Raw genomic sequence first — 72,089 nt, forward strand, 5'->3', positions numbered from 1 at the left:
ATAAGACTTGCAGGTGGCACTGATCAAGCCCTGTGACTGCAGCGTTCACGTGGCACGGCCACAGACAGGGGCACACCATTCGTGTGACACACCCACAGTAGACCCACAATCAGGGGCACGACTGCTCACAGTAGAACCCTGTGTCCCCGCCAGTGGAGTGACATGCCAGCTCTGTTGGTTCATTTGGCCCGTTTGTTTTTTTTTTTCCAGTTGTGTGTTTCTTGGATGGGGGGGGGGGCATGGTCCTGAGCTAGAAAATGCTTTTCAGCTTCCAGAAAAATGATCAGAAGGCAGTTGGCAGCACATTTGAGCTGGTGGCAGCGTGGTTCCGAGGAGATGAGCTAGAACTGGCATTGGTAATACATGCACGGTTAAGAACTGCCTCAAAACGAAGTTATAAATAGATGTGCCGAGGAGAAAGGAAATCATGGCTCCCCCAAATATGCATGGCCACGAGAAAACTAGATTCTTCGGCTAAGGCAACAGAAACCACTGGGCCTGGGGGGGGGGGGAGAAAGAAAGAGGCCCAAGGCCCAAAGAAGCATAAGACTGGAGCCAGTTGGAGCTCGACTTTCTTGTTACCTTTGGTATGGATAACATCTGAGAATTCCTTTCAGCTCTGCATGGTGGGCTTAATCAGAGGCTCCCTGGGAGAGTGTGTCTCCACATTTCAGCCAGGCAGCTGCCACCCTGAATTCTGGGGAGCCGTTTTCTTCATCAGCACCTACATTCGATATTGTCCATATGGATGTGTGTGTGGGAACACACATACTACAGCAACTTTTGTCTTTTGTCGTGAAAGGCTGACAGGGCAATAAACACTCACGGGCTCCCTCCTCCAGGAATTCCTCATCCTCCCTGTGTGGCTCTAGCCCTGTGGATAATATCATTACAGGACTAAACAAATAAACAGTCGATCCGAATCAAGCAGGAGGCACCGGGGACTCTGCAGTTCCTCTCTGCAAAGATGATACACGTAAATTTACACTCCCAGCTTGGAAGCCCTCCAACAGCCATGAATAGCTGTTCAGTTCTGTCAGGCTGAGGAGGAGCTAGGGCACTGGGCTGACCTGCAGCTCCAGCTTTGCTCCCATCAATATGAGCTTTCAGGTTTCTGTTTTCCTTACCATCGTCAGCTGGGACCAGCAAAGGCCGGTCACCCTTTTTAATGAACCTTGGCGGCAAAGGAGCAGCTTTGACTACGGAGTTAACATATTAAACCCAATGACATGGAGGAAAGGTTAACACACTCCTGCCAACCGCTTCCCCTTCCAATGAGATCCTGTACTCAGCTTGTCCCCGTTGCTCCTCTGCCCATGTGACTGCTGTTTCCTCTGCCACAGCACCATTCCATAGGTCTTTCTGTTTTAGCAAGAGAACAGAAGCTACAGCATCCAACTAAATTCTGGCCAACGGAGTACTTCATGTATGTTATCTTTCATATTGAGTGCATACGTTGAAATGCTATACTATGAGTAATAACATGAATGCCATGTGTGATTGCCATATTTGGAAGGGAAGCTGGTTTTGATCCTATTACGGTAAGTGTACTGTGTGTAACAGCTTTCTTTATTTGCTCAGATCTAAGACTTGATTGAAAAACAACAAGAAGAACAAAACACACAAACAAACAAACAAAAAGGGGGATGGAAAGGTAGTTCGGTCTAAAATGTGCTTATTGTACATGTCTCATTATACAAGGTGGAGGGCTCCCAAGGACCAGCAACCGAGGTTATCTTCTGACGTCCACATCCACATGCACCTCGAATCTATAGTGTACCCACATGCTCTCTCTCTCTCTCTCTCTCTCTCTCTCTCTCTCTCTCTCTCTCTCTCTCAAACAAAAGCATTATTCTTCTTGCCTGAACTGTATGATAGTTGTCTGTGTATATATACCAAAGGAAAAAAATGTCAGAAAAGAAATATACCAAAACATTAGTAATGATAATGGGATTGTACCTCTAAAATCTTCTTTATATCTCTCTGCTTCTCACTCCAGATTTGAATCTAAGAATATACATACGCTATTTTTAGAGTCAAGTAAAGTTAATGTTAAAAAGGTTATGTTTGATCAGTTTTCCTGGTTGTGGGAAAACTCCAGTTTTGATTTAGTGGGACTCACACTGAGTGAAGAAAACCTCAGAACATGGAGTGTTGGGGCCCAGGCTTCTTCAGCTTATGTGCCTGAAATGTGTGTGTGTGTGTGTGTGTGTGTGGCCTTCCAGAATTCAGACTCAGTCTGCAGTTTATACGAGGAGAGGTAGATAGATGATAGACTGACAGACAGACAGATGATAGATTATAGATAGATAACGATAGATGATAGATTGATAGGTGATAGATGGTAGATAAAGTGAGAACATAAAATGATTTGACAAGGAATAGTGCAGCATTATATTCAACAGGCTCTTTCTATGTCTGTGGTCTGATCTGAGACCCTTTGGGAAGCAAGCCCGACATCCTCAGGTTTCTAGAGGTTTCCACAGGTGCCCAGGCTTGAGCACTATATCTCTCAGCTTTTTACCAAGACAGTAAAACTGAGGGCTTGGGGTTCTAGCCTAGTGGAAAGCTCTTGCTTAGTATCCCTAAGGCCCTGGATTCAATCCTTAGGATGCTCAAAGGGAAGACAGTAAACCCGGGCATGGTGGTGCCTGCCTGTGGTTCTAGTGCTCAGGAGGCTAAGAAAGGCAGACTGCCAGCTTGTTCTACACAGACAGCTCTAGGCCAGCAAGTGCAGACCCCTGTCTCAAAAGAAAGAAAGAATGAATGAATGAATGAATGAGTGAATGAATAAGAAAGAGGTGGAGAGATGGCTCAGTGGTTAAGAGCACTTACTGTTCTTGCAAGGATCTGGGCTTGGTTCCCAGCACCCATATTGGGCACCTCACAACTGCCTGTGACATCAGTTCTTGGGTTCTGATATATACTCTCTTCTGACCTCTAAGGGAACCTGTGTGCACGTGGTGAACATAAACATGCACAGGCACATATACATTAAACAAACAAAAACGTATTTAATAAAGTATTTACAACTATACTAAACTAAACAATAATACCTGACGTAGGTGACTTACAAAACAAAGAAGTGCTACATTAAATATTAACGATACACAAATCACTTCATCTGCAGCATTGAGCATGTTTCTCGCCACCCGCCCAATGTTCAGATTCCCAAAAGAAAGACAACACACACACACACACACACACACACACACACACACACACACACACAGAGAGAGAGAGAGAGAGAGAGAGAGAGAGAGAGAGAGAGACTTATATTTAATATGCCTTTAACAGCTCAATGGTTGGGCGCTCCCAAACCTCTCTGGAGCTAACACACTCCCTCTTCTGATACTCCTGAATTATTTCTTACTAAATCTTATACTCCACCCTGGGCGACCCAGGCCTGCAGCCCTTCTGGGCCACGATCCCCAACTCTTACATGTTGGCTGTCTCTCTGTCCTGCACACCTCAGACCTTGTCTTTTTGCTTCTCTGGCATGACAGTTCTAAATCCTTCTTCTTCCCTGGGTTCCCTTGCCTGGGAAATCTAAAGACCTGTCTCTGTTTCCCTGTCTAGCCATTGGCTGCTGGTAACTTTTCTTACGTTTAGAGTCAACTGGGAGCAGGAACCTGAGGCTTCTTATATGCAGATGTGTGAATTCCTTTGTGATTTGGCAACCCAATTAACATAATATAAGCAATAAACCAAATCCACAACAAAGAGGTTTATTTTAGTTCATGGGTCCTGGAGGTTCAAGTTCGAGGTTAGGGATCCCCAGGATTGAGACTCTGATAAGAGCTGCATATCATCCTGGGAGAGTGTGTCAAATATAGCAGCTAAAGCCAGGAAGGAGACTAACAGACTATGGTCAAGAAGTCCCCTGTGGAGGCATGCTCCAATGACCCAAGGACCTCCTGCAGACATGCCTCCCAAAGACAGCACTTACTAAGACCACCCCTTGGCATATGGACCTTTGGGGGACAGGTGACCAAACCATAGCAGGTTTGAGTCTGAAATTATGTTGAGTCTGAAAGAGTAAAATCAAAGAAGTGGGAAGTTTCTGTGGCGAGTGCACACCACCAGTCACCTGCAACTTCTCAGGGGTCAAGGCTGTAGTGACAGTGACAGAAAGAAAAGCCCAGGTGAGTGGCCAGGGGACACACATGCTGAATGCTCCAGGCCCTAGGTGTATCTCAGCTGCCGAGCTGCTGGGAGCCCAGGTAAATTACCTAGTTCCTAGTTCTCTCTGCCCTCTCCTTTGGTTGGTCTGCTGACCTCTGTGTCCCTTGCGTCTTAGTCTTACGTTTTTTGGAGTATGTGGGGTTGGGCAGAGAAGGTAACCTGAGGCTTGCCACACCCATGATTGAGGATGTACATCACGCTCTTTCCAACATGTTGAAGAAAGAAAAGGCCCAAGCCCACTTGGGCGGGGGGGGGGGGGGACTTACCCAAACCCACCAATCCCTGAGCTGAAAATCTCACCAGTTCCTGGGCTTGCCCCAAGATCAGGCCACATAACCCTCCAATTTTACCTGGAAAATTCTTGGCGGGGGAGGGGGGTAGGGAGGCAAAAAAATCCTATACAAACCTGCCTTCTGCTCAGCTCAAGGCCGCTTCCTCACTCCAGCAGACACAGCCACGCCCCTCTTGGCCTTTCCCCTCCCAATCTGTCTCTTGTGTGAGGTTTGTTGTGTGGTGTGACTCTGTGGTATCCCTTGGTTCCCAGCTGCCAGGACGCCTGTCCCTTCAGAGCTGAAACACTTGAGTTGGGAAGGCTTTTCCTCTCAGACCTGTAGCACTCACAAGAGTGGCTCTCAGTTCCCAAACTAGAATCAAGTGGGGGGAAATTTTGGATTGCTCAGATCATGAGAATAAAGAAAAGCTTTGGATTTTAAAACAAGTTTTTAAGATGTATGAGTGCGTGCACACACATGTATGTGTGTGTTTGTGTGTGTGTGTGTGTGGCCGGAGGAGGGCACTGTGCCCTCCCAGAGCTGGAGTTACAGTTGTTTGTGGTGCTGGAACTATACTCTGGTCCTCTAGAAGAGCAGTGTGTGCTCTGTCCTGTCTCCAGCCCCACAGTTTGGATTTTGACTGAAGGCATTCTGCCCCGAGCTTCAGCCATGACAGTTACTCTGCCAGCTTGGGGTGGGAGCGACCCACAAGAACAGCCAGTTCCTGACTTAGGATCCTATTATCTTTGGGTTAGTTGCTCAGAACCCCAATTAGGTCGTTGAAAATCTGCTCTTAATTTAGGGGCAGAACTATCCGGGCCATGCTCTGAGAGGTTGGCAAAGCAACCTGTGGCCAGAAGCCACCCGGCAAAGAGAATCTGGGGTCTGAGGAGGACAGTGCGCACCGACACTCATCTTACTGCTGTCAACACTGGCTCAGAATTCTGTCGATGACGTGGGGACGCAGTGCACAGAGACCTGACTGCCAGTGGTGTGTCTGTTTTCTCTATTGTCTTTCAGTTCTGCTGAATTTTCTTAGGCCATTTTTAGATTTACTGCACAAATGGAAGCTAAATCAACTGGGGGTACCTGCGCATGCGCTGAATCTCACTGTAGGAATGGGTCCTCTCAGAGGCTAACCTCAGCAGTGACGGCTGGGATCTGAGTATGGTACCTTCAGGGAAAGAAATAGTTCAGTTTGAAGGTTTAACAACTAATTTGCACACACAGTTCTTCAGCGTTTTCCAGGAGTGTTTACTGGTTCAAAACCCAGAGTCTAGACTATAGTTTTGGAGAATGGTTTTGGTATATTCTTGTATGTTCCCTTTTACAAGCAAATGGTAGTTCGGAAAAGCCTGATATTTAAAAATCCGTGTTTTTTCTTTCTCTTTTTCCAAAACAATTTCATAAAAGACTTTCTCATTAAGTTCCCATTAGGGCTGAGACTGTTATTTGCTTCATATCTATTGTTCTATGCTTCCTTTTAATAGCACAATCTATCAGCCGAACTTAAGGATACTTCTAAAGACTACCTTTCCCAGGATCCTTTGCAGGTAGGTTTGGCTAAGTGGTCGCGATTTGGCCAATTGGAAGTAAGTGGAAATGTGTAACCCTTCATGTCCTTCTGTAGTTCAGCAGGGGTTGTACCACAGCTCAGAAGTGGTTTGTTACTTTCCTCCCTGATAACGTTTAACACTAAGGGCAGCAAAGAAGGAAGGAGGCTGAAGTGAAAAGTTTGGGTTTCTTTGGAGACTCAGTTGTATCAATGATGTTACTCTAGAAGTTGTCTTACAAGAAAATGTTTTTGTTGAAGCAGACACATGAGAAGATGTTTTGCTAAAAACAGACACATAGTATTTTTCGAAAAGTGGCTTAGAAAAAGAACATATGATGTTTTGCTAGAACAGGTGCTTAAGAGAGCACATGATGTTTAGAAAGGATATAAATATAATCCATTGGACAATAGACAACACTGGATGGTGCGCCTTACCGTTCTTTGTTGGTCATCTTTGTAATGACTTCAGAGAGGCAAATGCGCGCGCGCGCGCGCGCGCGCACACACACACACACACACACACACACACATGCACACGCACACGCACACGCGCGCACACAAACACACACACACACACAAACCTTCTGACAGTGTTCTGCCAGCTTCATGAAGCTTCCACAGACTCTGGGCCAATTGGCAAAGCCTTGCAACCCGCCATTGCAGATTTGTGAATGGTGTTAACGAGTCCTGCCATTGCTGATTTGTAAAGCTGCCGCAACTGATTTGTATGAACTGAATTGCTGATATCCTAGCAACACAGATTAGATTTACTCCAATATATATATTTCTAAACAGGTTCACATCCTCATTTGCTCTATTATCCTTCCCTTTCCACTACCTCTGATAAATGGTGGGCTGAAAGAGTCATTAAAACATTTAAAAACCCCTATTTAAAATAAATTTTTAAAAAAATCAAAGCCTACAGGAAGCAGGAGAGGCAGCCACTGTCTACTAAGCTGTCAACACGGATGTATGTATGCTTCTGTCAGGGCTCTAGGAAACCTCGATGAGAAAGATGTTAAAGCTGATTCTATATCAACTTAACTGACCTAAAGGGGTCAAATTAAGGATGTTTTGGGGTGTATTTTTGAGGATGTTACTGGATGAGATTAATATTTGAATTGGTGGCCATCATCCTCTGTACTGGGGGCCTGCATAGAGCAACAGGTGGAAGGAGGAAGGTACCCCTTTCTTGCCTGCATTCACGAACTGGGATGTTGGTATTTTTCCTGCCTGTGGACTGGTCTTTATACCATCTGCAGTCCCATTCTTGGTTCTTCAATCTGAGACTGAAGTCCATCTTACCAGCTTTCCTGGGCTTCCAACTTCAGACAGTAGGGCTTCCCAGTCTGTGTGCTACTGATCTTGTTCTCTGGACCATTTGAATACAGGTGACATCAGTGTGTCTTCTTTAGGACTCAGGGTTTTCTAACCTGAAATATGAAACTGGGATACCCCTTGACCATGACCAAAGGTTTGTCTATGGTCTTGGAGATGAAAAGCATTTAACCAAGTTTGTAAATGATTTAATGATTAGAAAATATGTCCTATTGGGACTAAAGAATTAACATTAGCTGAATTTATATGGTTTGGTCTAGAGGGAATAGAGAAATGTGGAATACCTATATAATCATGCTCAAATATGAGAAAATTTGTTGACCAGCTGTTCTCAATTTCACCCGAAAAGAGGGGAAAATGAGGAATGGATTTGAGAGGCTCCATAGGGAACTATAAGGCAGGCCTGTCTGACACTGTAGATCAGCGCTTCTCAAATTTCCACGTGTATAAACTCTCCCCATGCTTCTTTAAAATGGAGGTTCCTGACTTAGAGGTTCGGATCCAGTGCATCTGGAATCTAGCCCAGAATTCCCCCTTTTAATGAGATTCCACCCTCCAAGGTGAACAGCGATCGGTTCTTAGATCCCACTTTGAGCACCTTTGAAGGAGATGGGATGGATTGGACCCTAATGGGATTTACTAAGTTTCTTTTCTCTAGACTATCTCATTTTTCTTTCTATTTCATTTTACCAGAGGAGAACTCTTTGTCTGTTGGGGGCTGTGAACTAGGTTTAATAACATCACAGAGTGATGCATTCAATTTCACATCCTTCCCGGAACCTTATAAAATGGTACCACTTGGAAGTAGGCCCTTGGTGATGGGCTCTGTGCTGCAGGATTTTCCTGGGGAGATGTGAGCAAATGCTGACTCACCTTGAATACAGACCACAGAGGAGACTTCCAGTCTAGGTGGGGAGTCAATTAGTTTGCTGATCTTACTTACCAGATACCTAGGTGAAGGGTTACTTACAAGGGAATATGGGTGATCCCCCCGAAGAGATTCCTTACTGGAAAACCCCAGCGCTGCCTGGGTGGTGACTTCTCCAGAGCTGTGTGGATGGAGTGCCCCATCCGTGGACCCTTAACCTTTGTGTCCCTTAGCACCCGCAGATCACATTCTCCAGCTGGAGGAAGGCATGAGGGAGCAAGTGGCTGTAATCTCAGTTGTGGGTTTGATGACCTTGCTCCTATTCCATCAGGAAATGTCGTGGGCCCAGTCTTGGGGGCCTTTCACACGCGAGTATCCAGATGCTTTGGCTGTGAGATGGCAGTGGCCATGACATGTTGGAGGACACCATTTCTCAGCACCTTGTCAAGATGAAGTTATACTAGAGTGTTTCTACTACTGGCCTAAGGTGGCTGGAGAGGCGCAGGGAGAAGAAGGTCATGTGACAACGGAGCTGAAGTCTGAGCAATGGATCCATGAAGGGAGAGTGGTAAAGGCCACAGGACGTTATGGAGAGACAAGGAAAGGGTTTCCCCGTTGCTGACAGCTTGGTTTGAGGTTTGCAGCTTCCAGAGCCATGAGAGAATGTGCTCCTATCACTTGACACCGTCCAGTTTATGGTGCTGTTATGGTGGCCCTAGGAATTTGATTCATGGACATTCACCATGATCCTGACAGATAGACCTAGGCAGAGAAGTCACTAAGTTCTCAATGTCAGTGTCTAATGTTTTATAAACCTGTTCTCATAGGGTTGTTTGTTTTCTTTTTTTTTGTTTTCCAAGACAGGGTTTCTTGGTGTAGCCTTGGCTGTCCTGGAACACATTGCGTAGATCAGGCTGCCTTCGAACACAGAGATCTGCCTGCCTCTGCCTCCAGAGTGCTGAGATTAAAAGCATGTACCATCACCCTGGCTATTGTTCGCTTATCTTTTAAAGAACGTAGGTATTGAACTATTTGCAATTGTCCCAAAATAGATAAATGGTTTGTCATTATTTATAACATCCTTTTCTTCAAATGTCCCTAAGAGTTTATTATATGTGGTCTGTACATACCTCAGTGTCTACTTAACATGCATGAGGTGTTGAGTTCCACTCTAACATATATACACAAAATATAATGAAAGCATGTATGTTTTTAAATATTTGAGTCAGATGGTATTTTAATTTTTGAGATTATAAAAGTAAATACACTTATTTCTAATAATAAACAGAATGCTCCAATTTTTATAACTGAACACAAATCTGTTTTGCAATTATGTTGTCAATTGTGAATACATTTGTAATTACTCTTTCCTTCTAAAATTTGAATAGTTTCAAGAACAAGTCTGATCTTCCACTGTTTTGAAGTAATGGTGATATTTTTATACAGGAAGTTTATCTATTATATAATTAGACCTGGATGAAAATTCATAGATGAAATTCCTTATAAGGCATACTAAGAGAACTTCCCTCCCCCCCCTTTTTTTTGCAGGGAGGTACCACTTTGAAATTTGCTAAGGTGTAACCAGTAAAGTTATGTTTTGGTTGTATACCTTTTAGAGAACCTGACTTCTAGAAAGCCATCAATTTCTTGACATTGAACTTAGACCCCTACTTCTCATATGGGTGCCACAAAATTGCATGCCACTATAGAGAAAGGGCTGTGAGCTCACAGTATTGCATGCACTTTTTTTTTATGTTAATAAAACACTCAACTGAGTCATTTTTTTCTGGCCACTTTTCCAATGTGGAAAAACCTAAATCAAAGACCATGACTGCTTTTATTGGCAAACAGTAGATAAATCAGGCATGTAAGAAGGCAAACAGGATTCTGCACAAGCGAGTCTCGGAATGGACTCTTTAGGTGAAAGGTTTATTCTGTCAGTTTTCCTCTTGAGACACTTGGGTTTAAGGAAATGTTTGCGCTCCTCTAGAGAAAGAGTTGGCTGTGTGTTTTTCTTTTGTGTTTGGACCACTCTGGAAGCAATTCCTTAGGGCACAATTATCTAACATATGGAGGTTTAGAGAGAGCTCAAAGCAAAGGTCATTTGGATGTTTCAGACAGGAAAGAAGAAAATCCATCTTAGAGAATACAAGTTGGGAAGGGTGAAGGCACAGCCTGTGGTCAAAGGGCCAGGGAAGGGAAAGGGAGAGATTCTCACCAGAAAATGGAGCTCTAGGGTTTGCTTTCGTTTGTTTTTGAATTTTACACGAAGTGAACTAGTTATGTGGGAGCAAAGGGAAGCCTGCTGGTGATAGACAAGGTGTGTAGATCAGCTGGACTTGTGACCCCTGCTGCTGAGCAGGGCACCGAACTCAGACAGTATCCCAACTCCTGGAACCTGTTGCTGCTGTCATAAAATTCTTTTTTTTTAAAAAAAGATTTATTTATTTATTTATTTATTTATTATTATACATAAGTACACTGTAGCTGACTTCAGATGTGCCAGAAGAGGGCGTCAGATCTCATTACGGATGGTTGTGAGGTTGTGAGTCACCATGTGGTTGCTGGGATTCAGTGTTCTTACCCGCTGAGCCATCTTGTCAGTCCCATAAAATTCTTGATATTTTCTTTTAATTAGGTCTCGTGATTTTATTTGGTCCTGGATCTGCATATTATGTGAGCGTTCTTCGACTATACACTTTTCCAAACTTTGTGCTTTCACGTGAGAAAAATAAGGTCCTAGGAGAATAAAGGACTTGCCTGCAGAAACAGGGCCAAGAACAGAGTCTGGATTCTCTAGGTCAAAACTTCAACTGAGATCAAGTTTAAAGGGTCTAAGCAAGGAGAAATGCCTTCCCACACACACTGAAAAGAAACTTTTACAGCATCATAAATGAGCCAAGTAAAGCATTTGGAAGAAACTGTTGGACACAACTGGATTTGAAGCAGGCCTCACACTGATTTTTTTTTTTTTTTTTTTTAGGACACATCTAAAAAACTATGGGCTGTCATACTGAGTTCCTGGTCCCGAGGTCTGAGAATGCTGGCATTCAACACCCATCGTCTCATCCAAAGAGCCCTGTGGTCAGGATTTCTAAGCAGAGCAACAAGCTGAGTGTTTCTTCTAATGCCATGGACTCTGTTGCTGACCATTGCTGTCCCAGCAAAAGTGGATTAATTTTGGTAACGGGTGTACGTTCTTGCAAAGTCAGAAAGCTAACCAAGGGCCGTATCAGCTATACAACAAGTGATGCGACAAGCCAGAACGGAACCACACAGCTTCCATTTGGAAGCCACATGGAGCTAATTGTCTTGAGGTGGATTCTCGGTATACTGTGTCTTCAGGCACAGTGCTGTCAGGATTCACAGTTTTGGTGTATTGTGGATGGAGCAAGGCATACTGCATAGTTGATTTTAACTTTAACATGGGTATAGACGGTTTGCTTTTAACCACTGTGACTCAGCACACTCTCCAGAGCTCTCTAATAAACACACACACACACACACACACACACACACACACACACACACACACACAAGTAAGTTCACAACTCCATGCTGCATAGCACACTGAAATTCTGGGGAACCATTAAGATCCAGGGAATTCCCCCAGATATGTTTCTCCCTGTAAGAAATATTTAACTTGTAATTCCCTTTGTGCAAGCCAGTGGTGAATAGCTAGATTGCTATTGGCTGATTCAAAAAGTAAAGGGTATCTGGGGCAAACACATGTGCTACCACATGCAAAGAGTCTGAAAAGCATCCCCCATCTTTCCAATGTCCTGCTCATCTTTTAGGAGATGGCAGGGCTATTACAGGCATGAAGAACAATGTGTAGAGAATGTGGCTCATGCTATTCTGTAATAGAGATAGTGGGGATTTTCCCTTTGTTTTTAGATTTTATTTTTATTTTATGTATGTGAGTACACAGTCACTATCCTCAGACACATCAGAAGAGGGCATCGGAATCCATTACATGTGGTTGCTGGGAATTGAACTCAGGGCCTCTGAAAGAGTAGTCAGTGCTCTTAACTGCTGAGCCATCTCTCCAGTCTTCTGGGATCTTCTAAAGTAACTAGTGAGGGTGTGGAAGGGTGAGGTATCAGATATTTGCCATGCGGATGTCAAGTAGAGAGAGTTAGAGGGTGGGGATAATATAAGGAATCTCTTTTGAGACATTTATCTCGGCGGTGTCCAGTAGCATTGCATGCCGGAGCTGAATGCTACTCATCTGTCACATGCTTTTGTTTTAGAGTCATGAACATAAGGTCCCTCTGCCTCAGCCTTCAAAGTGCTGACTTTGGGGGCATGTATCACCACGCCCAGCTTCACTTGAAGTTTATAGATGAAGAAATTGGGGGCTGAGTAGTCACTTGGGGTACTAGCCACCAAGTATATTTCTTTCAAGGAGTGTAGAGTCTGGAAATCTGCTCATGGGAGAGGACTTCTGGGAAGACAAAGTCAGTTTGTGTTAAACACTGATGTACAATGACCTTGACCTAGGGCATTGGTGGTCAAGGCACTGGTACTGGGACTATTGGAGGGAAACGAAATTTAAGATGAAATTTAAGACCTATGATTCATATAACTTATGTCAAATAGTCCAAAGAGTTGTTTGTGAGCGTAGAAGCCTGAGGCTGAGAACCTAGTGGAACAGGCCCGGGCATGTCCGAGCAGACCCTCCGTTGTTAAAACATTCCTGGGACTGACTGGCCATAAAGATATAAAGGGAACACAGGAACATGTCCGGGCTATCTTGGCTGAGTCATCAGCCACCTGGGCTGGCACCTCCTTCTGCCTGTTGCCCTCCTGACATAGTTTGAAGTTACACATTCACCAGATGTTCCTCTGACCTAGACAAGCTTCCGGCCCTCGGGATTCCTGACTTGCACGTACTATTCTGCTGGCATGTAATCATTCTGCTGATGTTTAAATGAGCCAATCCTGTGAAACCGCACCAATTCCTCCTAGCCCCCCCCCCTTATAAAAACCCCTAGCTTTCGAGTCTCGCGGTAGATTCCTCTGTCTCCTGCATGAGATACGTATCGGCCCCGGAGCTCCGTCGTGTGTTTGCATCAAGACTGTTGTTATTCATGATTCCTGGGTGAGTGTCATCTCAGGTTTGGAGTGGGAAGGTCTCTGTATGGAGGTCTTTCAACTATGTCTTTACATTAGCTTGGGTTTTGTCTGCTGTGAAAGCAACAGAGCACTCACTCCAGGTACCTCTCAACTGATCTATGCATTGGTCACACGGGCAGAGAGGAAAGAGGGACAGAGTTGCTGACCCCCAGACACTTAAAGAGGCTGGGTCTTTCTAACTACAATCCACAGACAAACTTAGCTCTTAGCTCGGCTTCCTGGGGATCCTGAGGCTGAGATAATGAATGACAACCGTCCTGGAACTGGCTTGCTCTCACCCTTGATGAGGCAGCTTCTCCCACTATCTTTCCTAACCCTGATATCCTGGCTGGCTTCCAAGCATCTAATTTATCCCTGTTTTTCAACTCGTTTTCTCACTGAAGCCTACAGTACTGATGTCCCAAATCTCTTTCAAGCCTCAACTATAAAAGTGCTTTGATTCTTTTCCCTCTGAGTCTAAATTCTCACCCATTTCAGTGGCTGTAAGCCCAGGACAAGGTGAGCAGAACACAGTATCTTAAATTAGGTATTCCCAAATCCCCTGTGGCGTGTACAGTTGGTTTAGCACGTTATATCAAGAATATTTTATGTAAGGGGGATGGGGTGTGAGGATTTATAAACTGTGGTTTCTCAATAGCCGTAGACGTCTCAAATGAAGTGTTTTTCAAATATACGGCAGTGCTTTTAGTAGCAGACATCGCCTTAGCCCACAGAATAAATTTTCTTCGGGTGGAAATGTCTTCTCTAGCTAAGCCTGGATAGACTGAACATGCTGTACCAATTCCATACTTGACAGCATGGGCTGCTACAATTTATCCATCCACTTATTCAGAAACACTACGAGATATTTATCAGGTGCCGGGAACTCCACCAGACCCTATAGATTAAAAACAAAAATCCCTCTCTCCCCTGGGTTGCTAACATCTGTGGGTGGGGGTGGAGTTGTTGGGAGAGTAAACAGCTGAGACCTGCAGAAGCTAATGGAGGACGCAGGAGAAGTCTGGAAGAAAGCGAGCTCAGTACTTGGGTGACTCCTCACTCTACTGTCACGTCACGCAGGATGAAGCCTGAAGGGGAAGCAGAAATTTTATGGTTTTTTTCTGTGTTTTTTGTTTTTGTTTGTGTGTGTGTGTGTGTGTGTGTGTGTGTGTGTGTTTTGAGAGAGGGAGGAGAGGTGAAGGAAAAGTTGGAGAGAGGGAGGGAGGAAGGGAGAGAGGGAGGGAAGGAGGGACAGAGGGAAGGAGAGAGAGAACATGAGGTTGAGCCAGGAGGGAAGTCTCCTGCCTCTTAGAAGAGGAGTTAGGGAAAAGGAAAGAATATGATTAAAATATATGAAATTCTCAATAAACAAATAAAACAAATTTGAAAGAAAAAAATGGAGTACGTCTAGATAAACAGCAACATATAGGACTATTACAGAGGACACTGCATAGACCGTAACTTAAAGCGGGGTTTCGTTTGTTTGTTTTTGTTCATTTGAAGACAAGGTCTCACACAACGGGCCCTGAACTCACCAGGATAAAGGATCACCCTGCTCCTCCTGCTTCTGCCCCCCCCCCAAGTGCTGGGGTTGCAGGGTTTGGCTTCATCACCCCACCCACCCCACCCGCTTCTTAACATTTTACATTTTTTACGGTACATTTGTCAAAAGAAAGAAACCAACGTGGGCTCAGTTTTATGAATTACACCCTATAGCCCTTTCCATTTTTGAAATTATTTTTATTTTGTTATTTTGTATGTGTGGGTGGTCTGTCTGTCTGTGCAGCACAGCGCATGTGTACCTGATGATTTAGAATTCCAGAGGAAGACAGAAAGCTTGCTGGGGTTTCAGATGGAGTTATAGATGGCTGTGAGCTGCTTTGAGGGTACTGGGAATTGAACCCTGATCTTCTAGAAAAACAGCCTGTGCTCTTATCTGATGATCTCTCTCTCTCTCTCTCTCTCTCTCTCTCTCTCTCTCTCTCTCTCTCTCTCTCTCTCCAGTACACACTATTGGCTTTTCCAGTATCACCATTGGAAAAGTAGTTTTTCCAGTTTTGTCCAGTTTTCCAAGTAATGTTCCTCCACTGTTCCTGAATCCAGTTCAAGCAATGGCCACGCTGTTCTTTGTCACAGCTCTTGTCTTAGTCTCTGGTCTATGGCTGTTTTTGACTATCTTGAGGGCCAGATAGGCTGTAAAATGTTCTTCCATCTGGTGTTGTCTGATGTTTTCTTATGACTCAACTGCAGTTCTAGGTTAGGAAAAGAGCATCATAGAGAACTTTTGTCTTTCTCATATCTTGTCAGGAGCCCCATGTACCATGACCACGACTGGGGGTGCTGAGTTGAACAGTCTGCATATATAAGATGTTGGGGGTACACGGAGAGCTTAGAGTCCAGTGAACCCGCAGGGAGGGTGCTCACAAGGAAGTGGTGTGAGGAAAGCCGTGTGTTGGTGTGCTGCGTGCACGCCTGAGAAAAGATTCTGTGGGAACTGTTTCCTTCAAAGCTTAGCGGCACATGGATGTGACGGGCAGGGCAGAAGTCCTAGTTAAAGGTGACAGAACAGGCCCAAGACAATGAAGGGGAAGGCAGGTCACACAAATGGTGGCAAAGCCAGGACTGATGCACAGCCCTCCTGATTCTGATCACAGTGTTCGTTGCTCATTGTCTTGGTCACTGCCTGATAGAGAGGCCGTGGAGCAGTTGTGGAAATGACTAAATAGTGTATATGCTATGGCTGAAACCTTGTGCTTTCTCGAATTAAAAAACAAAACAGAACAAAACAAAACCTAAACTGTACTCAGTAAATATGGACATTTCCTTCTGAGTGGCTACTCATCACAAATCTTGTCCTGGGATATGCCCTGAGAGGAAATAACCGCTGTGACCCTGAGTGTGGAATTGTCTGTCATTCCCAGTAGCAAATGTTTCTGGTGTATCCCAGCAGCGATCAAGGAAAATCAATATACACTTTTGGCAGGTGAGAGCTAATTGCACATCTTCGTTGAGCCGGATCCAGGTTTCAGGGACACTGTGAAAGGAGAGTGAGCAGTTTCTCACCCTTCCACCCCCAGCAAACTTTACCTTGGCATAAAGGAAGCCTCAAGTGGGCTAACTGTAAGTTCTCATATGCCACCCTGTGTGGCTCTTAACAGTTTGCTCATTTCACAAACACATGTCACACACACATTCATGTCTAGATTTGTGTTAGCTAATGGGTGAGAAAAAAATATTAGTAAAGTGTTTTGCTTTTCAGAGTCCCACCCGTAGGGAAAACAGTGAGAAATAAAACCAACCAATCAAATTTTAAGGGAGTTTGAGCTTTCAGGATGCCGGAGCTGGGTCTGTGGGACAACAGAGGAATTGTGGGTAGACAGCACCTGTAACAGCTGGCAAGAGAGACGATTAAACTACTGTTTTGTTGCAGGAATAAAACACCCTAACTAGAAGCAACTTATAGACGGTAGAGTTTATTTTAGTTTACAGTCTCAGGGAGTTAGAGTCCATGATGATAGGAAGACATAGGAGCTAACTGGGGCAGGAAACTGAGAGCTCACATCTTGACCTCTAGACCCAAAGCAGAGAGAGCAAACTGGAAATATGGTAAGATCTTAAATACTCGGAGCTAGCACCCAGTGACATACTTCCCCTATCAAGGACACACTCTCTAAATCTCCCCAAACAGCACCAGCAGCTGGGCGCCAAATGACTGCCCAAGATTCTGGGCAAGCAACATTCTGGGCAAGCAACATTGCTGGTCTTCGGAAGGGGAGCCATTGGCGTTACTGGAGCATGGTGAGAGCCTTGGGACAGTGAGTGGTAGCACAGGGCAACTCCTACTCCAGCTCTGCATCTGGGAGTGGGTAGAGACTCCCAAGGTGGGGCTGGGGGGACTCCAGCTTTCTCCCTTCCCCAGAGCCATCCCTCACCCAGCTGGCAATTTGGATCTTCCTACTTGATCCTGGAAGTTCAAACTCTTCGTATGTGTTGAAAGCATAATAGCACTTGGTCTGTGATAGTCAAGTCAATTTTGCATTGCTTATGACTGAGGAGAAACACCCGACTGCCAGTAATGTTATTTTCCTGTAGAACTGGAGCTTCGGTGGTGTGATCTGTAGATGCTTGCTATCTACTTGCTCACAGAACTCTTATGAGACGGTGTCCCGTGGCTTCCCCTGTGCTCCCATAGCTGCTAGATGCTTTTCAAAAGCCAGGATTTTTCCAGCTCTGATCTCATTAGAAGTACACATTCCAAAAGCAGCCTCCCAGAAAATAGAAGTTTTTATACAACAGAGTGGATGTGTGCATGAAAGATACATTGTTTCTTTTCTTGGCACAGACTTCACTCTAAAATGAGATTACTTAATTGGAGCCAACATTTCCTGACATGCTGAGAAGGAGCGTTTGAACCAAATCTCCTCTCTTAGGTTCAGTCTTGGGTGGGTGTGTTCCAGGCTATTTAAACCATGCAAATCTCAAACGCAATCTCTCTTACTACCAAGGCATTCAGATCGGAAGGCAGGGTGTAACTGGATACAGGAGGCAACAGCTTGTGATCAATTATGATTTTTCATTGGTAAAGTTCCTGGGTTTGTTGTTACAGTAGTAGTTTATTTATTTATTTATTTATTTATTTATTTATTTATTTATGGGAACAAAGCATCCTAAATCTGGAAGCATTCAATTAGATTTTTTATAGCACAGGTCTGCCCTGCCTTTGGTATGCAGAGTAATCCGGCTCACTTCCAGTGGTTCTCTTGAGTCAGTTTTAGGACTTGGTGTCAGCATTACAGTATGTGATAGTCTATGTCTATGTAATACATGTGCTTACACATATGTGCTATGTAGACTAGCTTTAATTCTGTGAATATTCTATAATAGAATGTCATATGATTGTATGTAGCTACATAATCTATATGCTTTATTAGTACATATTATGTATAACAATATTCATACTAGCAAAACTACTCAGGGCTGGAGAGATGCTCAGTGGTTAAGAGCACTTGTTGCTCTTGCAGAGGACCTGGGTTCAATTCCCAGCCAGCTTACAACCACTTGTAACTCCAGATCTAGGGCACCCGATGCCTTTGGCTGGTTTCTATATGCACGTACATGCACATGGTTTACGTTAATATACTTCTGCACATATACTTACACACATAAACACACATGCATACACATGCACGTGTGCACAAACATACTCACTGTTTATCTACATATAGGTGTAAATATATTATATTAAGTATATATACAGATATGCACACACACACACACACACACACACACACACACACACACACACACACATGAGGTAGCTGGTTATTCAAAGGGCCTTTGTTCCTGGGTGGAACAAGGAGGCAGCTACCACCTGAGAGTTTATTTCTAAGTTTTTCCTTGAGCCAGGTAAAGCACGGTGACAATTTTTACCTCTAGAATGTGAACAGAAATGACATGTCACTCTCAGGGTTGGGTCCGGATTTGGGGTCTGTCCTCTACATTCCTCCTGCCTCTCAGATCTGGCTGAAATGTAGGGGTAGCAACTCAGCTTTGAGCAGGTGGGTGATGGCAGTATCCTAGGATACTGTTATGCACAGCAGAGGGGAACTCAGGTCCGTGCATGTGGCTTTGGCCACTAGGGTTGTTTACCTTCAGACTATTTGAAGAAAATCAAGACCTTAGTTTGTAAAGCCACCGCATCAGACAGGGCTCCATCAGGAAGCCAAATCATAGGGCTAGGCTTAGAGCTAAGTTGGTAGAGCGTTTGCCTGGCATGCAGCAAGGGCCCTGTTTCCGAAGCTATATTTGCTAGGCGATGAATTATCTGATCAGAAGCAATGTTGTACAGAATGTCACAGAGTGGATGCGACATTCTCTAAGGCACGTGTAGTTACTTAGAAATGTTATCAGAAAGAAGGCAAAAAAAAAAAAAAAAAAAGGTAAGTGCCCATCCTAATGGGAAAGTGCCGCTACTGAAACAGCCCAATGTAATCAACTGGTCAGCAAGTAGCAGGCTGACCTTCTGGGAGCTGTGCCAACAGAGGAGCTCAAGGGAGGGCAGATTAGGCACTCAGCAGTGGCGATGGTAGGATCAGCTCCAATGAATGGAAGTCTAAAGACAGAGCTAAGGCAGAACTTCCATCCTTGTCTCCGTGGCGACACTGTTCATGAGCTCCCTGGGTAATGATAAAAGTGGGTAGAGAAGGAAGGTGGCTGAGTGGGCCAGCCTACCCACCTGACCCACTCCCTTGAGCATTCATGCCCATCCAGGGATGCGTAGTCACATGCTTTCCCCCACACCTCCTAATCATCAATGCTCAGTCTACCTCTTCCCATGATTCTGACCACTAGCCGAGCTTCTACTCACAGAGAAGGCCACTCGCTAAACTGCCACTCACAGAGCATGAATCTGCAAAGATTGCCCTGTGACCCTTCTTCCTTTCTCGAGACAGGTGATATGAACTGATTTCTAACTTAGGAGACTCCAAGTGGTTCTGCTACACTTCTGGGAAACTTTGCCGTTATCTGTAGTTAATAGACACTGGTTCTTGAATGCTACAGCAGGTTCATTTCTATTCCAGCAGCCTTCTGTCGGGCAGGTAGGCATTTCACAAATATTTAGCATTAAGCATATAGATATGGCTCTTGACCATAACGCCGTTGAGAATTTGTGAGGGACATCAAATATTGGACAAATCCATGCATCTGCTCAGCGTCTGAGATCAGGCAACACATCAACACCAAGGATCACTTTGCTAAGTATGTGCCGAGCATCTTTTAGATGTCCAGTTGCAATAGTAACTTTTAAGAAATACAAGTGTGAGCCGGGCGTGGTGGCGCACGCCTTTAATCCCAGCACTCAGAAAGCAGAGGCAGGCGAATTTCTAAGTAGAGAAACCCTGTCTCAAAAAAAAAAAAAAAAAAAAAAAAAAAAAAAAAAAAAAAAAAAAAAGAAAGAAAAAAAGAAAGAAAGAAAGAAATACAAGTGTGTGTGTGTGTGTGTGTGTGTGTGTGTGTGTGTGTGTGTGTGCCTGCCTATATTCAGAAGCCTGAGGGTATCAGATCCCCTGGAACTTGAGGTACAGGCAGTTGTGAGCTGCCATGTGGGTGCTGGGAACCGAACCCAGGTCCTCTGCAAGAGCAGAAAGCACTGTTAAGCCCTGAGCTACCTCTCCAGCTCTTACAGTAACTTTTAAAACACCAACTCCTGGGCTATATTAATTTCAAAGAGCATGACATCAATTGTGTGACATTAAGTTTATTTCTTGTCTTGGATGAACATATATATGTTTCTGGGCCTGGAGAGTTATAACGATTGCCGTAGAAGTACTCAACATAAGTAAAGAATTGTCTCGTTTGTTTACTTTCATTTTCTGTGCATTGGTGGCTTTCTGCATTTATGTCAGAGTGAGAGTTTTAGATCGCCTGAACCTGGAGTAACAGAGAGTGGTGAGCTGCCATATGGGTGCCGAGAATTGAACCTGTGGCCTCTGGGAAAACATCCAGTACTGTTTTCTGCTGAGCCATCTCTGCAGTCCCAATGTCTTGTTTCTTAGTAATTATAGATCTAGATTGCTGAAGCAATCTGTTCTTAAGCTCTGAGAGACTAAGCCCATTCCAGCACTGGACATTTTCTATATTCTTAAGCTTTCCTTGGTGTTTGGCACATGATAGAGCTTTATAAATAATTGCTCTGAGAATGAAGGAGCTGTTTATCAAGAGCATGTCAAACACCAGTAACTTGCCGAGACACCTCAAGTTGCTGACCAGAGGGAGTTGCATCTACTTAGAAAGTGCTGGACCAGGGCCAGGACAGCTAAATTCTTGCTTTGGCTTTGCCTGCCTACATGACCTTGGATAAGGCCTGCAGTATTTCATGGGCCTTGATTTTCTGGTCTGAGGATATTTGGGAGTTGAACGGTAGCCATGGGAGGCACTTGGAGTCCAGAGGCGTTTAATTTAGACTGTACAGTGTTCTAAACAAACAAACAAACAAACAAACAAACAAACAGAACAAGCAAAGGAAAAGCTCCAAACAATACCCAGTATTTGGAGACGGGGACACAGCTCATTTGACAACATTTTCCTGGCATGCACAAAGCCCTGGGTTGGATCGCATGCAGTGCATAAACCAGGTTCAGTCATGCATGTCTGCTTTCAGCAGTTGGGATGCAGGACCAAGAGGATCAGAAGTTCAAAGTCACTGTTGGCTAAGACTAATATGGGACTCTGCCTCAAATCATCTAATAAATGAACAACCAAACCAAACCAAAAGATTCCTACCCTTGAATGCATTTGGAGACACACTTTCTGGTTTGCTAAAGTCTTCACCGATTCCTAACATCTTTGAATATTTGCAGTCCTAATCTGGTCCCTGGAGTCACTTGACTTTATAACCTCTGAATGCATTATTTAATCTCTGCACTTTTATGATACTCTTCAGCACTGACATTACCCACAGTCAAGCCAGTGGGGTAGATGAGGGCAGGAATTGGACTCTGTTTTATTATTGTTGAATATACAGTTGGTGAATGGGAGTCTGGAACGCAGTGGGTGCTCAATGAATGAAGGAATAACTAACTAACTGACTAACTAAATGAATGAATGAATGAATGAATGAACGAACGAATGAACAAAAGTGAGACAATCCCTCCAAGGCGGACCTTTGGGGACATGTCAGGAGACTCCTTTAAATTAGGAAAGCTATTTTATTTTTTTGCCTTTGAGATTGAGTAAGAACATCTCTTATCTTCTCCAGCCTCTTAAGGTCCCCAATGGAGTATCACTAGGGGGAAATCACATCTGTGTAGAAGATGCCATCATCAACAGATACTTTGTTTCAACACTAACTATTAGAGAGCAAGAGCGGCAGTAGGTGCTGTTAGGGGTCCTCAGCAGAGCGTGCCCAGTTTCCTGGGCAAGTTAATACCAGCTACTGCAGGACACCACTGGGGAATTTCCAGGAAGCTTCCAACTGGTGTGAATTTTTTTCTCTCTTTCAGACCTACTGAATTGCTGTTAAACCCTAATAAAACATTTTTTTTTCCTTCCTGGATGCTGTCGAACTTTAACATTCTATTAGGCTACAAGTCATCAGAGTATTTCCTGCAGGCCTGTCTCCTCCCTCCCAGTGAGTCTCCCAGGGCACCTGCTCTGGGAGTGGCGGTACCAAGACTTTGCTTACTTTAATAGTCACCTTGGGAGGAGTTCCTAAAGTTGTGCTCAAGTCCTTTAGAAACAGTACTGAGCAACACCACACTGCCTCAGACGGGTGAATAAGGCCAGGCAAAGGCTGATCTGAAGAGTTAATATTTTCAAAATTAACTAGAAATTAATGCTGAATTAATCGGTTTTTAGGTCATCATAGCTTTTTCTGGCTCCACTTATTGGCGTTGCAAATCTTTATTTTGTAGATGGCAAGTCCAGGAAGGCAAAAGCAATGTTCAAACTCCGGGTGGAAAGGACAAAACCAAGATTTCTTCCCCATCTTTTGGAGTTTAACCTCGCGTTTTCAGATGTGGCAGTGTAAACCTATCATCTGAGCACTCAGAAGATGGAGACAGGAGGATTACGAGTTCCAGGCTAGCCTGGGCTACCCAGAGTCCCTGTCAAAGAAAAGAGAGGGAAGGAAGAAAAGAAGGAGGGAGAGAGCATAGAAAAAAGGAAGGGAGGAAGGAAGGAAGGAAGGAAGGAAGGAAGGAAGGAAGGAAGGAAGGAAGGAAGGAAGGAAGGAAGATAAGGAGAAAGTAAACAATGTTGGCCATGGTCTGGAGGCTGAGGCCTGGGTCTGAACGTTTCCCCTTTTGTTAGAGTTCCATGTCCATTTACAATGGACATAGGGCACTTAGTAGATCTCTGAGCAGTGGTCCTGTCTGAGAGTGCTCCGTGGAGCCTGGCATCTCTCTCGACACATGCAGAAGAGGCCTTGATTTCCCTGAGCTAGTGTTTCACTGAAAACATCCCATCCTAAGTTTCTGCTTCTCATTTCATTTGTGTTTGCGGAACAAAGGAGCCAGGTGGTTTTGCTCTGTCTGGCTCCGCCCTCACTCTGCCCTGGCTCCACCCTTGCTCTGCTCTGGCTGCGCATCAGAGTACACAGCCAGCTGGGGGAGTCCGGGAAAGGCAAACATGTGGAAGGGTCTGGGCCTGGGAGGCAAGCAGTTCTGCCTCTGCAAATTAGGCTGAGCTAGCACAGGACCGTGTCCCCGGTAAAGAGTGAGTCTGGACTATGAACTGTTAAACAGCCAAGTGAAGTTTATTTCTGCAACACTGGCTTGCATTACATATTGATTATCTCATCAGCCAATTGAAAATAAATACGTGAAAATTCCTTTTAACAAAGAAAGGAGGGGTCATAAGCTTCTGATTTGAAACAAAAGTGGGTCGTGTAAAAAGTTATCGCAGGATGACCTTGAGGACTATGGAAGAAACTGGAGGCTGGCTTATAGAACCAATCCTCTAACAGTTTAAACAGGAATATCCTGCTTCGAGGCAGAGATGGAGCACAATGACATCACTTCTGAATTTCAGTATGTGGAGAACTTACAGTTTTCTTTGGTATAGACATCTTCATTATCTCTAAATAATGCCGACAAATGTCACAAGAATCTAATACTGTACTTGCAAGTGCGTTTGTTTTGAGTTCTTTCTTGTCAGCGGGGAGGACGCCAACTTTCTGCCCTGTAACGAGTTAGCCTCTGCTTGGGGCTGACTGAGAAGTTTCATGATGAATGAGGAAATCATGAGGACGGCATGAATCTCAAGCCGGAACTAAAACAAATGGGTGTAGCAGGCCTGTGATGAGGTCATGCTTTGTGTTGTTTTCACACCTATTAAAATGACCCATATATCCCTATGACTAGGGCTCTCTATAAAGCTTGTGTGAAAGACGGAACACTCCCCTATGCCTGCCTCATCCGACCTTTGCAAATGATTAAATGTGCCCTCCCCCCCAACCCCCAGCCTTGAGCAGGCTGAATCAGATCTTGTTTTGCCACAGTCAGCTAGCCCACCTAGGGTGGAGTCTTCCCACCTAGGTAAAGTCTATTCTCTGCCATGTCTGCAGCTTCCTGCAAGAAGCCACTACCTGTTGATCAGCTGAGCTTATTTTCCAGAAGAAATTCTGGCAAAGTGGGGGATGGGTTTCCCCCTTTAAAAATTCAGACTCAAAGTTGAGCCTTGATCAGAGAACGTTGTCTTGGCTCATTATTTCTCTCACAGTCCTTCCCATCCCTCCCCAGCTTTTCTTTCAGGAACCCAGTAACCTGTGGCTGATGGCAGCTATAATTATCTTACTATTTGTATCTTTCGTGGATGAGATGTGGATTAGATACTAAGCGCTCTCTCTGGCTTCAGGGTAGCAGGGTTGGGAGGTGCTTTTTAAGAGGCGGGCCCTAGTGAGTAGTTATAGAGGCCAGTGCTCTGGTAAGGACTAGCTATAGCTCAAGTAGGACTTGGGTAATCCATGACAGAGGATTGTTGACAAAGACCGAATCAGCTTCTGTCTCACCCTGTGATCACTTCTGTCCTGCCATGGTGCCATCCATTATAATGTGATAAACCAGGCAAGCCCCTTACTACAGCGATTGCCACAGTGAGAAATCAGAGATACTCAAACTCAAAGGCATAAATTCAAGGAGTAGAGGTAAAAACATGAGACTTAAAAATATGTCTCTCCATTAATACACTTCCCACTGTTGTAACTAAGTATCAAAAGCCACATAGTTTGGGGGAAGGTCTTTACAGCTATGTGGCTTTTGATACTTAGTTACAACAACGGGAAGTGTATTAATGGAGAGACATAGTTTTAAGTCTCATGTTTTGACCGCTACTCCTTGAATTTATGTTTTTGAGTTTTAGTATCTCTGATTCCTCACTATGAAAATAGAGGTCACCTCAGAACTACTCCACCCACATTCCCAGAACTCAGTTCGACTACTCTGTAATCCCACGTAGGTTACATACTTTCAGTTGTATGGATGCTTAGGGTCCCATTTAATGACCATTTTGAAGTTATTGGCAACCTAACTATGCTTATTCGGATTGATTTTCTTATTTTCATTCTCCTCCCCACCCGTGTGTGTGTGTGTGTGTGTGTGTGTGTGTGTGTGTCTGTGTGTCTGTGTCTGTGTCTGTGTTGCGATGCAAGTACCCTTGGTGAGTGTGTGTGGAAGTCCAAAAACAACTTTATGGCATTGGCTCTCTCCCCCTACCTTTCTGTGGATTCCAGTGATGGGTCTCAGGTCTTCAGGCTTGAGTGACAAGCACCTTTACCCACTAAGCCACTTCAGTAGCCCCTGTTTGCATTTTAAAGTACCACTTGGCTAAATCTTTAGCTCTGTGTCCTGGGCATTTACTAAGCTGACATGACCCAGTAATATTTTTAGCTCCCAGGGTTAAGATACAGATTTACTATTTAAATGAGTTACATAAAAAACTCCAAGAGTCCCCTGCTCCGGCTATGATGTGCTGGCACAGACCTTTACGTAGGGGACTTTCCTTCTCTTAACTGTCAGGCAGGCTATTTGCTAGGTCTAATCCAGATAGATCACTATTGCTCTGTCTAACAGAGCCCAAGGGCTCAGGACCTGGAGTGACTCCTTGGTGGAGAGGGAGGGCACTGCTGGGAAAGGGCTTGGTAAGTTCTAAAGATATGTGCTCTGGCCTCCATCCCACCCCACGTTCGGGGCAAGCTTCTGTTGATGCCAACCCCATTTTGTCCATGTGTGTGTTTCTTTGTTTATATGTTTTTAGTAATACATTGCAGCTTTTCTGCTGGAGACCCACTACCGGAAATTCAGGAAACCACACAGGCCAAGAAACAAGAGGACACTCGAGGTACTGTTTGGAGAACACATGTAAGATGTTAGAAACCACAACATCCTACACCTGTAGCAACATCAGCCACAGATGTGTGTGCACACTCAAGCCCATTTTAGACTCAAGTGCATAGTGGTTCTAAGAAACAAAGCCAGGCTGATTGACTGTGTGAGGGCTTTCACAGCAGATGACAGACCCGGCAAAACCACATGCATTACAACTGGGTTGCCTCTGGAGCAAAGAGAAGGCTTCATCTTTAAGGGTTACCCTAACCCAAGCCAAGGTCATCAACTGACTTTCTGGCCAGTGCTTGGTCCAGGAGAGTCTGCTTGCTCATTCAAAATGAACAGAAAGCCCAAATGAGCCATAGAATGAATGCAGGCAAACAGCAGCCCATCCCTACTCCCTCCTACCTCCCACTCCCCCACCTCTTCTCCCCCATCTTCTTACTCATTACTGTCTGAGAGTGGCACCTTTTGCCTCTGAATTAGTTCCATGAGAAACAAATTTTAATTCTATTAGCTTTAACTCCCTCCCAGTGGGCATCTGTTAGAAGTGGACCCAGACCTCAGGAGGGGAGCCAGAGTTTGGTCAGGCAACAGGAAACTTTCCATTGACGGGTCTGAGTGCCTTATCAACAGTTTTTATCTTTATTAGCTTCCTATTTAAACCCCAGCCATAAACACCACAACCATGAACAGTTTCACTGTTCAGAATATATGAACGTTCTCAAAATTGATGGCTATCTACAGTTTTGGGCCAGATCCAAGGCCGTAAACTCCTGTGTGTTATAAGAACCAGAAGAGGCAGGGAGGCTGCGCGCTGCGGGAGTGTTATATAGCACTTCAGGAAGAATTATAGTTGGGGACTTTTTTCCTCCCACTTTTACTTTGCATTGATTTCCAGGGTCTTTCTGTTGAAGATGTCTATGAGACAGGGACATGGACAACGCTTGCTTGGCGAGAGAGAGACACTAAAAGCTGTCCCATTCGTTTTGGTCCCGGAGGGTCTCTCACTACCAGGGCTGTGGGACAATTAGCTTCTGAAATGGCATGTTATCCATTCTGTTCATAGGGTTTGAGAGGCCCACATATCTTCTTTGAAATGCACAAAGTGATAAATAAATCAAGGTGACTTTTGCCCATGAGGTTAAGGGGGAGCCTCTTCAATTACCCTGTCTATAGGGTTATATACTGCTTGGTAACAATTCACCCTCACACTGAACTTAAAACAACAAACGTTCATTATCATGCAGTTTCTATGGGGCAAACGTTCAGGAGTGATCTATCAGGTTGGCTAGGCTTCAAGCACTGGCCAGGGCATGTTCTTCTAAGATAACTCCCATGCCTGCTGTCAAGAGCTTGCAGTTTCTTGGGACATGGGCACTATCCTTACCTTCCTCGGTGTGTATGACATAAAGACTGGCCTCTTCCGAAGCGAATGAACTAAAAGCAAGCAAGCAGAAGCCACTGGGTCTTTTATAACCTCATCTGGGGAGTTGCATATTGCTACTTCTATAATATCCTAATTATTTATAGAATTCAGCTATATACCACAGTGAACAACATGAAGGCCAGGAAGAGTGACTCACCAGGAGCAATCTAAGGTTGGCGACCACAAATCAGAACAATACTGATGGTGACGGTGAACAGAAAGTGGTTATGAAGTGTGGCTTTGAGATCTGCATGGGTTTGAATATTTCCTTATTTTCCCTCCACACAGGTTGATGCCTATTATCTGTCCGAGATCATGAAGAATTGGCATGAAATACCTACTCTTCTGAAGAGTGGTGAGCCCAGACTTGGTGTGTACCACCTAGTTGTCTGAGTCTATGTTTCTTTTTCTTTCTTTCTTTCTTTCTTTCTTTCTTTCTTTCTTTCTTTCTTTCTTTTTTTTTTAGATTTATTTATTATTATATGTAAGTACACTTTAGCTGTCCTCAGGCACACCAGAAGAGGGCGTCAGATCTCATTACGGATGGTTGTAAGCCACCATGTGGTTGCTGGGATTTGAACTCATGACCTTCAGAAGAGCAGTCAGTGCTCTTAACCACTGAGCCACCTCTCCAGTCTGAGTCTATGTTTCTTGCACGAGGAAAATAATAGAGCTACTTCATGGACTTCTTGTAGCAGCAAACCAAAAAGCCACATAACAGAACGTAAGTACCCAGACAAAGGTAAGCATTTTGTTTTTTAATAAATTGTGCTTGCTTTCACTGTTGATGTCAGCTTGAGAGATGATCATAACCCTGACCCTCACCTAACCCAACATTTAGATGTTGGTCAGTTTCAGGGTGACTAATGCAGCGGTTTGGGCCACCAGTGAGTGCTCAGCTTCTTCTCATTGTTCTTCTCTGCCATCCTTTGCATTCTCCCCTCGGGGTCAGAAGATAGTTGCAGCAATTGGAGCATAAGTCCTCACATGCATTACTACAGCCAAAGTTCTGTGTGTGTGTCTGTGCATATGTATGTATGTGTTTCTGTGTATGTGTCTGTATATACGTATATGTGTATATATATATATATATATATATATATATGTCTGGGTGTATGTCTGTGTATAAGTGTGTGTGTATGGGTGAATGTATGTATATGTATGTGTGTGGCTGTGTATTTGTGTGTATGGGTGTGTGTGTGGCTGTGTGTATGTATAGGTGTATGTGTGTGTTTATGTATATATGTATGGTGTGTGTGTGTGTATGTGTGTGTGTGAGACTTTAAATGAGAATGGCAACCCAGCAATATATTACAGGGCATAAGGGTGAAAAATTTGTATGTGTGAAAAACCTCCTTTTTTCTGTCTGTCACTTAGGGGACAGTTTAGCTGGATATAGAATTCTAGATTAGAAAGAATGTTTACCATAATACTGTAAAGCTGTTGCTCTATTGTGCTTTTATTCCTAGTGACTTTTTTTAGAAGTAATGTAATTATGATTTATGGTTTTGGTATGGTAGTTAAGATGTCTTCTTAGAAGTGTTTTTGAGGTTTGATGTATTCGTGAGTTCCTGAAATTTTATGATACTGTGTTGGGTAAGCCCTTTCTCATTCTTAGTGTTGGGCACTTAATTTGTTTATATAGGCTAGGAATACTTCCTAGGAAATCAGTAAATTCTGGGGCATTTTTGTATTGTTTCTTTGAAAAACAAATTATACTCTGTGTGTTCTACCTAGAATTTAGTCAATCACTGTATCTCTTGTATTGATCTCCAAGCTTTTATTTTTTGCTTTCTATTTTTGTTATTTCCTTAAATATTTCTCAACTTCACATTTCCTCTCTCACTGAACTCCTTTCCAGTTAGTACTTTTTGTTTTGTTTTGTTTTGCTTTTTGTTTTTTCAGACAGGGTTTCTCTGTATAGTCCTGGCTGACCTGGAGCTCACTTTGTAGACCAGGCTGGCCTCAAACTCAGAAATCCGCCTGCCTCTGCCTCCTGAGTGCTGGGATTAAAGGAGTGCGCCACCACGCTCCAGTTAGTACTTTTAATTTCTAAAGTTTCTTTCTTTTCTTTATAAAGCCTCTTTTTGGGGGGGGGAGCATTCCTTTCTTAATTTGTCAAAAATATACCTTTCTTCATCTCCCCAAAGATTTGACTATTTTATGTTGTATTTATTTATTTATTTATTCCCCAGATTCTTATCTTTCTATATGAACTTTTGTCTTTTGTTAATGTTTTTTTCTTAAAATATCTGCTGGTTCTACATTTTCTTATATTAAAGTAAAATATGTACTTTTTCCAGTTCACTCACTACCTGTCAATCGTGAGCAGAAAGGAATGACCTAAAGCTCCCATTATAACATCATATCCAGATGAAATTGAGAGCAATCATTGCCAATATTTATTAAGTTCATATTCTTTGATTTAATGCTGATAACTGTAATACAGGCCACAGCAGAGGAAACTGAGGTTTACAGTATTACATAACCGATCCAGGACCATATAGCCATATCCAGCCTATCTATAGATCCAGGACAGTAGAGCCAACGTGTAGTGAATGTGAATTATTAGTTACAAGGCTGTACTTCCTCTTAGTAGATGAACTTGTCCTTAGCATTGGCCATAATTTATTCTTTCTGTCTCTCTCTCAATATTCTCAGTTCTAGAAGAAATAATTTAGAAGCAATTTGTAACAAGGCAGAAACTGGCAGGGGGGATGTACGTTCTTCCCTAAATACCACTTAACAGAATTAAAAATTAGTATTCAATTATTTGATGTGCATGAGTGTTTTTCAGGCAAGTATGTCTGTGCAGCATGTGCTTGCAGTGCCTGCAGAATCCAGAAAGCTTCAGATCCCCTGGAACTGGAGTTAGAGATGGTTGTGAGCTTCCACATAGGTGCTGGGAGTTGAACCAGGGTCCTATGGAAGAACAGGGATCCATCTCTCTAGTCCCAATACTTACTAGAATTTTAAAGGGGACCATGTTGATTCAAATGAGCTGTGGAATCCACAAAGTTAGCACTCCTTCATCTGATGCTATGCTGTGAGACAACAGTATTACCTTGATCATTGTCCCTTGGGAGCTTAAATGTCAACTGAAGAGATTGTTCACTGGATGCTGCATGCAGTTCTTCTCAGGCCCCCTGAGCTCCACATATTAAAAAAAAATAGTGTGCCTCCCAGCCTGTTAGTACTATTGGAAAGAAGTGGAGCTTTGGGGAGGTGGGGTCATTGGGGTGAATCCTTGAAGGGGATTATGGAAACAGAAGCCCTACCTAATTTTCTTTACTCCCAGCTACTGCAGGGTGAGCATTTTCTTCAGTGTGAGGCTCTGTTGTGACATTCTGCTCTGCTACAGGGCACAGCCACACCAAGACCAAATAAACTTACTATCTCCTTTCTAAGCTATCTTGGGACTTGATGAGAGTAACATGCAGAAAGATAATTATCATGTGCTATAGTTCACTCTTGGAGATATTAGCTCCTTAAAGGTGTGGCAACTTGAAATCACCACTTGCCCTTGTAGGTGCACTAAGATTTCAGGGCGAGGTTTGGGCTCAGAGAAGGAAGCCGTCTTTATAAAGGGGAGCAGATCCCATAGGATGGGTTGGGGTCGTGTGCCAATGCAATCTAGACAAGGGAACGAGGAGTAAGGGCAGGGTCCTAAGAGAGGGGACAGACCTGTCACTAGGAGAGGAGAGCTGGCCTCCACTGTTAGAAGGTCTTGGAGCAAGGGCATGGATGGCACAGGAAGCAGTAAACAGTCACATCGGTTCCTTCCAACAGTCTGCAAGGCTCCAGGAAGAGGGGGCTTCGTTCTTATTTTCAGAGAACTGCTCTGATTTTTCTCCAAGTGCTTCAAAATGAAAGTGTTTGCTTTTAACACATTTGAAAAAATATAGATACAATATAAATATGTATTATATAATAATCAATATTTATATAAATAATATAAATCAATGCATGAAGGATTATCAACTTTAAAGTGAGTCATTTTTTTTTTCTCTTGAGCAGAATTCCTCGTTTTTTTAAAGAGCAACAAGACAGCTGTCAGCACTGGGAGAGTCAGAGCTAACTAGGAGGCACCAGGACTACTTTTATTCAAAACACATATCAAATCCTATTTCAACTTATCTTTGGCTTTCAAACCTTCCCCCAAGATTATAACTGTCTCCTCTGGGCTTTCTCCTTCTAGAAGATCGCCTCTGAAAGAAGCCAAGAGTTCCCTGCTTCAGTCCGGCACACATTAATGGATAGAATCCCTGAACCTCTGTAGCTAGGTGGCCCTAGGAATACAAATTTAAGTCCCAAATATAGTGAGGCCTGGAAAAAGACTATACAACTCTATAAAGACCTAGAAGGTATGTGGAGTCTACAACCCAGACAAGCTCTCATGCATGCCTTGCCTTTCAGGGATGTTGAAGTGCAGTCTGAGTAATTTGCCACATTAGGACAGATGCATTTCTCACACAGAACAGGCTTGCCTGATCCAGGCTGGTTCCCTTTGAAGATAAAGACTGGCAGAGGAGGGTGGACCCACAAGATCTTCAACTTTCCTGGGTTCCTGAGCCTGGCTAGTTGGGGACCAAGGACACTAGTCCCCTCCACACGCGTGCAAGAGCCTCGCGAGCTGCCCGGCATTCATTTTCCACTCGGGTGCTTGGCTGAAGAGCTGCTTGGCTGGCTGGGGTGTAAACCCAACCTGACGTGGGCTCATTAATTTGTCAGCGACTGGAAAGCTGGGGCATAGCGACACAGCCGGGAGGCCTTTGTGGGCCCGGGGTCAGGTCAGAGGGCAACCGAAACATGGCTGAACCCTGCACGCGGCTTCTCCCGGGGCTGGAGCCCCGTCCTCCTACCGCATTACCCCCAGCGCGTCTTCCGGAGCCCAGGAACCCGCGACCTCGCCGCCGGGTGCCTCCTCCTCACCCGGTTCCTAGCCTTAGCCCGACCGTGGTCGCCTGCTGCTTCCGAGGTGAAGCCTCTGGGATGGAGCACGGATGTGAGGATGCGCACATTCAGGATGCGGTGACCACAGGTGCCCTCCTCGGTGTCCTCTGGGGCTCTGGGGAGGCTTCTTAGGATGCAGAGCATCCCAGGATCTGGGTTACCTTGGGGTTTGAAGCCTATCGCACGGTCTCTAACACATGCCTGTATCTAGATAGCCGGCAGCAGACTGAGAGCTAGGGGCCTGTTCAGTGTTTTAGAAGCGGCTCTAGCATAGATTAATTTTTAGCAATTTTCGCAAGAGCAAGCGGCCTCCTTCTGAGCCTTTAGGTGACTCTTGTGACATTTAGCAGCAAAGAAAACTATTTCCTCCTCCATTCAGAGCTAACCACGTGTAATTAGCCCAGAAGTCTGTTGTATTTTGGGTAACTGTTTGCGATATCCCATCTGTTTTCATCTTGGGGTTCAAACGAGTCTCTGTTTACCCTTCTGCTGGGGAAATTGGTTTACATGCGCGGCAATTTCGGTGGACACCGAGGTATTCCCTTGAACTAATGCTGCGGTCCGACAGACTTTGTACTGCTAATGACCCTCCATTACATCTGTCAGGAGACGTTTACACAGCTTCACGGTGGGTCTCTTAAAGGAAATTAAGACCTTAGGTTTATCATAACTATTTGTAAACCAATTGGTTTTCGACGATGGCCAGAGAGCAGTAGGGTCACAGAAGGGCAAAGTCTCCACGGACCAGTCATCTCTAAGGCTGACTGGGTGAGGAACCCCAGGAACTGTGGCCTTCAGCCGGACTGACTTGGCCTTTGTGCCCCTTCCCTCTTCCCCCTGTACCGTGAAAGATCCTGGTGCTGTGGTCTGGCTCCTCAAGTGACAGTCCAAGAAAACTCAGGTCCCACGTGCTGCTGACCTGGTGTATTTCAAAGACTAAGAACAGCCCCAGAGCTTAGGTAGTTCAGTAGCCATCCTGTGATCTCTAGACTGCAGGAAATCCATCACTCTCCCAAGAGGCATGTCGCTTGCTCCCAGACTGAGGCCACAGAAAACAGCCAGGTCCAAGAGCCCGCCTGGTGGAAGTGCGGGTGAAAGGTGTTTTTTTGTTTCAGAGTGGGCAGACAGGTCTTGGGGCGATCGATGGCTGCACAGGAGGCTCCTTGCACCCCTGGGCGGTCCTCCTGATTGTGTAATCTGAGAAATTGCTCCCAAAATCATGTTGGATGGCCTGGCTCAGAGGCCTACAATCAGCCCCTGGCAAGTGTGCAAATGCTGATTATGCAGGTTTCACCTCGTCCACCCCCTCGGTGACAAGGCTGGCTTGTCTCACTGCTGGGCTTATCCTGGCATGGGAGAGCAGACGCTGAGGAGGAGGTTAGTAAAGGGTGTTAACTAGGGGCCCCAAGGACTGGAAACAGAAAATGGAAATGAAACCGTCGATATCTGTGCCCGAAGCTTCTGTACAGTTCATTGTCTCTGGATCCTGGTAGAAACGAGCCATTCTTTCTGACAGCTTGATCCTGCCTTCTTACTCTTGAGGAGAAAAGGAGGGGAACAAAACCCAAATGAGTAACTCATGGTACCAAAAGGCCCGGGGCTGCCTGGATGAAAAGGCAGAAACCCAGAGAGGTGGCTCAGTGCATAAAGGAGCTCGCTGCTCACACTAGGTAACCAGGTAACTAGGTAAGCAAGTAACCAGGTAACTAGGTAACTAGGTAAGCAGGTAAGCAGGTAAGCAGGTTCCAGCCCAGGGACCCAGGTGGAAGGAGAGAAGGCTGAGAAAAGATGTTATCTGCTTCCCACATGGGCGCCACACATAATGAGTGTTTTAAATATTAAAAAAAAATTAGATACAGTGCAAGACCCCCTCCAGTGAGACCCCTGACAGCTTGCTGAGAAACTCATTTGCTTAGCACTGTATACCCAACAATGAAGATGTGTGCTCTGCTCCATAGGACTCTCTCACTTGCTTGGAGAGAAAGGGCTTGGGACATTTGTTGCAATAGGCAGGACCTCCATGCTATTACCATGGAAGCAAGTGAGGACGCTTCAGGTTGCTCACCCTGTAGACATACATGAAGAAAGGCACAGCTCTAAAAGGTGGTTTTCAGGTCATGAATGAGAGGAGCTAGCCGGGAGATGGGAAAGCCAGGGGGACCGGATTAGCCCTTGCTTTACCCCTACCTGTGCTCCTGCACTGAGCAACAGAATACACCTGAGCTTACCCTGTGTTGTTGGGGAGCCAATTTTCTGGCTGTAGACCCAGCTCCCTGACTTGCTATTTGTGTCAACACTATACACACATGGAATCTACGGTAGATATATTAACTGGATTATGAGCTAAAGTGTCACACAACCCCCCTCACCCCCTTTAGAACTTTGACAATTGTTCTAGACAGACAACCCCCAAAAGGACGGCTTCCACCACAGGATGAATCTAACGGGCTTAATTGCCTGTGAGTAATTTTCAGGGAGTGTTTGAAAATTGGTATGTGATTAGCAATAACTACTGCAGAGCACTGGCTGCATTTCTGATCAATTCAGAGAGTGTTTTTACCCAGTCTGTGTTTGAAAGGAAATAATTCTTTTGCTTGAAAGACAAAATTTTTAATGCTGTACTGCAAGCAGTTTGACTGAGTTGCAAACAAATTGGGAAACATTTTCTGTTTTAATTTACACACATATACTCACTACCCCCTACCCCCTCTCACACACATACATGCACTCCCCCACTTATACCATTATGTACTCCTCACACATACACTCACAACCACTCACATACTCACACACACACACTACCCCTCTTGTACACTCTCATACACTACCCTCTACATGCATACACACACTCCCCCCACTTACACACACATACTCACATACACTCACACACATATACATACTCTCTCCCACTTACACACTCACACACATTCCCCTCCACATGCACACACACTCCCCCACTTACACACTCCTTACATACACACATACACATATATAGACACACACATTCCCCCCCACTTGCACACATATATGCATACTCACACATACACTCTCACACACACATATAGACACACATTCCCCCCACTTGCACACACACGCACGCACACACACACACACACACACACACACACACACACACTTTCTTACTTGACCATGAGATCACACACAAAGAGAAAGCCGTGTCCTATAAATGCTCATACTCTTATCAGCTCTAGAGGTGGCAAATGCTTGATTTCTGAACACATTTTCATAAGACATTGCTCTGGGAGGGGTCTCCATCCCTCAGTAATGTGGACTATGTGTACAACTCAAATGGCCTGTTTGTTTCACCAGCTCAAAGCCAGCTAGTTCAAGTCCAATTGATTTGAGTTCATCTTGTCGTCCCCAAGGCCTATAAGGGTGAACAACCATAAATATCATAGTCCTGTGCAATGAGACCACCCAAGGCCAAAGACAGAATCACTGTTGGGGTAGCCTGGATTAACCAAGATATGAAGGCTTGATACATCTGTATTTGCCTCCCATTCCTCTTCCTCTCCATCTGAGAGTCAAAAATCCTCCTTCCTATAAGACACTTGAAGCAAAGCACACACATTTAAAACTTCTGCATTAGAGTAGAACTCCGGTTATAGCCCATCCCACTGCTCCCATGGGATGGTACTTGGAAAGTTTTCATTCAAAAATGAAACAAACAAAATGGCAATTTTTGTCTGTCTATTTATTTATTTATTTATTTATTTATTTATTTATTTATTTATTTATTTATTTATGAGAGAATCATGTTAGGTAGCTCAGACTGTCTTTGAGCATCTGATCCTTATGTCTCAGCCTCCCAAGTACCAGGACTGTAGACACGTAACACCACACCTGGCTTCCCTTAATGAAATTCTTAAGCACTTAATTTACATTTCTTCCATGTGTGTATTCACTAGTTGGTTGAAAGTTTTCCAGCACACAAAATATCTGGCCATCAGTTTCTCCCTTCTGGAAGCTTCTTTTATGTGTTTTCCGGAATGACCAATTCCGGAATCTAGGATTGAGTTTATGGGCGAGTTGAGTGACACCTGTAATTGGAGAGGTCAGAGCTCGGCAGTCGGTGGATGATGCAGACAGGAGATAGATGAAGAGAGACTGATCCAGAATGTCTTGGCAGATTCTAGCCTTTTCCTCTAATACACAGTGAGCCCTTGGAGAAGAGAAAGTGACTCTGACCTCTGATTCAGTGAAATGACAATTACACACAATAGAGACAGGACATCATAGTGTACACCATGCATGTGCTGATGTTTTTGACTGTTTCTTCCTGCTAGATGTAGAGGTGAACTATAAGAGTTGCCATTTATCATTATCACATTTTGTATAGTCATGTTTTAATCCCCAAATACACAGCACCTCTGTGTTCTATGGACTGGGTTCTAGGGATATAAAATTCATTTTAGATTCTGATTAGCTTTCAAGTTGTATTTTAGCTAAGTTAGCTTAATCTTACTTGCAAGCTATGTTTTTATGTTATTTATTTAGGGTATTTATAAAACACTCCAGTCACTTTAATAGTCACCTGTGGGTGCATGGAAAGTGGCTCAGAAAAGTTTCCAAAATATGGCATCACCCCTGTAGCCAACCATTACAGAAGCAAGAAAAACAAACACACACACACACACACACACACACACACACACACACACACAAAAACAGCCTAGGACATTCCTTAACTAACCTGGGGAGAATAAACCAAGAAGTCATGTCTTTCACCATGCAGGCAGGTCAGCTAATGAGGATCCTCAGGCAGACCCAGGAATGATGCCCTATGGAGACAGGTCTCTTCTGGAGCATTCTTTTGCCTCCAGCTCCCCAGCAAGGCAGGTTAGAAGGATGGAGGAGTAGGTTAATCTCACTGAAGGAAGTGAAAGGAAGAGGGGGGAGTAGAGTGTGTGTCCCAGGTAATCAAGGGGCTCCAAGTCCTGTGAATAACCCATCAAGAGCCACGTGTTTCAGCTCATCCCCCTTCTTGCTCTACAAGTAGAGGGGAGAGATATTTTTAAGTTGTTATTTGTAAACGGCTGTAAGAGAGGTTAGTCTTTTGTGTTGTGGCATTGCTATCTAGATTTTGAGTCCTAGCTGTGACTTTAAGTGATTGAAGTTTTGGGCAAGTTGGTTCGCTTTCCCTGAGTCTGAAGTGTTCTTCCCACAAAAGCGTTCCTCTCCCCTAGTGTTTACATGGGTATGCATGGAAACACAGTCTTCATCAACTGTAACTCAAGCTGAAGAAAAGGCCAAGCAACCCTGAGAAGAATGGGTGGCCCAGTGCAGGAACACTCAGATACATGCTTAGTCACTTGCCTAGCATTAGATCATGTGTCATGGGGCAGAAGAAAAGGCTGGGAGGGACATAGGTTAGGTTCATCTGGCTTTTGCCGGGCATGTTGGAGCATGGTTTTGAGAGGGGGTTTTAAGGCCTTCTTGCTTGCCTGGACTTTTTTCCCAGTGACCTGTACAAAATCTTGGGGCTCAGCACCCCCTAACATTACATGATTTGCAACACTACAGTGAAGAATAGATGGATAAGCACGTGCAAAGAATTTGGGTCACTGCTCACTAGCATGAATAACTGATGAGTCAGAAGGGCAGAAGATCCGACTGAAGTGCCCGATGACCAGAGTCTGCTTTCATCGCTGTGTGACCATGGGAAGTCCCCAAACCTCTATGATAATGATGCTTCCTGCCTCTCTGCCTGACAGCGGTGGTTGGTTAAATGGACTGTCTCTGTTACTCAGCACATACTTGCTTTTTGTTTGTTCATTGAGATGGGGTCTTGCTATCTGATAGGCTTTTTGAGATGAGGTCTCAATCCTGCATTGTCACTCCTGATTGGCCTTGAACTTGAGATCTTCCTGACTCAGCCTCCTTTGTGCTGGGATTTATAGTGTGCACTACCACAGCTGGCCTCAGGCATCCTATTGGTCTTATTGTTTTTAGTATTTACAGCTTACCCCACAGCTAACCCGAAGGAGAGGAATGGACATTCTGGGAAGTCTTTTTATGGTCTGTCTCTGTGTGACTCTTACCTGGCCATGCCTAAGTTGTCTTTAGAGATATGTCTTTGGAGGAGAAATGAGCGTGGCTTACTGGCCTTCTAGCAGGCAGCCATACATACCTCGCTCCTCCATCTTTCCCAGAACTGGTCACCACCTGTAGTTCCCCTTTGTGCTTCCTCTTCCTTCTAAGCCTGCCGGTGGACTTGCTGTGGCTGCTGTTGGCCTCGGTGGCAGAGAGAGGACAGAATCCGTAGAGATAGATAGTTCCTGGCTTTTAACTTTCATAAATCAAAAGGAAATGAGAAATAGAATTCATGGGGCTGGAGAGATGGATCAATGGTTAGCAACACTTTCATTCCTTGCAGTGGGCCCAAGTTCTATTCCCAGTACCCACACGGCCTCTCACAGCTGTCTAAAACTCTGTTTCTAGGGCATCTGGCACTTGCTGAGGCCTCCCTCAAATGACAGGCATGCTCATGGTGCATTTACATACATGCAGGCAAAACACTCCCACATACATATAAAATAAAGAACAAGCGAGCAAGAGAAAGAGAGAGAAAGAAGAAAATCGGAGTATAAAACATTAAGTTTTTAATTAATCAAATAATATTGAATCCACAGAGCTAGAGCGGAATCACTACCGTTTTAAGAGACAGGAAATAAGTATTTTTCCAAAACGTTGCAGAGAGGAGTACCCTTAAACACACCCCTTTCATCAGTCCATGACTAAGGCCATGGCACCCCCTCCCCCCACGGCTGGGCAGAGCGGAGAGAGGGGGGGGGCAAACTGCTTCAAGCTAAGCCCCAGATCCCCAGATTGCAAGGCCTTTAATTTATACCTCTCTGTAGCTTTGCTATTGACATTTATTAGCCGAGAGTGTGGCTGCCAACACCAGTTTGGAGTAGATTGTGGTAAAACCAGATTTCCTCTTTACACATTCTAATCAGTGCGGAAGGACTGTTTTTATTGAAACCGTATCTCAGCTCGAGCCTCCCCATACACGCAGACACACATGTACAGAGTTTAAATTGTATTTATGGTTGGTAAATGTTCTAATTATGGGGCTGCGTGTGTTCAGAGAGGAAAATTAAATCAGTGAGCATAGGAGGTCATGCCGCCCTTCCGCTCTGGCTTGGGCTCCTTATGGTTTTAGGCTTTGAGAAATCAGTGCCGTGAAATGGCGGGTGACAGGCCAGGCAGACATTTGTCTCCTGGCTGATTTACAATGTTATCTGCAGATTGTTTTTCTTTTTCTTTTTCCTTCTTGATGAGGTGAATTTTGATTTTTTTTTTTTTTTTTGCTGCCTGCTTCTCTTAACACATCGCAGCAATTACCAACAAGCATCTCTTCTGGAAAATGTCCCAGGCCTTGCTTCCCATATTTGAACACATAAAATACAGCATGGGGGTAAGGATGGATGTAATGGACACTGGGTTCCGTGCTCAGTATCATCCTATGCTGTTGCCATGGTGATGATGAGTAGACTCCCCAGCCACTGGACGTGCCTGCCCTTCTCTAGAAGTTCTGATGTCCTTTCCAGTGTCACTAAAGAATGAGTCTTAGTGTCAGGGTGGGGATGGGGTGCCTCAGTCAGGAAAGCACTTGTTTGTGACAAACAAATGTGGGGTGTAGTGCACACGCTCACAGTCACAGCACAAGGGAGGGGGGTAGGATCACTGCTCCTTGTTGGTCAAACTGGTGAGTTCCAGTAAGGGATCCTGTCTTAAAAGGGGTGGACAGGAGTCCTGAGGATGACACACAAGGTTGTCCTTTGGCTTTTATATATATGTGCATGAATGCACTCTCTCAAGCTCATACACCCATTTAAAAAATAAGAATGAGTCTCAGTTCCAACAGACTAAGGGAGTCAAAGGGATTTTGAAAATGTCCATTACTGTTCCTATATGATCAGCTCAAGGAGATTATACTTTTCAAAAGTGGGCACAATCTACCCGGGTGTTCCCTACCACAGTGCTTTTGCTGCCACAGGCAAAATGCCTCAGGGTGTAGGTCTGAGTTGAAGGATTACTGAGGAGAGCTTTCATCCACTCTCTCAAGTTATTCAGCTTATTTACGAATAGATGGATTAGCCGTCCATGCAGATTGTGCACTGTAGACTGGGCACCCTCCCCTGTAGAGGCAACTGTGGCAATCCAGTGGGTGCCTTGGGTTGGATCCAGATGCTGAGCTGATTAATGCTAGACACAGCCCTGCCGGCAGCCAGGCCGTGTGAGTGCTGGTCCCCTAGGAAACAGCCGTGGTGGCTGTAGCACCAGAGACTAGTGACACACATATAGACACTAAGCAGGTGCCAGGACTGTATCAGCTCATCATTCCCAGAAAATCCTATAGGATGCAATCTTCCAAGCAGAGAACGGGCTTGCTGTTTTTCATGTTTGCTAAGCAAGAGGCTGTTTTCCTAAATCAGGATTTCCACACTCAGAAAGGCAACCCAGGAAGGTACCAGGAGAAAAACAGTGTTCGGACCTGACTAGTTATGGCTACAGAGAACATAGAAAAGAGTGGGATGCTAAACCATCATTCTTCCGCAAGGCTTTCGATGGTCCAAGATACAACCACCTTCATTTCCCTTCCCCAGCTTTACTTCACATCTCCATGAGGATGGCTGATCCCATACAGGATCCAGGGCGTGTACCTTGAAGCACTCCATGGACATAAGAAGCCATTGTCTTTAAGGCTATTATGAGATGGATAAAGTCACATGGTTTAGTTAGCGGCAGAGTCTACAGAATGAGAGACTTCGTCATTCATCATCCCTGCCCATCCTATGCGTCAAATATGTCTCTAAGTGTGGACAAGCAGGACCAAAGCTTCCAGATGGGCCTCTGAGGATGGGGTCTTTGCTCTATTATGCCCTCTAGGTCAGTCCAGGGCTTGAGAAAAATTGAGGAGGCTTAAGCCAGCTCTTCCCGGTTTAAGTTTTGAGCACACAGGGGTCCAGTGGACATAATGATGAAGCTCCACCAGCCATTTCCAGCCATTTCATAAAACATTAGACATCCACGTTCATGGATGTGGTTCAGAATGTTTACACTCATTGTGTGCTACTAATGCATGAAAGTTGGGAGAAGAAATGATGATTGATAATGGCAGTTAGTATTCTTTTGTTATTTATTGTTTACTCATATGCTATTTTAGACATAAGGACTGCCAAAGGTAGGGACATCCCTGCTCTCAGGATGACTGCAGGCTTTAAATGGGTTATTCTTAACATTAACATAGAAATAAAAAATATCTTAAATCCCTGGGGAAAAGGAATCTAGCCATGAGGTGATGTGGCCTGAAGGCTTCGTGGCTGAGAGAGAAGTGTGGAGAGAGGAGGGTGGACTGACAACAGCCTGCTCCTCCATCTTCTTGTTCCCATGCCAGCTGAGCACACTTCTGGATTCAGCTCTCACCACCCATCTTCGAGGCCCTGCCTCTCTCTGACACGATAGCATCCTGATCGCAGGAAGCATGCGCCGAGCATGCATCCACGTGGAAATCTTTAAAGGAGGCCGTCAACTTATATTTTTTGTAGACCTGCCTTTGGAAAAACAAAACAAAACAAAACAAAACAAAAACAAACAACAATGACAAAACAGGGTGTCATGCTGTAGCCCAGGTTAGCCCTGGAAATCATAGTCCTCCTACCTCTGATGCCCCATCTTTCATTATTCTAGGTCATTCTCCTAGAAGTCACTTCCCTGGCTCACCAGGGGCTCCAAATCAGATGACATGTCTACTTGGAAAACATCACTTTCAGTCTAAGACTATCACTTTAGAAAATGTGTAGGTTTAACTTCAGTTCAACACTTTCCCAGATCTTTGTCGTTAAAAACTAAATGCAAGGTTTTTTTGTTTTTGGTTTTTTTCTTTCAGTGTAGACCTCTGCTTATCAAGCCCTTGGCCAGAGTCCCTGAGCCTGCAGGGATGGTGAACCTAGCTCTGTGGATCACTTTAGCTTTGCCTCCCATCTGTTTGCAATTTCACGTCCAATATCTGTGTGTCCCAAGGACGCCCTGTATAGATGCGACGTGATGGACAGGTAGACACAGCAGAGCCGTGAGTGCACGCAGGCTTCTTATGGACAGCTGACGCTTACACTGAGGACGTTAGCCACCATTTCTTCTTTGGGGGAGGGTTTTCTGATTCTAAATGAGCGTGAGCATTCTAGAGGGTGGTAACCCTGTCCTGTTGAATTATGATGAGAAAACAACTCAGTTGCCTGCAGAGCCAAAAACAAACCTCAGGACTGCTTAACTCATCCGTCAAACAAACTGTATTTTAGGAAATGCAGGACAGAGAAAAATGCACAAAAGAAAAGGAGATTTATTTATTTGTACAAAAGTGGAATGACAGGCGTTTGAGTGGATCCAAATAGAGTTTAGGGAGGAAAAAAAATGTGATTCATTGCCAGCTATTAAATCTTGTTTATCCTTTTTTAAACTAACCAGAAACACATTTTGGAAAAATCCGAGTTAACAGTTGAAGCACTGAGAGCTGCTTTGGCCCTGCCCTGGCTCCCTGCCTACCAAGGAGAGGGGAGGCGAGGGGCGGCGTGGAGCGGGAGCTAAATGCGTCAGCAGGTTTCCGGAAGTCTGGAAGGTTGAGCATCTAGTCCTGATCCAATAGCCAGCCAGCTTCTGCAAGGAGTCCGTCGGTTTCCTCGGTGAGGGGAATACATTTCATGGCAGCCAGAAGAAGGCTGAAGTTTACTAGGCTTTGAAGGACACAAATTATTTCCCTAAAGACACAATCACTAAGAGATGTGTCCCCCAGTAAGCTTTATTTCCCTTGGGTACGTATTGCTACCTCCCCGAGTTGCTATCCGATTTGACCAGTGCTGACTCCAGACACAGGCATAAGACTGAAATTCTTCAGCACACTTGGCAGGTATCTGAAAACGTGGCTGGAATTCCACTTGGTGGTGGAAGAAATCTTTGAGGTGCATATGCTGAGATAGCTCCTGTATACTGCCAGAGCCTGGGAGGGAATGGCCTCTTGTAGCTGCTTCCACCAGCACCCTCTTGAATTAAATGTGTTAGTCTAAAAGGTGCTGTTAGTGCCTTTAGAATAAGAAGAGATGGACTTAGCCATAGATTATAAGAATTAAGCTGGTTTAAATGATCATAAAATATACCCATTTTAGGGGGTGGGAAGAGTAGGGCAAAGATGACTTCTCTGGAGTAGAAACTTTCATATCCCCATTATTTTTCAAACACGTAACACCAGCCTGAGGAACGGTCTCAGCTGTGACTGTAAATGGCACTCCTCTGAGTTTAAGGACTCCAGGAATGGCCAGATGGACTCATCCAGAGAACTGCTTTTCTGCTTCTCCATCCTGCATGGTGATCGAGGTGGAAGGGACAGCTGTGCTGTGGATTTCCAGCTTTCAAGCCTCTGTGTACTCCTTCATAAAGCAAAACTCTTACATCAGATTCTGCTCTCCCTTCCCCCCAAACCTCTGTTCTCCCTCTCTCTCTTTTATTGCTCCCTGCCTTCCCTTCTCATGTATCTACCAATACTGTAGATGTCTTGATGGTAACAACTGGGCCTTAGTCAATCTCATTCATTAGCAGGATACCTACTACATACAGAAGGCCTTGAATGTAATTAGGCTGGGGCCTCCTGCAAACAGATACAACATGGGCTCCCTGGGACAGGTGGACATAGGTCCCAAGGGTAGGTCAAGACATATTTCTCCAAGTGTCTATTTAAATATTTAGTACTAGGAAAATGCTTTTAAAATACTTTAACTCTAGAGCCAACATCTTAACTTTAATCACAACAGAAAGAAATATTGGACTTCCCATCTGGTGGGGCCTCAGCATCTGCACTGAGAATGAGAATCCCTTTGCGTTGTTGTCTATGGGACAACCTCCATGAGAGGAGTGCAAAATGGTCCCAAAGCTGTACTGTTTGGTCAGACTGGCAATTCTCAGAGGGATTAGACAGAAATGCCACAACACATATGATGGTCAGTGTTAACTACCAACTTGGCAGAATCTAGAATCACCAGGTTGACTTCCAAGCATGCCTTTGATGGATTACCTTGAGTACATTAACGGAGGTAGGAAGACTTGCCCACTGTGGGTGGCACCATTCCCTAGGCAGATGATCCTGGACTGTATAAGAATGAAGAAAGTGATCTGTGCGCTGGTCCGCACATATGCATTGCTCGCTGCTACTGACTATGAATGCTCTGTGTCCACCTCCTTCAAGTTTCTGAGACTGTGTCTTCTCCACCATGATGAACTGTAATCTGGAACCATGAGCGGAATGAAACGTTTTCTCCCTTGAGTTGTTTTTAGCTGAGTATTTTAAAACAGCAACAGGAAAAGGAGTCAAGACAGCATGCACATTTCCCTCCTGACTTCTGAAAGAAGACCCGAGTCATGATTTGAACCTGAAACATCCCCCACAGGTTCAGGTGTGGAAAGCCGAGGTCACTCTGAGTAAATGTGTAAGGAGTAGACACAGTCCTGAGTGAATGTGTATTTCTTGACACTGACATCCATGCAAGGACCAATGCCTCAGAGCTATGGGAAAAATTGCTGACCGTTCTCTGCACCCTGAGGCTCAGAGGGCTGACAAAGCCTTCCTCTGGTCTGATTGCCAATGATGGTAGTATGTGCAAACACTAGCGACCACAGATTTCTCCTGCCAGACCGTTATAGCCTGAGCTGGGTCATGTGTACTTCATCAGATGGTGCGGCTCCATCAGAGTGCACACTCTTCTCCCGACCCCAGCTCTTCAGTACACGTTCCTGTTCTTTCTTCATTCCCTCATGACCCCAGTCAGCTTTTCAGGATCAAGCCTTTCTGGATGTGACATTCACGTTTAAGAATTGTTTTCCAGTTGCTGCTCATTTTTTCAGCGAGCTACCTTTAGGAGGAGGGGTCTAGGTGGGGGAAGTAAGTCATACGATTTCCATCTGCTCTCTGATTCACCGACAGCTATTACCTCCAGCTACCTACTACCAGCATGGACAGAGCCCCTCATCCCTGCACTCTCTCCTACGATGACTGAAGTTCTATGGAGTAAGTCCTTCCTCCCTTAGGTTGTTTCCCCCAGATATTTTGATTGCACCAATGTAAGGCCACTAACATAGCGTGAGGCTGGGCCAAGGAAACTTCGTAGTGGGAGCTGGCTGTTCTCTGGCTCTCACTCAGAATCTCTAAACAAGGCTTAAAAAAAGTAAGCATTTTACTAGACAGCACTTAAAACAAAAAAGTCTTATTAAAGGACTGGAGAATGCCGGGCAGTGGTGGCGCATGCCTTCAATCCCAGCACTTGGAAGGCAGAGGCAGGCAGATTTCTGAGTTCGAGGTCAGCCTGGTCTACAGAGTGAGTTCCAGGACAGTCAGAGCTATACAGAAAAACCCTGTCTGAGGGGAGGGGGAGGAGAGAAAGGGCTGGAGAGATGACTCAGCAGTTAAGAGCACTGGCTCCTCTTCTAGAGGACCTGGATTCAATTCCCAGCACCCAAATAATCTGGAACAACAGTCCCAGGGGATTTGATGCCCCCTCTGACTTCTGTGAGCACTGAATGCACATGGTGCACTGGAGTCTACACTGGCAAAACACCCACACATATAAAACTGTTTTTTTTTTTTTTAAATAATTTAAAAATAAATCCTATAAACTGTTTAGACTTGTTCTCCTGACTAGCTGACCAGGATGAGTGTCCCCAACAAGGACATCAGTGGATAGAATGCACATAAGACCCAGGCTCATGCAGTGCGGTGTTGCCAGGAAATATTAAAAATGAACCAGCATGTTCCTGCACTTGTGCCATCAACTCTTTGTCCCAGCGGCCTAGCCGGCCATGCACTGGGGGGCAATGGCCAACCTGTTTTTATCTTGTGGAGACTCTGACTCAGAACTCTACATTCTCTCCACCCTGCTCGCTAGGTTCCCACTGGTGGGTTGTTACCATGTCTGCCCCGGGCTTCAAAACCCCCACGGCTTTTGTGGTGCACATCAGGCAAACTCATGCTTTGCCACCGTACCTTTCTCTCTGGAACCCAGTCAAGTTGCTGAGAGAAGAAAAACACCACACAAACTTAGCTCAGAAACAATGGTAACTCAATCTCTGCATGCAACAATTAAAACCTAATCTTGTCAGCCTTATTAAATCTGATTCCTCTGGTGGCAAATTCTGGCGGGTCCACCATGATACCAGGAAACTCTAGCAGCTACATCTTGCCCTTATGCTATCCCAGTTCCGAAAGCCTCTAACCCTCTCCTCCTTCTTCTCTTCCTCCATCCAACCTATTTGCCCAGTAATTGGCTCCTTTTCCTTTATTCATTTTTTTCCAAGACAGGGTTTCTCTGTGTAGCCCTGGCTGTCCTGGAACTCTCTCTGTAAACCAGGCTGGCCTTGAATTCAGAAATCCGCCTGCCTCTGCCTCCCAAGTGCTGGGATTAAAGGCGTGTCCGCCGCTGCCCAGCTGGCTCCTTTATTCATTAGGGGATTGGTTTACAAGAAGTCACCTGAGTAAGTGACTCACTCCTTGTCCACAAGCCCTCCCAGGAGAGTGGAATTAGCATCAAAATACAAACAGTACCAGGCCTGTTGTGGAAACAGGCAGACAGAGTGGGCATTGATTGGAGCCTTCCAAGACCCTGCCCATCTGGTCTGACATCCTCCACTACAAGACCTACTCTCTCTCCAGAGAGACTGGTCCCAGCATACCCCAAGGCTGCTCCCTGACTTAGAGCCTCACTTCAGGAGCACCGCAGTGGGGAACAGCACTGGGGTCATTTTGCACCAAGCTTTAGTACACACAGGACCAGACTAGCAAGAAGTGATAGAGTCAGTACCCTGAAAGTTGGTATCCCAGATACTCAGAGAACAGAGGATAACTCTCACACAAGTCTTGGTGCGCAGATGTTCAGAGCCTCGCTGTTCCTAATGGAAAGTGGGAAAGGCCATCAATTAACAACAGATGGATGAAAGGCATTTTGTTCTCGTGATGGAATATTATTCTGCCATCAACAAGTACTGCTACATGGTCAAACATGGATGAGCTTTCAAAATACAGTGTAAGAGTTCACTTATATGACACTTCTAGATGGGCAAATTCATAAAAACAGAAGCATGGGAGGAAATGGCAGCGGCTGCTGGTGACATATTCTGGCCAGTGATGGTTGATTTCTCTAAAACCACCACGTTATGTACTTTAAAAAGGCGGATTTGGGGCTGAGTGTATAGAGTCAATGGTAAAGTACTTGCCTAACATAGATGATCCCCAGAACTGCCCAAAGTGAAGGAAAGGCGATTCTAGGCTATATGAAGTATCTCAATAAAGAGGCGATTGGAAAGAACGAGAACTGAAGTCAACTCATGGGAGCAGTAACCATCTTTCATTCTGGAGCCAACTGGGGACCGTGGCAACCCCACGAGCCGCCTTCAGGAAGGATGGGCTAGTCTTCACCCACATTTCACTCACCACTCTCTCGGTCTCATGTGGGTTTTTAGTTCTGAATATTTGTTCTGGTGCCTAGACTGTGAGTAGGTTTTGAGGCTTGGTTGATCCAGCACTTAATTGGCCCTACCCAAGCCTGTCCTGGTGCAACCCCACCACTGTGTGGTATTCCTGTGGAAGCCAGACATCCCACATGCTGCAAAGCAGCAGGAGGCTGGCCTGGGAGACCGATGAACAGGGCTTGGCAAATTGCCACCTCTGTGAGCTGCTCATTTTTTTGCTGATGTCATTACTGCCGACACAAAGACAAAGCTTGGGGTAAAGAGAGACCACAATCATGGGGTCCTGAGGATGCCGCAGATTGCACTTAGGGTCTGCCTGTTCCCTTCCTCAGCAGGTGTCATCACAAACACCCCCTTCATGCATCTCTATAGCCTCGAGCACACAGGGACCAAGCCTCATCCAATTGACAGCTGAAGCACTGGCTGTGTCCACTCATGGAGGACTCATGTCCTCCCTGTCCTCCTCTCACATATGGTGTCCTGATCTGTACTCCAGGAGGTTGGGCTCCTTCCTCCTGCCAAAGGTACCAAAATCCAGCATTTCCATCCTTATCTACGTGGCCTCACTTCCAGTAAGCATAACCGAGCAGCCTTTTCATGCCAATAGATGACTGAAAGTCAGAGCATGGGAGACCCTTTCATCATACCTAGGAAGGAAGGGAACTCAGACACTGAGGCAGACATGCTTAAATGTGACAGGACTCAAGTGTGACAGTCTCAATGGGGCCATGATATCAAAACTAATAAGCACAGAGGCTCAACACAGATAACAACCCTCCCAATAGTCAAGTATGTTGAAAACCTTCCAAGTGATTCCAGTCTGAACTCTGGCTATTGTTTGGTCCCTGAGGGTGACATATGCGTGATCATTAATCTAGCTACAGCCCAGACAACTACTAACTTACTGAGATCTCTCCTTTCTTGTTTTAGTGGGTAATTTTGAGGACCATGGAATGAACAATAGGCAAGTATCCTGGATTGACCATTGTTGGCAGCCATAGGATGCTCAGTTATTGACAGGAATCCTGAGGAACCAGGCTTGGGAGAGGAAGAAATAAGTACCTCTATGGAGAATCGAGGCTTGGGGTATAGGAGTAAGGCCATGGCTAGAGCAATCCAACTAAAGCAAAGTTGGGTCTTTGGTTGTGCTGGATTCAAAGTCTTGAGTGCATGAGGCTGGCTGAGTCTTGTGATGTCTACTGATAACCATCACTGCCATGAGAAGGAAACAGATCTCATCTCTTAGCTCCTGTGGTAGGAGGTAGATGTCTTTCCACAAGAGGAAGAGGGTCCCCCTACTAAAGCAATCTGTTGTTGATGAGGAAGATATCAGAGGGCTAGAAACAATCCATCATTTCTTACGTTTGTGGTATAGAAAATCACTCCAAACCCACAAAATTGAACCACAGCTTCTCTCTGAGTGAGCATGTGGTGCTATGTTTACAGTGGAATCTAAATCTGGGGAATTCTTTCCAAGGTGGCATCTGGGCATGTGCGAAAGGAATATTCGATACTACACGAGTTAATATGCTTGTATAGCTGGGCACACTTGATTACTTCGGGGCAGATAAACTGAGCTAGAACATGGAGCAGTTATACAAAGAATCTGGATCGTATTACATCCCTACATACATAACCCTATGTGATGGGTGTCTTCAGCCATTTTTTCCCCCCAGTGGAAATATTTAACAGGTGATTAGCAGTCAGAAAAGGGATAGACAGGTAAAATATCAACAATGAGACATACTATATGTAATTAATGTGCACCCACAGTTTATGTATTTCCACACATAGGCTGTTGGCCAGTGAGAACTGCATGGTAACCAGTGAGCAGTGTGCACTGTGGGATCGGGAGATGCAGATCTGGTCCGCTGACCCTTTGGAGAGGGTGATAGGCAGTGCTTTTAAGTGGGATGTTTGACTTTGCTGTCATTTCTCTTGCTATGTAAGTTTCATTCTGAAAAAATGTTGGACAATGCAGCTGAAAAAGATGCACTATCTCAAGGAGACAGAAGTTGAGAATCACTCAAGACCACAAATTTTACATCCTGTGCCCTCTGAAGAAGATAGTTGAGCCAACACTGGGTAGAGTTCAGCAGGCAGGAGGATTGGAAGGAATTCTTTGATGTGATGGGAGAGCTCATGGGTATCCCAGAGTATTTGAGCATCACTCTTGTGAACATCAGAGAAGGGGCAGTCTGCAGAGGTGCATCATGGGGATTGGAAAGAATTGAAGGATAATTGCCAAGACAGTCTGCTTATCATCAGCTGAGGGAGGGAAGAAGTGGTGCTCCCTCTCATCGGAAAGTGCTCCCTCTCTGCTGAATTCTTCTTCCCCACTAAGTGGAAGTTGGCAATGTGCAAGACACAGCGTGCCTCCAGGAGCTGCCCTTTCCTTTTTCCAGAGACTTGACTCTCCTTTGCAGAGCAGTCCCTTGAGGCTTTGAGAGAAGGGAAGCCATATGTTTCCATGGCACTCATCCTGGTTCTGTGGTTCCAGTAGGCACGCTATTATGAGTCTTGGTGGGTGAACCACAGATAATGCTCTCTATGCCTCTTTGCATGTAATCTTAGCGCTAAAAGGTTGAGCCAATGTTTTATTGATTATAAGGCATTATGGATAATAATGGTTGTGCTTGCTGGAAAGTAGGGAGCGATAACTAGGAACGACTTTTTTATTTTGGTCATGCAATGAAATAACTGCCACGTTAGTGTAACAGGGATATTTCTGAAAGAGTAAGGATTGCTTCTTTTTCTAAAGAGAGATTTCTAAGATAAAGAGTATAATGCTAAAGACTAAGAATATACTTGGAAAATCTGGGAGTCCGTGTGATAGAAAGACTATCAGCGATAAAAGGCTAAAATATAAAGTTGGTTATGTTGCTTATAAAATTGCACCTGTAGAAAACTTGACTTCAAGAAATGTTACATTTACCTGAGCGGTGGTGGCACACGCCTTTAATCCCAGCACTTGGGAGGCAGAGGCAGGTGGATCTGTCAGTTCAAGGCCAGGCTGGTCTACAGAGTGAGTTCCAGGACAGCCAGGGCTACACAGAGAAACCCTGTCTCGAAAAGCCAAAAAAAAAAAAAAAAAAAAAAGTCACTGTACCAATAACCTAATAAATTTCTGTTAGCATACGATTCTTTCCATTTCTCCTTTATGCATTGACATTGAGATGTAAAAAAAAGAAAAAAATCTCATAACAGGTTTGCATTTGTTTGGGTGGGATAAGATCAATTAAGAGTATATTTCAGTGATCTAATGAGATATAGAGCCATCAGAGGCATTATGAAGCAGTTGGCATGTGAACACTTTTTAAAAGTAGAGTTAGCAGGATTTGCTGATGGGTTGAATGTGTACACACAGGGAGGAGTTGAGAATGACCTCAAGGTTTTGTTCCAAGCAGACAGAAAGATGAAGTTTCCAAATGCTGTCATAAGATGATTGGATGTTCAGGGTTGCTCTTTCAAACCAAGTGTTTACTGTGAGAGGGTCTAAGAGTTATCCCCTCCCCACCCCCCCGCCTCTCATTTGTTTTGTTCCTTTGTGTAGCCCTTGCTGTCCTGGAAGAAACTCACTCTGTAGACTTTGCTGACCTCGAACTCAGAGATATATACCTTGCTTCTGCCTTCCAAGTGTGGTGAATAAAGGCATGCTCCACCACTGCCCAACTGGGTTTAAAATTTCTAAGATGCCAAGGAGTGGGTAGCAATCAGAGTCTGGCGTTCAGATGAGGGGCTAGGAGTCCAACAGGAGCCTGGCAGTCACTATTGCACAGGTGCTACTGAAAGGCAGCACATTACAAGGACAGCTGAGAGGAGGGCGAGGACAGAGCTTTTGTTTTGAGACTGCTCTCCCTATAGAGCCGCCTGCTGAGATTAGCTAACCATGCCCCCTCCCCATTCCTGCTGAGTTCCCAGGCTGCTGCTGGTGTGAGGTCATCAGAGCACACGCCCACTCAATGCCCACTTTTCCCCACTGTTTCTTCATTCCTGCCAGGCTCCTGCCACCCCAGTCAGGTCAATCCCAAAGCTTTGCAGGTGACAGTAGCTACAGTGGAAGGAAAAGGCACAGGCAGCACTTAGCTTGGTCTCCAGACCTTCGCTGTATGTATGAGTCCATTTGCTTTTTGAGGTGGGAGAAGCTGCAACATGGTTGAATGCTGACATAGGTGTGGGTGAGGCAGGCAGGGTGGGCATAAGCAGTGTACTGCCCTTGGGTAGAAAGGAAGAATGAGACCTACTGTATGTGCCACGTTCATTCAGAGGCAACCAGAGATGGCAGAAAGATCGAAGGAAAGGCAGGAGCAACATTGGGAAGACGGCTTCTGTATTGTTCTAGTAAAAGTTGCAAATGGGGTCGTGGGCTGGGGGTAGAGGGAAGAGGGCCCATTTGAGGCTTAAGCAGAGAGGAAAAGGTGAGGGAGAGAAGCAGAGTTGCCTAGAGAAATGAAAGAGAATTTTCAGAGATTTCCAAAGACCTACTTGAGGCTGAGAGCAACCAGTAAGTGGAGAAGCTGCAGATGGTCATGTCCCATGTTACCCTGCTCTCATTCACCCCATTCTCTATGGTGCAAGGACCATGACCTATTAACTCTCACTGCCTAACTGCTTTGGGGAACATATTCTGCTTGACTATAGGCTAATCTGGAAGTGTGGAATCATTTTTTTTCCTTCATGAAGCAACTATCAGCCTATAGAGCTGCGGCTGCTGTTATACACTGAATATTTACGTCTCCCTGAGATTCATGTGTGAAGCCCTACAAGCTGATAGGTGCAAGGCTATGTGGTAGATAAGAGGCACTAAAGTCGGATATAGATGGGACATGTCAGTGAATTCTAGAGGTGCTGCCGTGTGGGAGGAGGTGTGGAGCACAGAAGGTGGAAACAGAGAGGTTGAACCTAGCATAACATCTCTAAGGACTCTCCTGAGGCTCCATAGTGGTCAGGCATCGTCTGATCTTTGAGAATGAAGGTGAGAGAACGATGTGGAAAAGAGATTGAGAACAAGGAGGCACCTGTCCCAGCTTAGGACAACTGCAAGACCTAAGCTGGAGAACTATGGAAAGATAGTACCTACAGCATCATCTTCCCATCTGGGTCAAAAAGTAAAGGAACATACAGACGAGTGGTGGAGGATGTTGGGGTTGTGTTGACATTGGGTGTGAATTCCAGAGAACATCCAGGAAAAGGGTCTGGGGGTGAAAACATTAAGGGGCTGGTCACATTGGGAATATACTGGCTTCTGTGGGAATGTAGCTGAGCGAGATGGAACATCTGAGGTCTTGGGCTTCTTTTCCGGGTGAAAACCATCTAGCGAGCAAATGAGAAGGTAAACATACCAGCATACATAAAAGTTTCTTCTCTTATTATTCTTTTTTTGACATACACAAGGAAGAGTTTATTGATGACATTTTCAAGCATGCATGCCATAATGTATTTTACTCATATTCACCTATCCTTGTCTCTTCTCTCCTTCCCACTGTCTCCCCTTTTCTCACCTAGTCCCCTGTGTTTGCATGTTATATATAATATGTATATCTTCTATAGTCAGACATCCTGTGTATGAAGTGGAAATTGCTGGTTTCTTTGGAGACTCAGTTGTGTCATGGGAAACTGTCTTATGAGAGGATGTTTTTGCTAAAGCAGACATGTGGGTGGATGTTTTGTTGAGAAGAGACATGTGGATTTTTTTTCTCGAAGCAGCTTGGTAAAACAGCACGTGATGTTTTGCTAGAGCAGATGCTTGAGAGAACACATGGTGTTTGGAAAGGGCATACATTACAACCCAACAGACAGCCTTGTGGTATTGGTTTGCCTTGCCACTCTTTGCTGGTCATCATTTGTAATGACTTTATAGAGAGAAACACCACCAAAGAACTTCTGGTGGTGTTCCTGTGGCTTCTTGCCTGGCCAATTGGCAGAGCCTTGCGGTTTCTTCTGCATTGAACTGCCATTGCTGATTCATGAACGTTTGCGAGTGGATTGAGCTATGGCTATTGATTCATGTGAACTGAACTGCTGATATACTGACAGTGAAGATTAGATTTGCTACAAAGAAATATTTCTAAACAGGTCCACATCCTCCTCTGCCCTATTAATCTTTCCTTTCCACTACCTCTGGTGGGTGGTGGGAATAGAAAGGAGGCTAAAGCATTTAAGTACCCTTAGTAAAGAAGGCTTAGGAAAAATCTAAGCCTACAGGAGTTCAATCTTTCTCTCTCTGGAAAAAGTCTGCTGTTGTAAACCCCCTTCCTTTTATCTACTGTGTTTCATGAAGGCAGCTTCTATTGTGTCACCACTCTCTGTAAGCCACGTATAAAATGTTTCCCTGACTTGGATCCCCAATCTTTTCATCTGCTCTTACCCTGGACTCAATCTCTGGCAACTGTGTCTTTTTCCTTTTTTCTCTGTGTTTTACCTTCTCCAGATGTAAGAGTTGAAAATATACAGTGTATGGACTTTCCTGATTGCCTTACTTCACTCAGCCATGAGCATATAGGCTTCCACTGGTCTTTACTTAGCTTAATGGTCCATTTCTGTATAAGACTGAATGACAGTTCCTCATCTTATGTACCAGATTGTCCATCATGTGGAAGATCATTTCAGTTGCTTGTTCTGGTCGTTTTGAATAGAGCAACTATCACCATAAACAAAAAGGTGTGTGTGTGTGTGTGTGTGTGTGTGTGTGTGTGTGTGTGTGTTATAAAGGAACACACTTGCTGATCCATTTGGTAAAATTATATTCAGAGGAAACAGACAAACTGTCTCCAAAAGTAGCTGTAACATTACTCACAGTGCTGATGAGATGGCTAAGTGGATAAAGGTGAACTTTGAGTTCCATCTCTGGGACCCACCCAGTAGAAGAGAACCAACTCTCACAAACTATTCTCTGATCGTCACACATGTGCCATGAAAACACACACCATGGCCCCTCCCCAAAACACATACAAGCACATGAACACACACAGGCCACATACTGGCACATGAACACACACACACACACAAGTAATAATTATCATAAAATATTTTTAAAATAAACATAAAAGCCTAAAACAATACCCATGAAGAGTCCCTGCCGTCTTTCACAACTCTTACCTGAAACTTGTGTTGTTGCATTTTTTTTAACCACACAACAACACGACAAAATCAGTGACATTTTGTAACCTTGACTCCAAATGATGCTCTAAGTCATAGCAAGTGCCCCTTTTCCACTCTCTGAAAACCACATTTCTGCACCAACATGACTTTGGGAGGAGAATGAGCGGTATTTTGTGGGCAGAGAATTGAGAAAGAGACACCCTTCATAGAGAACACATCCTGCCTTGAATCTAAAGAATCAGACACAGACACTGCCCAGCCAAGGAGCACAAGCTGTGAGTCATCCATCACTTGTCCTGACCCAAGCTGCTCGGTATCATGGGAAACTGGGTTATGTATGGTTTATGAATCTTAGTCTCCAGGGTAGGTGTGGAAGCCTGCAGGCACCCAGAAAATGGTGGATTTGCCGTTTTCCAAGAAGTATTACCAGCAGTAGAACATGGCATGAAGAACCAACTTCTCGCCTAATCAAGTTTTACATCCCAGCTCTCTTTCACCTTGAATCATGACTTCACCACTGTGCTAGAGAAGGCCGCTTTGGGATTACTAACACACGGAGCAACCCCTTAGGGTATGCCCTGCTTAGCCTTCCTTGTCATCTGGCCCTGAGGAGTCAGGGTCCTTGTCTCCACATGCAGAGTATTTTAGGAAGAAGGAACATTTCAAACCATTGGGTTTCTTGCTGGAAGTTAAAACAAGACATACAGCAGCAGGCTTTACTCGGCTTCCTTGACTAGCCCCTTGGGTGGAGAGCTGCCCAGCCCTGGCAGGCTCTGCTTCCATCCAAATCAAACTTCCCCCGCTGACCTCAGGGAAAGATGGTTTACATCATGAAGAGAAAACCATTTATTTATTTGTAATAACTTCGGGATTTTATGGACCCACAAAGATGATATAATTTAAGAAAACATTAGCAAACAATCCCAAGTCCCAAGGTTTTACAGTTTGCCAGGTCAAAGAATCATCAATGGAAATATTTCAATATTAAAAATGGAAAGCTACATGAAAAGTCCTTTTGAACAGGGCTAGGGAGGTAGAGGTATTTCACAATGTATATTTTTGTTCACGACATCCTGGGGTCTCAGGAAAAGACAGTTGTTTCCAGGAACCATTCTGAGCAACATATGACTTAAGAGGAGTGGGCCCTCTAATGCTGCCCTTGTGAGGCATTAGCCCCATAAATAACACGGGCAGTACATGGGCTGGCCTAAATAAACCTCTTGAGCCTTGCTTTGAACTCGGTGTTGGAGCAAATTACGTCGTGTTTTTATTAGGGTTTTTAAGACAAAATAAAGAGGTTACCAGGAAGGGGAGTGAGTAAGACTGGCTGTTGCCGCCGTTGAAATATGTTGGCTTTCAAGTTCTCTTTCTGTTAGCAGTCATCCGTTAGTGATGGTTTTATCTACTAAAATTTCCAATATCATGAATCTTTAGAAAAAGTATTTCTGAACCGCGTTCCACTCCCCCCTGCCCCACCCCTACCCCCACACTAGCAAATGAATGTAGGGCCTAATATACAAGGAAAGCACTCTATCCCAGAGCTCCACCCCTGGCCGGCCTTCCAGTCTTCTCTCTCTATAGATGCATAGAGGAAGACACATACTTGTGTACTGGAGGACACAAATTCCTCTCCCAATACGCCCTCGCCTCCTGCCTCCAGGGAGCAGAGGCTGGGAAGGGCAGATGTGCACATGTGATCGCTCACATGTCTCACCATATAAACGTTCATTTACCGGTAAGGGAACTTCCTTGGAAGTCTGGCTACGTGTCCTCAGCCAGCCTCTTTGACGGTGCAGTCAAGTCTCATGTCTGCAGCCCATTTTTTGTGTGGCTTTGTTTGGTTGTGTAAGTTCAGAGCTACCTGCTTTGCCTCCTGTCTCAGACTCCCATGTGGCAGGGATCACAGGCTTGCGCCACCACACCGTACCCCTCTCTGTTTTGTGTCTTAGCCACGATGCGAATGGTTTTCCCATGTGCTTTGTGACCGTGCGCGGTCTCCTCCTCCATCATCATGGACAGAAACCTCCGAAGCTGGGAGCCGAAGCCATTTTCTCTTTAAGAGCTGATTGTCGCAGGAGTTTGTTATGGCGAAGGAAATGGACCAGCCAGCACAAACAACCAAAGGTGGGAAGAAGTGATGAGGTCATTGATGAGGTCATTCCTAGATCGCCCAAGTCTGAGGAGAAGTTTCCATTTCAGAAGACAACGCAGAATCTCAGCACGAGAGCTAACAAACCCTTGAATGTTTTGTTATTTGAAATTTGTAATTTGAAAAGGGTCACAAATGACCTGTTACAGTGTTTTCTTCCTGTTTCCCAAATGCAGGGGTTGAGAATTCAGTTGTTTTTTTGTTTTTGTTTTTTTTTCAAGGTGAGAGAGCAGATTTGCAGTGAAACTGGGCCTTGGATCTTTGATTTGGTTTATTTTTTGTCCTTGTAACTTCTCCCCATACTTTTCTCTCAATCAAGATATTGGCTGTGTGTACTTTAGAGGTTTCTTTCATGGTAACTTTATTAAAATATAAATTATCTACCTTAAAGCCCACCCATGGAAAGGCCCACTCCTGTGGTTTTTAGTATACTCACAGACCCACATAGCCATCCTCTCTAGAACCCCCAAACCATGCCAGCACCTCCCAGAGGAATCCCCTATGCATCAGCTGTAGCCCGGTTCTCCTCCCCTTGTCCCCATGAGCGCTGCTTCTTCTTCTTTCTGTCTCCATCTGTTCAGACGCTTTATGTGGGTAGGATCACACACCCTGTGGCCTTTCGTGTTGGTTCATGTCACAGGGCATAACGTTTCTGTGTTATACCGTATGTCAGACCCTTTCTTTGAATTGCTGTGTTCAGCCATTTGCTGGCTGATGGGGGTGTTGTTTTTCCTCGAAGGCTGCCATGCCTACTGCCTGTATTAGCATTTCTACTCAAGTGCTTTATATGAAGATATATGTCCTTAAGTCTTGAACATAGATCTAGGAATTGCAAGGTTCTATAGTCATTTTGTATTTAAACACGTTGAGAAACTAATTAAAAGTATTTTCCAGTCTGACACTCCCATTTTCTGTTTCCACCACCCGTGTGTAAGAATCACAAGTTCTTCACATCTCATCAACACTTATTATTTACTATTTCTGATGATGCACTTGTATAGGCCTGGGTTTTTAAAAACTTAGTTTGAATAAGGGTTCTCAAATGCTTCAACCCTCCCACCTTCTAGTCCACCATCCAAAGGTAGGGGCGAAAAGGTGGTAATAGGACAAGGGGGTGCCGACCTGTATATATAAGGAGTAATTTGGGAAGATCGCCATTGTGAAGAATTCAGCAATCCAGTAGTGTCAGGATACCAAACACGAATCAGCAGCAGTGTCACAATCCAGCAGATACAGCCATGCCTCTGCCAAATCACCATGAATCAGCAGGAGGGACCAGGACCCCCAGGGGATGCCAGGAGAAGGTCTCTGCCCTGCCTCTCTCAAGGAAGTAAAGGTCCAGCGTAGTCTGATGGAGACCAATGAAGCATTGCAAGATTAGCTATGCGAGCAACCCTTCACTGACCACTGAGTCCCACGTACACTCTCCAAACATCACCTGTCCTCCCTCAGGTCTTGTCTCAGCAAAACACCATGTGAGTCTGCATCACATGATCAGCCAAACCTTCCACTTCACCCATGTTAAGGAGTATGGATTGAGAGCTCACTATGGTTTGATTGGCATTTCCCTGGGGGCTAACAATTTTGACTTTTCATATGCTTAATGATCCTTTTTTAATATCTTCGAAAGAAGATGTTAAATATTTAGATATTATGATAAGTTCTATGTTCTTTTTAAAAAGATTTATTTATTTCTATTTTGTGGGTATAGGTGTTTAGTTTCCATGTATATCCACATACCACATACGTGTAGTACCCTCAGAGGCCAGAAGTGGGGTTCAGATCCTCCCGAACTAGAATAACAGGCAGTTGTGAGCCACCATGTAGGTGCCTGGAACTGAACCTGGGTCCTCTGGAAGAACAGCCAGTCCTCCTAACCACTGAGCCACTTTCCAGTATCCCCTGTGCCCACTTTTAATCAGTTTGGTTTTTCTTATTGACTTGTTTATAAATTCTTAGTATGTTCTAGATAAAATTCCTTACAACATAATTCCCAGGTATTTTCTTCCATTCTTGGGGTCCTTCTCATTTTTCTCAATGCTATCTTTTAAAACATCAACTCTTCGATTTTAATGTGTTAATACACAACACATCTTTTTAAATAATACCTTTTGCTTTTTTAAAGTTAAGAAGTCATTACTTAATTCAAGGTGGTAATGGCTGCTCTCATTTTTTTCTAAGAGCTTTATGTTTTTGTTCTTATTACTTAAGACTTTTTTGAGGTATTTTGTTTGTGGGCTGAAGCAGAGGTTGTCAGTATCTAATTATGCTGTCACACTTGCCCAAAGTCAATCTGTCATTCAACCAAAAGTAACACAATATAGACTACAGACATAACTACTGAAGAAAAACTGTGAGGGGAAATATTAATATTGGCCTAAACATAGATTTAAGAAGAAGAAACCTTGAAAGTATGAGAAAAAGCAGTCTAGGCAAATGGGATTCCATCAAGTTGAAAATCTGTATTGCAGAGAAAATAATCAACAAAGAAGAGACACCCTCAGAATGAGATAAAACACTTGAAACTAACTGTTCACCTTACAAAAAGTTAACATCCAATATATAAGGAACTCAAACAATTCAGTAACAAAACTAAATTTTAAAAATGGGCTAAAGACCTGAAATGAAATTCCCCAGAGATTAATATAACTAGTCATTAAGGAAATGCAAATCAAAACCATAATGAGATTAAATCTCAATTCATATCATGACACCTATGATAGAGAGAGTGGGGGGAGGGGAGAGGGGACAGGGGACAGAAGAGAGGGGAGAGAAAAGAGAAGAAAAGAAAAGAAAAGAAAAGAAAAGAAAAGAAAAGAAAAAAGAAAAGAAAAGAAAAGAAAAAAAGGGAGAAAAGGTAACAAATGCCATGAGGTATGGAGAAAAGAAAGCTTTCTGCATTGTTGATAGGGATACAAATTAGAACACTCTTCAGAGAAAACAGGGCTGGAGAGATGGCTCGGAAGTTAAGAGGACTGGCTGCTCTTGCAGAGGACCTGAGTTCGGTTCATAGCACCCACTTTGTGCAGCTTGTAACTGCTGGTAACTGCAACTCCAGGGAATCTGATGCCCTCTTTTGGCCTCCACAGGTACATGAACTCATGGGGACAACACACACACAAGGAAGTATATATATACATCACAACACACACACACACACACACACACACACACACACACACACACACAATGTTGATATTAGACATCTTCCGTCCTATCATTAAGGCAGTCTCTCATCATTGCGGCTAGGCTGGCAGGTCAGTGAACTTCAGGGATTTCTTCGTGTCTCCACTTACATAGTGCAGGGATTACACATGAGGGTTGCCACACCCAGATTTTTTACATGAATGCTTGGGATCCAAACTCTGTGCAACGCTTTACTGACTGAGCCATCTCCCTAACTCCCTTCTTAGGGCTGTCCTATGTACCAAATCAGGTAGTCTGTCTGTGTGCAGTTTATTTCTCCTTCTTGCCCATCTTCTGTGTCCATCACCTCCAGTACTCTGTTGAATAGAAGCCTTGGAAACAGGTCTTTGTCTCTAGGAAAAGTATTCAGTCTTGACCAGTAGATGATATCATGTACGTCTTTTATAGACACCTCTATCAGACTGAAGGGGTTCTTTCCTGTTCCTAATTGGGTTTGTTTTATTTGTTTGTCTGTCTGTTTGCTTTTGTCATTACACAGCACTGAATTTTATTACATATTTCTGCGGATATTGAGATGGTTGTGTAGTATTTGTCTTTATTGTCTTTTACATTACACTGTTTCATTCTTTATTTTACCTAAACTTGAAATTCTCTGTATCAGTCCTGGTTGTGGTAACAGGCCTTTTTATCCGTTGCTGGATTTTGTTTAGTGATAATTCTAAAAACTATTTGCGTATCAATATGAACATGGATACTCATCTTTAATTCTCTTTTGTTTCTAATTTCTGTGTCAGTGTAGCGTTGTCTTTATGATATGAGTTGGGGAGATTTACTGTTTCCATTTTATAGAAGGTTTTAAATAATAATTTTTTCTTCTTTAAAAATTGTGTGTGTATACAATGTATTTCAATCATACCCATTCCCACTATCTCCCTCCAGTTTCCCAGGGGAGCCCACAACCCATCCCAGAGAACCCCACAACCCATCCCAGGGGACCCTACAATCCATCCAGGGGACTCCACCAACCATCTCCCTCTCAGCTTCATGGTCTCTTACCCTTCAGCATTTATAAATATCATTCTTTGTTTTTAGTAAGAGTATTTATCGTAGATATATTCACTGTATTCTCATAGCCAATCTACTCATCTTTTGATGATATTTGCCTGTTGTCTTTCCCCGCACACTTGCTTTTACTCTTTTAATTTAATGTGCTCCTCTGTTAATAGCAGGGAGATCAGAGCTCAGGCTTTGCTTACTTGCTGTACCAATCTCTGTCTTTGGACTGGAGCTTTAAAATGGGACTTTTTGATCATGTGGGATTTATGTGCATCATTTGATATTTTTTGTTTATGAAAGTTTTCCTATTGTATTTTTTTTTTCGAGACAGGGTTTTTCTGTATAGCCCTGGCTGTCCTGGAACTCACTTTGTAGACCAGGCTGGCCTTGAACTCAGAAATCCGCCTGCCTCTGCCTCCCAAGTGCTGGGATTAAAGGCTTGCACCACCATGCCCGGCCCTATTGTATTTCTTTATTTCCCAATCAACGCCTTCTTTTTGTATCAGGCAGATAGTTTCTATTTTATCACTTGATTCCTTGGTTGTTTCTTTGGCAGGTATGTGTGTGTGTGTGTGTGTGTGTGTGTGTGTGTATGTCTGTGTGTGTGTCTGTGTGTGTGTCTCTATGTGTGTCCATGTATGATGCATGTGCACACACACACACACACACACACACACATATACACGCCCACATGTGTACATGCCTGTAGATGCCAGAGGTCCATCTTGAGTGCAGTTCCTCAGGGGCTGTCCACCTTATTTTCTGAGACACATTTTCTCACCGGGACCTATGTTTTACAGATTAAGCTAGCTGGCTGGCTACTAAGTCTCCTGTCCTCATGCCCCTGGGGCTGGAATTATAAACTCATGCCACCTTGCCCAGCTTTTGACATGGCTGCCAGAGTAGAGCTTAGGTTCTCATGTTTATGCAGCAAGCATTTTATGAGCTATGTCTTCAACACCTTGACTTATGGTTCTAAGTTTTCTGGTTTTGTTTTTTAGTGGTTACCCTGAAAATTGCAAATAACACCTTAATTTAGAACAACATGGTTTGAGGTAATTTCATTTCAACAATATAGAATGATTTCATTCCAATATAGGTGTTTTATCCCTCTCCTTTGTTCTATTATTGCCATCATATTACATCTCTATACATTTTAAGCCAATAAATGATTTTATAGCTGTTGCTTTGTGCAGTTGTCTTTTAAATCATATGGGAGAAAGAGTTATAAATGAAACTATTATACACTGTTGTCCACATTTGCCCTGCGTAGTTATTTTTACTGGTGTTTTTTTATTTCTTTGTATGATTTGAGTTATTACCCAGTGTTCTATAATTTCCACCCAAAGGGCAGGTCTGAAAGCCATGAGTTATTTCCATGGCTGTTGATTTAAGAATCTCTTAAATGTTGCTTTCACGGATATAGCATTTTTGGCTGAGAGTCTTTCAACACTGGAATACGGCAACCTACTGCTGTCGTCTGTTATTCATGCCTTCCGGAGGGAGGGCATTAGGAAATTATCCCAAGAACTGACGAGGGAATTAAAATAACTTCTGCACAGAGAAGGGAATGATCAGCAGAGAAGAAACCAGCCTACATTAAAACCCTTGTCAACCATCTTCTCATTAAGGGACTGATATCTTAAATATGTAAAGAAGTAAAAAAATAAAATAAGCACCTCCCCCAAGATTTTGGAGCAAAATCAGCCAATAAGTGGGCAAGTGAGTAAAAATAAGCAGTTCTCAAAAGGTGAGGTACAAATGAATAGTAAATATTTTTTAAATAAAATTAAATAATGAAAATAAAAAAATAAAAACATTCAACATCCTTAGCCACCAGGGAAGCTGTAAATTATAGAGTACTGAAATTCCATCTTACCCACATGAGGAGCTGAAGGAACAGCTTAATGATTGAGCACTGGCTGCTCTTTGGGTGGACCCAGGTTAACCCCCAGCACCTGAATGGCTGCCAACAATGGCTTGTAACTCCAGTCCCCGGGGATCTAATGCCCTCTCCTGGCTTCCACAGGCAATGCACAAATGTGGTACACAGCCCTGAAGGATAGGCAAAATACCCATGCATGCACGCCCAAGCATGCGTGTGTGTGTGTGTGTGTGTGTGTGTGTGTGTGTGTGTGTGTGTGTGTGTTTTGAAAATGGAAAGAAGATTACGGGGTAAGAAGAAGAAGAGGTCTAAAATGAGGGAACAGAAGATAGAGAACATAATGGGGAGAAAAACATAAACCATCACACATTTTCTCTCATATACAGTATTATTACTATTATTTGCTGTGAGAAAGCACCAAGAACAAAAATTATCTTAAGGCATAAAGAGTTCACTTGGTTTACAGTTTCAGAGAATGGTCCATGAGGACTGGGAGGTACAGCAGCAGGTGGCCAGAAGAAGGAGTTGATAGATAGCATTTTCAACTGCGCTCAGGAAGCAGGGAGGGTGAACCGGAAGTGGAGCTAGGCTACGATCGCTCAAAGCCTTCTGCCTGGGACATGCTTCCTCCAAGAGGCCCACATCGCCTAAAGGTCCTATAACTACGACCTCCTCAAACAGCGTGATTGACTGGGAATCAAGCATGCACATACCTGAGCCTACAGCAGACACTGCTCATTATGCAGAGCATAGGTTTCAATACATACAGAGGCAAGTGGTAGGAAGGCAGACTATTTAGAGGAAGGCGATCAGCAAGAGTGGAGAAAGGATGGGGGAGGGGAAGAGTGGTGACTGAGCAAGGTACAGTGTATGCCATGAAAACACCATGACGAAACCCACCACTTGCATGATAACTTAATTCACCAACATGTCAACTGTTAATGGTAGTAGCATCCGTCACAGGCATGAACTGCTTTCTTTTTCTGTTACCAGGAGCCTGTGCTTTGTGCTTTAGTAATTTGAAAATATCCTGCCTAGATGGGGATCTCTGAATTTATCCTGCTTGGAGTTCGTTGAGCTTCTTGGATGTGCAGGTTAATGATTTAATCCAATCGGAAGCATTCTAACCCTCACTGGACCGATTCTTCTTCTTCCTCTCCTATTTTTATGAGGATCCAGTTATGCATGGACTGGTATGTTTGTGGCAGCCTCCAAGTGTCTAATGCTTATGTTTGTATTGGTCCTTGGACTGGATAGTCTCATCTGATGAGTCTTTGGCTCTTCTGACCCTTCCATTATTTAGTCTAATGTTGGGTCCTGTGGTGACTAATTTTGAGGGTCAGCTTGACTAGGTTAAGGAGTTCCTCAGAGAGCTGATAAAACATTATTTCTATGTCTATGAGAGTGCACCTAGGAACAACTGGAATTTGAGTCCACGGGCCGGGTTAGGGAAACCTGCCTTTATCCGGTATTGGTGGAGGCACAGTGAAGTTAGTTGAGGACCCAAATAGAGGAAGAAAGTCAAAGAAAAAGGTAAAATTGCATTTCATATCAAGATGTAGATCTAAACCTGAGGTAGATGGTAGGCAGTGTCCTACCTAGCATTACTTTTCAACTTGATACATCCCAGAGCCATTAGAGAATGCACGGGTTGAGGAACATTGCCTAGATCAGACTGGCCCATGAGTATGTTTGTGGGGAATTGTTTTAATTTTTAATTGATGTAGGAGTGACCAGGCCACTGTGGGTGATACCATCTCTAAGTCAATGGCACTATGCTGTATAAGAAATCTATCTGTCTTAGTTAGGGTTTCTATTCCTGGGATAAAACACCATGAACGAAAGCAATGTGGTGAGACAGGGTTTCTTCTGTCACCTAGGAGGCTCAGGGCAGGAGCTCAAGACAGGAGCTCGGAGGCAGAAGCTGATGTGGAGGCCATGCCAACACACGCTGCTCACTGACTCCCTCAGCCTGCTTTCTTAGAACACGCAGGACCACCAGCCCAAGAGGTGGCACCGCCCACCGTGAGCTCTGCCTTTCCACACCCATCATAACTTTTAAAAAGAGTTCCCCACAGCTTTGTTCACGAGCCCGTTGGTGGCAGACTTTTCTTACTTGTGGCCCTCTTTCCCCAAGTGACTTCAGCTTGCGTCACAGTGAGAGAAAACCCATCAGTGCTCTGGCTAAGCAGGGGTTTTGGTGAGTCATGAGAATTCCTCTCTGGTTCCTACTTCAAGTTCTTGCCCCGACTTCTCCCACGGATGGACTATAAACTGGACAAAAACCTGCAATAAACCCTTTCTTTCTCTAAATTGTTTTTGGTCATAATATTTGACAGAACAACAGGAAGAAATCACAAATAGACAGACAGACAGACTGACTGACAGACAGCTAGCTAGATTGATTGATTCTGGGTTTTGGAGAACATTGACTAAACTAAGTCCCTGATTATTATTATTTTTTATTTCCATTATTGTCCCTTCTGATCCCAAGTGTGGTGGTTTGAATATAGTTAACCCAGGGAGTGGCATTATTTGAAGGTGTGACCTTGTTGTAAGAGTGGCCTTGTTGGGATGGGTGTGTGTCACTGTGGGTGTGGGCTGTAAGACCATGGTCCTAGCTGCCTGCAAGTCCTATTTTCCTTTGGAACAAGATGTAGAACTCTCAGTTCCTCCTGCACCATGCCTGCCTGAATGCTGCCACGCTCCCGCCTTGATCATGATAGATTGAACCTCTGTAAACCAGCCCCAATTAAATGTTGTCCTTATAGGAGCTGCCTTGCTCAGGGTGCCTGTTCACAGCAGTAAAACCCCAAGACACCAAGTCTCTACTGATACCTTCTGTTTTCCTATTGATGTCATCTATTTAGTGAGATGTCGTTCTCAGACGTAATTCACTAGCCACGTTCCCCTTCGGTTGTTAATATTTGAACATGTCTACCATAGCTGACAGTGTCTCCACTTTCCAAGTCCAATGTCTGGGCTCCCTTTCAGAAAGTTGTCACTGACCGGCCTACCACCTATGTCTGGGCCAGCTTCCTAGTCCCTTTGTATGGCCGTTTTCCTGGCAATGGCAGATATAGACTGTGAGATGCAAACCCAGATCCTTCCTCTCCCACTGTCTGATGCTGCAGTTGTTGATGCTTCTGTTACTGTTTTCCTTAGGGACTTCCTGTACTGGTGTAAAAACACGTATTCGTTGTTGTAGGGAGCCTTCGAAGTGTCCATTTGTCAGCTTAGGAGTTTAATAGTGGCAAAGAGATCTCATTGACTGCTTCAACAACTTGATTTCCTGTGTGTTCTGACGGGACTCTCAGCATCTGGCAGCATAGTTTCGTGTAGGTCAGCAGTTCTCAACCTGTGGGGTGGGAGTAGCATATTAGATAGCCTGAATATCAGATTTGTTTGTTTGTTTGTTTGTTTCGAGACAGGGTTTCTCTGTGTAGTCCTGGCTGTCCTGGAAACTCTCTCTGTAGACCAGGCTGGCCTCGAACTCAGAAATCCGCCTGCCTCTGCCTCCCAAACGCTGCGATTAAAGGCGTGTGCCACCATCGCCTGGCCTGAATATCAGATATTTACCCCTATAACTCATAACAGTAGCAAAATAGCAGTTATGAGGTAACAATGAAATGACTTAATGGTTGGTGGGGAGGGTCACCACAACACGAGGGTATTAAAGGGTTGTGGCATCAGGAAGGTCGAAGACCATTGATGCAGATGATACCCTTGTGCTCTTCTTTTCTGGCATGGACGAAATTCTAGATATTTGATAAGGTCCCTTGATTGTATGTGGCCGACTAGATTCTCAGAGATATATTTTTGAAAATTTTCCTATGAGAGGCTCTCTTGGCATTTCTCTTTTTAAGTTTGTTTGCTTGGCTTTGTGGGGGAAAAGACAAGATCTCATGTGACCCAAGCCGATGTTAAACACTCGATTATCCTATCTTTACCTCCCAGATGTGTTTAAAGAGCGTTAGTAAGTCTCTTATTGGCTGCAGCTGGACATGCTGCCTCTGGTATCTGTGACATTCAACAATTGTTTAAAGCTGAATGTTTTCCACGGATGTACTGGGGGAAGATCTTTGCACACAGCTCAGATTTAGACCAAATAAAGACAGATCTTAGAATAGAGCTCGGTAGCAGGCTGCCAAACCATTGAAGAGTGACAATCCTTTGGGGACATGTTTTTTAAGGGAGCTCCAGGCCTGTCTGCAACAGTGACTGTTGGATTTCTCGTCTCAGTTTCCATATTTCCTAGACTGTTGGCCTTTCCAACTGCCGTGGACATGGGTGGAGGGAGTGGACTTGGGTTCAGTGAAAACACTAGGCTAAACCTGATCTGGACTGTCCAGGGTTCTGAGGTCAAATTCTGATCCAAGTATTTAGTCGAAGGACAAAGTAAATAAGTCACATATCCTTACTGGCGTGGCTTCCTTTCCAAATAACAAGGCTGTCAGTATTTCAAAAGAAACTGTAACTGACAATGCCAAGTGCTGGCAGGGACGGCGAGTAATTTAAGCCCTCTGTCTGCTGCCGGTGGGAATGCGAAGCAGCGCAGGCGCTCTGGAAAGCAGTTCGCCCATTTGGATGAAGCCAAACATACGCGTACTGTTGGATGCCACAGTCTCACTGCATGATATTTACCCAAGGGAAAAGAAAGCATGTCCAGGCTAACATCTACACGTGAATGTTTATAGCAGCTTCGTGCGTATCACAAAGCGAAGGGAGAGAAAGTCCTTCAACTGGCAGCAGAAGATAAACAAGCTAGGTACAACCGCACGGTGGGATTACACTCAGAGAGAAAAAGAACAGATTTCTGATATTCCAATAAACACGGACGAATCTTAGTGGCTCCCACCGAAGGAAACCAGACTCAGACAGCTGTGGACGGAATGACTTTATTTATAGGATGATCTGCAGAGGGCAGGGGTTGTCAGAGCCTGGAGGTGAGAAAGGAAAGGACAGTGGAAAGGTATGAGGAATCTGGGTAGGGGGATGGTGTAGTTGCTGACTGTCTCGATTGCAGGGGCGACTGCATGCTTTCTACATTGAAAATGTGTAGAAATGTACAATAAAGAGGGAATTTATTGTGTATGTTATACACTAATTTAAAAACAATTATGTAAGAGATAGGAAAGAGGGAGGTGGACTGGGTGGAGGTGTCTCTTGTTCTATTGCTCTCGGTAAAGAAAAAATCTAAATCTTAGTCATATCTTCCTGGAGGAAATTGCTTGGGTCTGAATTTCCCTCCAACTTATAGATACCTGCATAGCTCAGTTGAAAGGGACATCAATACTGGTCCAGTTTAATCAACGACTTTGTGCCAGGGTCACTCTCTCCTAACAAGCACTTTCTGATCCATGCCAACCTCTGGTTCATGTTAGGGTATCCTACAGCTGTTGTAAGATGTTGCATCATATTCTAATATGCTTTGAAATTCTCCATGGGAATAGACAGGCGATGATGGTACATGCTTTTAATCCCAACACTAGGGAGACAGGTGCAGGCAGATCTCAGAGTTCAAGCCCAGCCTGGTCTACAGAGAGAGTCCCAGGACAGCCAGGGCTACACGGAGAAACCCTGGCTTTAAAAAAAAAAAAAAAAAAAAAATCTCCACAGGAACACGGATTCTGAGCTGATCATATTGTATGGAGCTACAGCTGAAGATGGTACTGACAGCTGGCCACTCCCTTGACAGAGAGCTTTGGCTATCCTACAGGTAGACAACACAGTGTACAGAATGAGCCACAGGCACCACGAGTGGACACCATTCAGTCTCTCCTGCTGGCTTGGTTACGCTTTTGAAATCTGTGTAAAATGATGATCGGCGAAGTGGAGGTTGTATGCAAAAGGGACAGGAGATGACACTAAGCAGCAAAGAAATGTTCCGACATTGGACATTCAATGGGGTGGGGGTGGGGAGGGGGGTGGAGGGGAAGGAGCGGAGATTGGAGTAGCTCCTCCTCTGGTTACACACTGTCCACAGAGGGCGAGCTTCGCTGGGTGTGGGTTTGGATTCGCATCGCTTTCTAGTGTAAAGATCCGGAGAGATACTGGGCCAGGGTGGCTTCCCATCCTGATGGAGATACGCGTCAAGCTTCATCAGCTTCTGTCTCGGGCCTTCTTCTCAGGCTGGGGGAGAAAGTCTGGTCACGCCATGCTAATCGACCAAAAATGCAAAGCTGTTTCTGAGAGAAGTTGATGCGGTAGGGAAGTTGTCAGTATATCCAGAGCTGCCTAAGTGTCTTCCTCGCTTTCTTGGCTTGTTCTGTTAGGAGGAAGGCCATTAGAGACAGAATGGGTTTCTTCTCGGTGTGGGATGTCACTCTGTCTCAGTGAAGCTGCATTTTGGAGCTATTGAGTTCTTGAAGTTCCCTCTGGGTGGGTGAGAGTCTGCAGTCTGTAGTGAATAGCAGCTACAGGTGGTTTCAGATGCACACTTGGGGCTTTGGTGGGAGATCCCACAGGCAGCATGTATGCGCTTGGGAGTAGGAACCACACAGTTGAAACCTCCGAGGGAAGATTAAAGTCATTGTTTAAAGTAGCTGATTCAGGGATGGAGAGCTGTTAAGAGCATGTACTGATCTTCCAGGGGACGCAAACGCAGTTCCCAGAATCTGTCATATCAGCTGTAATGTGAGTTCAAGAGGGATTTGACACCCCAGCCTCCATGAGCCCTTGTGCTCTCTCTCTCTCTCTCTCTCTCTCTCTCTCTCTCTCTCTCTGTGTGTGTGTGTGTGTGTGTGTGTGTGCCTGTCTCTCTATCTTTGTCTCTGTCTCTCTCTGTCACACACACAATTAAAATTAATAATAATAAAAAAAGATCTTCCAAGATGGTTGTTGCCTGCCAAAACAGCAATGGGATGGGGAACCCCGTCAGCCCCAGCGAGCTGGACCATATGCTCCAGAGCAAAGAATTCTCTTAAGACTGGATGGAAGAAGTCAGAATTTTTACAAAACAACATGGAATCTTTAAACACCATCTCTGGCAATGCTTTATAACTTTTCCTGGTTTTCTTTAACTTATCTCGCTCAACCAGGTAGGTTATATTAAAACAAGCCAGCAACGAGGGACAGCAGGCTGGGCTGCCGAGGGCTGTGGATGGCAGCCTGGCCTCAGGAAGTATCTTGGCTGGGGCGCCAAAGCTCCACACCACTCCCTGAACTTATTATGTCAGCCTCCACAGTCTTGGTCCATTTCCCAGTGTGACCCACTTGTTCCATGCATCCCACAAGGAAGCTTCCAGCCCATTTACTCTGCTGTTGGATTTTAGTCTAACTTCAGGCTGCAAGGGTTATAGCACCAAGGAATCTGTTGTGCATTTTTGCCCCTTATTGAACTGAAGCTATCTGCTCTGAGCTGAAACTTTCTGGTGGGAGAGGAAGGATTCCTAAAACTTGGGAAGGCCCAGGAAGCTCATGAAACTTACAAGGGCCTTTCCAACGTTGGGTAAGCTGTAAGCAATTGTCGGGGTAGATACTTTCTCTGGTGGAGCTGTCTGCATGTTGAGCAGGGAGCTCCAGGCACGCGGCTCCTAGTAGTTCTCTCCAGGAGACCAGAAGGCAGTGGTGATGTTCCCTCCATTGCTCTCCACTTTCTCCTCTGAGACAGAGCTTCTCACTCGAACCTGATGCTCAGTGATCTTGAGAGACTGGCCAGCTGTGGAACCCCAAGGATTCTTCCGACTTCATCCCCGAAGTGCTGAGGCAGGCTGCCGTGTCTGGCTTACATGTGGATACAGGGGATAGATCTGAGGTCTTCATGTTTGCAACGCCACCTCCCTAGCCCCTTTAATATCTTGTAACAACAAAACATTGATAACTGACCCTGAACTTTGCTACAGAATGAATCACGTCGCCTAGAATTTTACATGTTGAAGTTCTAACCCACCTTTAAAGAAGAAATCAAGGGCAAATAAAGCTGAAACTCCTCACCCAATCACATTGCCATTCATATAAGGAGAGGAAGAGAGACCAAGAGAGGCATACAGAGAAAGGGCCGTCTGCAAGCCAGGGAGAACTGCAGGAAAGCCGAACTGGCCAGTGTCCAGCATCTAGAAGGGTGGGGATACATTTCTATTAGTTAAGCCACCCTGCCTGTGGTATTTTGTTGTGGTGTCTATAGTAGACTATTAACTTCACTGTGAACTTGAGCTAGTTAAGTGCTTTATATCCATTACTTCATTTAATAGTTTAAGCAAGGTCATGTGACAATCCCCAGTGCATAGATGAGGAAACACCAGTAAAACGAATTGTCAGTACTGACACTTGGACTCCCCATCCCCACCCCCACCCCCTAAGCCTCAAAGAACCACGTGGAGTCTTGAGTATGGAGAAAACAGAGATTTCCAGCATCGACCTGGAGGGCCCCGGAAGGCCACCCAGGACAGGTAGGGAACAGGGTGAACATCACAGGCAGTGGTGGAGGCAAGCCACCTGGGAGGTCTAGGAGTCTTCAAAAACATTGGCCCGAACAGGATAGCCATAAGTACGGTGGAGGGGCCTCGGGGCCAACTCCAGGCACCTGTGAAAATAGCAAATACGTGAGCCAGAGACACTGCACTTCCTGCCCTGCTCCCAGAGGCTCCCCATGGAGGCAAGGATCACCAGGCCAGGGTGACATGTCTCCCACGGTGTCAGTGTCCCCAGGGCCCCACAGGAATTTGACATGGGCAACC

The 72,089-nt window shown here is 44.6% G+C and overlaps 1 long non-coding RNA gene across 1 annotated transcript; it reads right to left on the reverse strand.

The window, feature by feature from the left end:
• Positions 1 to 26,791: 26,791 nt before the first annotated feature.
• Positions 26,792 to 37,468, reverse strand: LOC110328743. Its single transcript, XR_002380876.1, has 3 exons — positions 37,257 to 37,468; positions 31,274 to 31,448; positions 26,792 to 27,600 (listed from the first exon to the last, which is right to left on the reverse strand). It is a non-coding gene; the product is annotated as an uncharacterized LOC110328743 (long non-coding RNA).
• Between the last annotated feature and the right edge of the window lie 34,621 nt (positions 37,469 to 72,089).

This window comes from Mus pahari, chromosome 11 (genome assembly GCF_900095145.1).
Source record: "Mus pahari chromosome 11, PAHARI_EIJ_v1.1, whole genome shotgun sequence".
Classification (NCBI taxonomy): Eukaryota; Metazoa; Chordata; class Mammalia; order Rodentia; family Muridae; genus Mus; species Mus pahari.